General features: G+C 32.0%; 9 protein-coding genes across 12 annotated transcripts; 2 read left to right on the top strand and 7 right to left on the bottom strand.

Annotated features, from left to right (window-relative positions):
• Positions 1-7,038: 7,038 nt before the first annotated feature.
• LOC11433285 (probable aspartic proteinase GIP2) lies at positions 7,039-8,618 on the bottom strand. Its single transcript, XM_003590617.3, has one exon. The coding sequence runs from the start codon at positions 8,558-8,560 to the stop codon at positions 7,253-7,255; it is 1,308 nt and encodes a 435-aa protein (XP_003590665.1). The 5' UTR covers positions 8,561-8,618; the 3' UTR covers positions 7,039-7,252.
• A 7,800-nt stretch (positions 8,619-16,418) lies between these two features.
• On the bottom strand, positions 16,419-18,005 carry LOC11425066 (probable aspartic proteinase GIP2). The gene has a single exon (XM_003590620.4). It carries the CDS (start codon positions 17,946-17,948, stop codon positions 16,644-16,646), a length of 1,305 nt encoding a protein of 434 aa, XP_003590668.1. The 5' UTR covers positions 17,949-18,005; the 3' UTR covers positions 16,419-16,643.
• A 6,158-nt stretch (positions 18,006-24,163) lies between these two features.
• On the bottom strand, positions 24,164-27,765 carry LOC11424432 (uncharacterized isomerase BH0283). 2 transcript variants are annotated; one of them, XM_039828304.1, is made up of 7 exons: positions 27,588-27,765; positions 27,319-27,510; positions 26,234-26,551; positions 25,902-26,063; positions 25,732-25,815; positions 25,533-25,644; positions 24,164-24,277 (listed from the first exon to the last, which is right to left on the bottom strand). In XM_039828304.1, the coding sequence occupies exons 1-6, from the start codon at positions 27,621-27,623 to the stop codon at positions 25,537-25,539; spliced, it is 900 nt and encodes a 299-aa protein (XP_039684238.1). In that variant the 5' UTR covers positions 27,624-27,765; the 3' UTR covers positions 24,164-24,277; positions 25,533-25,536. The 2 variants fall into 2 exon arrangements, with proteins under 2 accessions (XP_039684238.1, XP_003590670.1); XM_003590622.4 differs by lacking the exon at positions 24,164-24,277 and having other exon boundaries at positions 25,462-25,644; positions 27,588-27,764.
• Positions 27,766-32,597: 4,832 nt separating this feature from the next.
• LOC11429568 (uncharacterized isomerase BH0283) lies at positions 32,598-35,328 on the bottom strand. 2 transcript variants are annotated; one of them, XM_039828302.1, is made up of 7 exons: positions 35,129-35,328; positions 34,729-34,813; positions 34,430-34,621; positions 33,985-34,290; positions 33,668-33,829; positions 33,254-33,337; positions 32,598-32,962 (listed from the first exon to the last, which is right to left on the bottom strand). In XM_039828302.1, the coding sequence occupies exons 2-7, from the start codon at positions 34,756-34,758 to the stop codon at positions 32,855-32,857; spliced, it is 882 nt and encodes a 293-aa protein (XP_039684236.1). In that variant the 5' UTR covers positions 34,759-34,813; positions 35,129-35,328; the 3' UTR covers positions 32,598-32,854. The 2 variants fall into 2 exon arrangements, with proteins under 2 accessions (XP_039684236.1, XP_003590672.3); XM_003590624.4 differs by having other exon boundaries at positions 34,729-35,328.
• Positions 35,329-35,591: 263 nt separating this feature from the next.
• LOC11429569 (uncharacterized isomerase BH0283) lies at positions 35,592-38,686 on the bottom strand. The gene is made up of 6 exons (XM_003590626.3): positions 38,526-38,686; positions 38,221-38,412; positions 36,856-37,158; positions 36,339-36,500; positions 36,100-36,183; positions 35,592-36,010 (listed from the first exon to the last, which is right to left on the bottom strand). The coding sequence occupies exons 1-6, from the start codon at positions 38,553-38,555 to the stop codon at positions 35,903-35,905; spliced, it is 879 nt and encodes a 292-aa protein (XP_003590674.1). The 5' UTR covers positions 38,556-38,686; the 3' UTR covers positions 35,592-35,902.
• A 975-nt stretch (positions 38,687-39,661) lies between these two features.
• On the bottom strand, positions 39,662-42,958 carry LOC11431198 (R3H domain-containing protein 4). The gene is made up of 7 exons (XM_003590627.4): positions 42,770-42,958; positions 42,618-42,688; positions 41,733-41,841; positions 41,158-41,240; positions 40,476-40,634; positions 40,234-40,335; positions 39,662-40,115 (listed from the first exon to the last, which is right to left on the bottom strand). Exons 1-7 carry the CDS (start codon positions 42,831-42,833, stop codon positions 39,963-39,965), a joined length of 741 nt encoding a protein of 246 aa, XP_003590675.1. The 5' UTR covers positions 42,834-42,958; the 3' UTR covers positions 39,662-39,962.
• A 7,476-nt stretch (positions 42,959-50,434) lies between these two features.
• Positions 50,435-53,435, top strand: LOC11431276 (transcription factor bHLH7). Of its 2 annotated transcripts, XM_013613151.3 has the most exons (8): positions 50,436-51,061; positions 51,160-51,246; positions 51,840-51,998; positions 52,182-52,247; positions 52,368-52,433; positions 52,586-52,645; positions 52,974-53,085; positions 53,225-53,435. In XM_013613151.3, exons 1-8 carry the CDS (start codon positions 50,708-50,710, stop codon positions 53,230-53,232), a joined length of 912 nt encoding a protein of 303 aa, XP_013468605.1. In that variant the 5' UTR covers positions 50,436-50,707; the 3' UTR covers positions 53,233-53,435. The 2 variants fall into 2 exon arrangements, with proteins under 2 accessions (XP_003590676.1, XP_013468605.1); XM_003590628.4 differs by having other exon boundaries at positions 50,435-51,061; positions 52,974-53,435.
• Positions 53,436-58,358: 4,923 nt separating this feature from the next.
• LOC11420809 (adenylate isopentenyltransferase 3, chloroplastic) lies at positions 58,359-59,867 on the top strand. The gene has a single exon (XM_003590629.4). It carries the CDS (start codon positions 58,709-58,711, stop codon positions 59,690-59,692), a length of 984 nt encoding a protein of 327 aa, XP_003590677.1. The 5' UTR covers positions 58,359-58,708; the 3' UTR covers positions 59,693-59,867.
• A 7,540-nt stretch (positions 59,868-67,407) lies between these two features.
• On the bottom strand, positions 67,408-70,371 carry LOC11425067 (protein WHAT'S THIS FACTOR 1 homolog, chloroplastic). Its single transcript, XM_003590630.4, has 3 exons — positions 70,157-70,371; positions 68,567-69,836; positions 67,408-67,972 (listed from the first exon to the last, which is right to left on the bottom strand). The coding sequence occupies exon 2, from the start codon at positions 69,826-69,828 to the stop codon at positions 68,647-68,649; it is 1,182 nt and encodes a 393-aa protein (XP_003590678.1). The 5' UTR covers positions 69,829-69,836; positions 70,157-70,371; the 3' UTR covers positions 67,408-67,972; positions 68,567-68,646.
• Between the last annotated feature and the right edge of the window lie 634 nt (positions 70,372-71,005).

The raw sequence follows: 71,005 nt of genomic DNA on the forward strand, positions 1-71,005 counted from the left end.
GACCAGCTGACTGTGCATTTTTGCTGATGTGACATGTTGTGTCACCTTTTTCGGATGACGTGGCGCACTGACGGTATAATTATTATTATTTTTAATTTTTTTATCGGATACACGTGGCATTTATGATTTTTTTTTAAAAAAAATTAAAAATTCTTAAAAAATTTTAAAAAACGAAAAAATATTTTAAAAAATAAAATAAATTCTGGAAAAATTAAAATATTAATAAAAATGATTAAAAAAACGAAAATAATTATGGAAAAATAAATAAAAATGAAAAAAATCTGGAAAATTTAAAAATTTTAGTAAAATCTAGAAAATTTAATTAAAAAAAATTAATATATATCAAAATTTTCAAAAAAAATATTAAAAAAATATGAATTAAAATAAAATTATAAAAAAAAATTGAAATTCTATTCTTCATGATCTAATGTTATGTTTTTTTAATTATGAATATACTTTCCAATATTTTGATTTTCTGTATAAAAAAACAAACTTTTTAATTCGAAAGAAAAATCTGAACTTTCATTTTTAATTCTATTCTTATTAGATTCATAAATTTTGAAATATTGTAAGTTGCTGAATTTTTTATAAAATAAATCTTCTTAATTTCGAAAAAAAAATAGAAAATATTTTTCCAGAATTTTTAAATTTTTCCTCTATTGAAAATAGATGGAAATATGAATTTTTTGAAATATATTAATTTTTCCAGATTTTATTTTATTAAATTTTCTATATTTTTTTCATTTTACCAGATTTTTTAAATTATTCCAGAATTTGTTTTACTAAATTTTCTAGATTATTTCATTATTTTTCATGTACCAGATGTTTATTAATTTTTTCATAATTATTTTTCGTTTTTTTTAATCATTTTAATTAATATTTTTATTTTTCTAGAATTTATTCGTTTTTAAGAAAAAATTTATTTTTATTTTTAGAATATTTTTATTCTTATTTCATTTTTATATAATATTTTTTCTTTTTTTTAAATTTTTTTTAAAAAAATCATTAATGCCACGTGTATCCCATAAAAAAAATTATACAGTCAGCGCACCACGTCATCCAAAAAAGGTGACGCAGCATGCCAAATCAGCAAAAATGCACAGTCAGCTGGTCTAGGGGGAGGACCGAATCCAAAAAAAAAAAATTACAAGGGGCAAAACCGAAAGTGACCTATATTACAGGGGGTAAAGACCTATTAACCCTATTTTTTATAATAAAAGTGGTTTTATTCATTGGATAAAATATATTTATTTTGTTCGATTCGGTATGGTTAATAGGTAAGCAAATGGTTAACCAAACCATAACTTTGGCTCAATTCGGTTAGTTCCAAACTTGAAACGGTTCGGTTCGATTTTCCCGAACCACTTCAAAATTTTGGTTCGGTTCGGTTTTTTGGTTAACCAAACCATGCCCTTCCCTAGCTGCAGATCAAAATGTTTCCTTTGATCAAGTGATCGTATTCGCTTGCATCTTGGAATTCACCAACATACTTATCGTCAGGAGGATTATAAAATTAGGTTGTTTGTGTATAATAAATAAAAAGAAGGCTTTAATATGTGTTTCGTCCCTCCAATTAGTGGTCATTTAAAAATTCGTCCATGTAATCGTTAATCCTTGCAAATTACTCTTACAAAGTTTAATCAATTAAAATTTCGTCCCTACACCCACTTAATTACTGCCACGTCATCAAATTAGCAAAATGTCATGGGAATGGACAAAAATAACCTCATCATCCTTCTTAGATCTTATTCTTTACCACAATCCAACAATCTTCATCATCAACTTCAATCCTTCATCTCTCCCATTGAACATTATAATCAACAACAAACACAAACCCAATTTTTTTTTATCTGTGAGCAACATAATGTTCATCTTAGTGTGTTATCTAGCTTACCATCCTTCGCATCGCACGGTCAAAGCACCAAAAGCAATTTGCTTCATTCTCAATAAGAATAACCAAAGGTGAGCAAATATCATTCATTCCTGCACTTTAACATTAAAAATTGAAAGGTATAGTCATCTACCTTGTACGTAACCAATATCATTGTCCAACCAACCATAAACCGATAGAACATCCCAAAGGTTTGCTTGATTAGCTTCATTTTCATTACAAGGATCTATGGAGAATTTATTAATACTTAAATTGACAAGATGATTAAGTTATGTCGAGGTGGTGTTGTTGGATCTGTTGAGGTGATGTTGAAGGAAGTTGTTGGTGGTGGTGTTGGGTTTGTTGATGAGAATGAAGAATGTGGTGGTTGTTGTTGGTGGTGATAAGGTTGTTGTTGTTGGTGGTGGTGGAGGGGAGAAAAGTGAAGATGAAGTGAGAAGAAGAAGAGGGAATCGATGTTCAGGTGAATCAATGTTTTCTTTTTTCAATTTGAGGATGAATATCCAGCAAGAAAAAGAAGATGAAGACAAGGGCAAAAATGTCATTTCACGTGTGGGTTGGCCAATTAGGCAGTAATTAAGTGGGTCAAGGACGAAATTTTAAATGATTAAACTTTGCGAGGCTAATTTGCCAAGATTAACGATTACAAGGACGAATTTTTAAAGGACTCCCTAATTGCAGGAATGAAACACATATTAAAGCCTAAAAAGAATTAGGCTGTTTGTGTTTGTCACTCCAGATTAGGGATGGCAATGGGTACCCAATGGGTAGGGTACTATAGTAACCATCCCCATACCCGTATTTGTGAAAAATGCCCGTACCCTGTGTCCGTACCCTCGTGGGCAAAAACTTAAGTGCCCATACCCGCACTCATTACCCGCACTTTAGCCATGAAAAGATAATAAAAATCACCACACTTGAAATAAAACTATGATCCAAATTTTTTTAAATCAACTTACGAAATAATATGAATCGTAATATTTAACTAAATAAAAAAACATCCAAATTATTCCCAGAAAGAAAAAAAATAGATACCTTACATCAGTTATACGTTAAAAAGTTGTAGTTGCATGTTAAAATCATAATAAATTGTTACTAAAGTTTTTATTAATCTGTTTTAGGTTTAAGGTTAGGCTTAAATAGTTAAATTTATTAATTAATTGTACACCAAAAATAAATAAATTATTTATAATATTATATAAATACATATATGTGGGTTGCAGGGCTGGGTAGTACAGTGCCCATACCCGTGCCCATACCCAAATAAATTTGCGGGTAATTACCCATACCCAAGTCCGGACCCATGAAAGCGGGGTTTTACCCTACCCATTGCGGATATTTTTTGCGGGTGCCCATAGGGTCTGGGTCCAATTGTCATCCCTACTCCAGATCCATTTTTGGCTTGATTGAAACTCTTTTCAAATCTAAAAAACCTAAAATAAATTATCACACCAAACCATCTTTTTATTTGATCATCGTAAAAATCTAAAAAATCGATGATTCATCAAATTCTTTTTTGGTTTGATCATAAAAAAAATCTTAAGATATCAAAAGTGCCAGAGATATAATTAAATATTGATGGGAGAGACTCATTTAAGTAACATTAAGTGACCAAGATAGAAAAAACTTAATCAAGGGATATCAAAGTAAAATCAAATAAATAGTTAAAGGAGAATAGAAATTTAGTCTAAAATTTATATTCGACAAACTAATCACATGAACAATCTACCCATCACAAGTCATATCCATATAACACAACTCAGATCAATATGATGCACCAAAGTAGTCAATATGAACAGATTATTAAAAGATTAACGCATAATTATAATCTTACTTAATATAAATCAAAGGTGGTTTGGTTACTCCAAATCCCTAACCCTAATTGCAGCCCTAACATCCAAAATGATAAATATATCCCTGAATATCAAGTCATTTCCCTCCAATTTGTTGCTTTCCTGCATTAGTCTTGAACCACTCAAACTCTGGCCCACTCACATGCTTTTCATTGGTCTTGAGCCACTCTATGAATAAATGTTTGCTATAAACGATGTATGTAGTTATTCAAGAACTCATTAACCAAGACTTAGGCCAACTATCAACTACTTCATTAGGTAGATCACTTCCATTCTCTTGCTATTTAACATTGTGTTTGGAATGAGGGAGAGAGATAGGAGCGAGAGAGGTAGGATAGAAAGTCACAATTGGAATTTAGGAAACATTGGAATTTGGTGATACATTGCTCATCTTATACTACCGGTTCATAATAAATCTATCTATAGATTTAACATGCAAATTATGCTTCATTACCTTTAGATTCATATGTCAATAACGAAATTATTATTGGTTGTAAAAAAATATAATGATATTCATTTATAATCGCATGGGGCAAAAGTCTAGTCAATGAAAAAGCAAATACAGTATTTGCTTAGGTTTTTGTCTTGGACAAATTATTCAATATTGTGCTCGTGATTTTCGGATATCAAACCATTAATTGATTTGAATCGTTAATCTTTGAACTCTCGATTTTTATTCGTGGGAAGGGAAAAAATGAGTAAAAAACCCTTATCGAGACTTTGGATTCGGGGGTTGGTTACGCGAAGGGAAGGTGTTAGCACCCTAAGCGTCTACGGTATTCCGTAGGAACCTCTTACCTAATTTATCTTGTGCTAAATTCATTGCTTATTTGAAAATTATTACCTAAAAATCTAAGTGAAAGAATGGGGGGAGAAGAAGTATATTTTTGGTTATTTTTATTTGATTTGGAAGGATAAAAATCCTATGCCTACATACCCTTAAAGAAAAGGGATCAAAACCAATGTAGTTCACCTAAAAAGTTTCTTTTTGGTGGGTTGGTTAATTTTAACAATTTTGGAAAAAGGTTTTAAGAAGAGATTAGAGGCCTCAAGGCATGAGAGAAAATAAGGTGAGGTTGGTCAAATTTTAATTACAAGAAAATCAAGTCTAATATGAATATTAATTCAATTAAGCATTTGATTAAGAAAATAAAAGGAAAAACACTTGGGTTACAAACCAAGGTTTATTAAGAAAAATATTTTTTGAAGTTTCACATATTTGATTTTTTTGGTAAAAAGATTTTTTCTAAACTAACGGTAAAAACTAACGTAATGCAACGTAACAAGAAATAAAAGTGGAGTGTCGGTGCATGTGTTATTACATCAATTTCTAAATACATTCTATGGTCTCAAGAGAAATATAATAGCAAGAAATAAAAATACACAAAAATAAATTACATCCATTTCTTAATTATACACACTAAATCAATGATGGCAAGAATTAAATATGCATGCAACAGTTATAAGTAAGCATAAAATAAATTGAGCATGAAATAAATCGCAATTAATAATAAACAAGCAAATATCATGATAAAATAGTGAAAATAAGCAATTAAAAACAATTTTTATGGCTAGAAAGTTTAAAAGGAGGAAGATAAAAATTTAACATAAAAATAGACATTAAAATAACAAAAATGATATAAAGCATATGAAAAAATAGTGGAGAAATAATAAAAAAAAACCAAATGGCTCAGTTAGGATGAATATGGACCACTTGATGAATCAGGAGGTCTAGATTCATCACTGTATCAACTCATCACAACCGCCAGATCAATGATCTAGAAGTTAAAAAACAAAAGGAACACAGGGACCGATAGATTTACAATCTAACGGTTTAAATAAAAAGAACACAGTGAGCAAAATAAACAAGCATGCATACAAAACAACTGAGGAGGCATCAACAGCCGTTAGATCAAAGATCTAACGGATCACAGCAAAGGCACATGGAGATAATCATGAAGCGCACACACAGGAACAGACCAAACAAAAAGCACTATAAAAGCAGATCAAACAAAAAAAAACACACAATTCCTTTCAATTCTCTCTCTAAGTTTAACTTAGAGAGAGAAGCTCTCCCTTCTCTCTAAAAATTTTCTGAAAAAAAAAACGGAAGAGGAAGACGAATCTTCATCTTCTCCGGCGAGCTTCGCCGCTCCTGTGCGGTGGTTTGCCGGCCCAACAGGGCGGCGCCACCGCATCGGAGATACGAAACATCTCCGATTTCAAATCTTTTTACATATTCTAAAATCCTTTTTTCTCTACTTCTCAAATATCAACTCAAAATTTTCAAAACAACAACACAGAAGCCTAGATCTAAACTTGAAGATTCAGTTTCAAACTTTTCTATTTTTTAACCGTTTTCCAAAAAAGAAACTCACATCTCATACAGATTTAGGAAGTAAAATGAAAAGGAGAAGAAAGAACAAAGTGATACTGGTTACCTCTTTAGATCGGTTACGATCTTGGAGGTTATACTTCTGAGAAAAATAAAAAAAATGTTCGATCTAGCTTCTTCCTTGCTCAAAACGGTCCGAACGTTCCTTCCCTTCTTGTTGCCTCACGGATCCATCTCGGATTCGTACGGATCTGCTCCGGTACAGTTGGAATTCGAAAAGCGGTTTGGATCGGTAATGGAAAAGAGTTATCGTTTCGATTTTGGTTCCGATCTGTGATAGTGTGATATTGTGACTTATGGAAAATTCGTGGATGAACATTCATGAATTGTTCATATTGTGTTCACGATATTTTTGTGATTTTCTTCTGGAAATTGGAAAGGGGAATGAGATTAGGGTTTTGGATGATATGACTGCGGCTGAAAAAGTCCCTGCTGCGTGAACAGTGCCGCCTCCTTTTCCTCCTTTTGCAGGTTTGATTTTATAGCATTAGGGTTGAAGGGAAAAAGGAAATAACTTGTAGAAAACAGCAACCGTGTGCTGGATTTGGAAACAAACGTTTGACTCTATGAACCTGCCTGAATATGAGGCATATGAAAAAAATATTTTTTGGACCTTTGCTGGGATTTTTGCGGACTCATTGACATTATAGCACAAAAACAGAAAATAAATTATTAAATATATAAAATGAGTAACTAATTTTAAAATCAAGACTAAAATTAAAACTAATAAAAGATGGAACTTAAATACTGAAATAAAGAGAAAATAAAGAGAGAAGAGGGCCCGACTCGGAATAAAAAATGAGGTACTTCAAAGTAACTTATTTGTTGAAATTTCGTCTGAAACGACGAAAATTCCCGACTTTAAAAATACGAATAAAATGGATAAGAATAGAGAAAAGTGATCAAAATTTGGGGTAAGACAAATATATTAGATACATATATCCAACCATTTGTATAGAAAGGGGAAAATACATTCTTTAGTTTACATCAAATATAACTACACTCCTTGCAAACCATACATGAACTTCAATGCAATTTATTATGAACAAAGGAGACACTAATTATTCAAACTTGAAAGTGTATAAAAAATAATGCTGATTTTGAAAAAAGCATCTAGGCAGTGGAGGTAAAGTTGAAGTTAGAACAAGTAGTTTGTCGTCCAAAGAGCAAGGAGCTAAATCCCAATTTAGAAGCAGCCAAATCAAATTGCAAAAGATTATTCTCCAACTGATACCCTCCAATCACAATTGAAGTCCTTGTATTCTTACCACCATTCACAAATCCAAGACACAAAACTTCATCATTTATACTCACCATTGAATTTGCACCAAATATCCTCCAAACCACATTTTCATTTTGCAAAAAGAGCTCAATAGTAGGCACAGCTGCACCCAATCGTGTCCCAGTCAAATTAGTGTAACAAAATTCAAAAGGCGCAACCGAACCCACCCTCTTTATGTTTCTTGCAGCAGACGCTTTCACGAAAGCGTCTGTAACTGCTTTGTAAATAGAAGCTTCTAAAACCGTGTAAGGATCAACCGTACTAATCTTTGTTCCACCAACACCGTTATTGTCTATAGACAACAAACTAGTGTTAAGTGAAACAACTTTTTCATCGATTTTTATTGTTTTCACGCCGATGAAATACTCGGCTGAAGGCTGACCTTGTGAGAAAGCAGAAGCTGTGCTAACAGGATTGATCAAAAGCGGTGTATATGTAAGCGAATCCGAGTCAAAAACAACGTTGGGAAGAAAACCGTAAGGTCCATCCCCGAATAAAACAACTCCCTTTGAAGAGGAAAGACAAATAGCGAATTTTCTAGCGAAGCTAAAAGCCGAAGCTAGTTGAGATGGAAGAGCTATTTTGGTTCTTCCAAGACCAGCCATACCAGAAGCACCAGTTGCAAGTCCTTTTAGTAAGAAAGTTGGTGCACATGAGAATAGGAAGCGTGAAACCACGACATTTTGTCCTGGGTTGAAGCCATTAGAGGATTGGATTGATAAAACATCTTCAGCAAGTTCACCGCTGGTGGCGGTGTGGGTAATGCTATTGTCCGGGGTGACACCACAAGTGTTGTTGTTGCAGCCAGGTTTTGGTGATGAGAAACAATCACCACAGCCGTCGGAATTTGCAAGGGAGCATTGGGCTGAACGGCAGCGTGCAGGGCGGTATGTGGAAGAAATGTATTTGTTTTCGCAGTCAACCCAAAGAAACTGGCCACCGAGATCGACGATGACGTTCAGTGGGACTAATGGGGTTCTCTGGTTGATTTGAGCTTTGTATTGGTTTGTTGTGGCCCCATCTTTTGTGATTGGGAGAACAAGGGCTTTTGGCCTGAAAGATTGTTGAGAGAAAGTGGGTGAAATGAAGAAAAATAGGAGAAGGATTGTAATGAAGTGTTGAAAATTGGAATTAGCCATGGCTAGAGTGTAAAGATGTAAATGATATTGAGTTTGTGAAGATGGTGTTGAGGCAGGTCTATTTATATTATATTGATCGAGTTGCCACATTTGATTTGGTTCATAGTGTATTAAAGAAGTTGGTGCTTTTAAGTCAAAAACAATTTGAGATGTTAACAATGCCACGTTTCTTTGTATCTAACACGACTACATGATGTTGCCTTGTTTATATTATCTGGACACCACATTGATTTCTTTGGTCAAACATGACAATTTCAGTTTTCTATATTCTTCTTCCTTTAACGCGTTACTAAGTTTCATCTTTTTATTTTTTATTGCAGTGTTTTATCTCTCTCAATTTCAAAAGACTGAAGAGGTACTTCTTTGTTGTTATGCAGTGCAGGCATGAGTTACTTAATATATTATTGGAATTCTTGTACAGTGTGTAAATATACTTACGTAGATTATTAAAAAGTGATAGCCCAATTATGGCAAAATCTAACTAAAATAGAGTTTCAAATTTGTACACTAACAAGATTTATCTAGACGTAGAAAGAGTGTACGCGTAATCCAAAAGTTCAAATATTTCTCCTGATGAGATATATCTTATCTGTAACTTATCCAAAATGAATACATGTAATCCATTAATTAATTAGTAAGTCGAATTACTTTATAGGTCTATCGTTTGTTGGAAATTACACGGCTGCTTAATAGATTTTTTAAGTAAGTTTTAAAGGCTATTTTATGTCAACAAATGTAGCTGGGAGATTAGACTCCTATAAAAGCGACAACTAAAATTTGAATTTATGAGAAGTATCAACATTCAGTGTCTGATATAATTCCTTTCGCACATCATGTGTAGGATGTAACATCGTTGGTTTCGCAATATAATTTTATTCTGATTTGTTAAAAGAAAAGAAAAAAACAAATAGTGTATGATATGTGAAAATTAGAATTACATTTACACATGTCATTCCTTAATTTAGTTTAATAATGATTTGATTATTTATTGTTTTTTACGTCATTTTGGCTCTTTTGAATTGTTTGCACATATGAATTCTCAAGTTTTAAATCTAAAAACTGAGAACTCACAGGAAAATAAAATCATATATTTAAATCTTGAAAATGTATGTGTAAAGGGACCAAAATAGGTAAAATGACGTAAAAAAAAATTAAATGACGAAATCGTTATTTAAAACTAAGTTAAGAGATCGTGTCCAAAAAAAAAAACTAAGTTAAGAGACGAATTCAATTTTGTCAATAACATCTTACAAAAAAAGAAAGTTATGGAAAAAAATTGTGTCGTTTTCAAAGCAACTTAGAATATCAGGAGATTTAGTATGTGGGACTTTGGTTAACTCAATTTATAACTTCAACAAGGCTGATACATATCGTGTTAAAACATATTTTGAGGCACCTTTTAGATCATCTTTTTTGTTAACAATCAACTTAAAAAGGTTTTCACAGGGCCGACCCAATGTACTTGTAGGCCTAAAGTGAATTTTAAATAAGGCATTTTCATAGGTTTCCTCAATTGAAAGTAATTATATTCGATGTATCTTAGACAATAATGTGAGTATCTCTCCAGTTAAAATTCGAACATTGGTTTTCAAAAAACCTAGGGCCGGCCCTGGGCATAGGCCAACGATGGGAGATGTATACAGAAATATTAGGTTTATATGGGGTATATATAGCAAATTAGTTTATGTAAGATGTTTAGGCTAAAATGTTAGTCATACTACGCAATTGAACATGCATAAATACAAGAAGCATCTGAGATGAAATACAAATGCTATGATTTGTAGATAGCTTATTGAGCTAACAACAGATAACTAACTAACTATTTATAGACATGCAAATTAGTCCTCCACCATATGCAATTTTGGCAAGGCTATACAATCACCTGTTAATCAAAAACCATTTTTATAATAAAAACATAAAATAAAAACAATAACAATCAGTCCATAGAAGATCATCAACTTAATGTCCTGAAACAAATTATGATCTCCAATTGTTTCACTTTTTGTAGTTGCATTGTCAAAAGATTTGTTGGCAACATTAACGGTGTTTGGTGCCACGTAGTTGTTGTTAGTATGTGGAACAGGGTCATTGTACATACAATTGTAATCGTAACCATGGTGATAAGGATAAGTAACACCAGAATCATCAGCACAAATATGAGTTGAACCAGAATGATTTCGGGTGGAGAAGTGGAGTGTCCGAGGTTCGAACCCTCTGCATATAAAATGCGATATTCCTACCAATTGAGCGAAACTCACGGGGATATGTGGTTTCTTTATTATGATCACAATCACACCACTTTGAGAACTTCTTGCAACTTTATAATGATTATCTTTAATTTTTTTGGCTTTATCCAATATTTGCTGATCAGCTAGACTCTTTACGGTCAGTTTTCCCACATCCCCTTCAATCAGATCAAATGTGTAACCACCTGCAGAATTGTGTACAAATCAATGTTTCAAAAATTGAACCGAACATCATATTAGTGACATTTCTAAGTCGTAGTTTGACTATTTGAATTAGAATAAAATCGCAATTAAACTGTTCGATTCAATTCAGTTTTTAAAACATTCATATGAGCAAATTTTTGTATTGAAATTAGCTTGCTCATATTATAGTGAAGTCAAGAAGAAGGGGACAAATAAGTGTGATACGTACCATTTAGTCTTGTTGATAATTTCCCTAACGAACTTTGACATTTCTTGCAGTGTACTTTAAAGCGGTATGTCTGCAAGTGAATAAACAAATCATGTGAAAGAGAAATGAAAACACGTAAAATAGTTTTGATATATGAAACATAACCACCGACGCAGACACTGTTGATGTCACAAATAAATTTACAAATTGAAATGGAGCTTCTAAAAATAGGACATCGAAATTGGAGCTTTTACCGCTTATTTACAAATTGAAAAGTTTTGATTGTTTCATAAATAAATAAACTAACGATTATTTTTATGAATCAAAAAACTATTTGTCGATGTTGAAAATTTTTCCAACACTCCAATAAATCACTTTAGAGTGTTGTTTGTGCTTCCTAATATTCAATATATACTACTTATAGGTTGAATTTGTATGTATAAATCTCAAATTAGAAGAATTTAATAAGTGGTTAATTAAAAAATGTACCTTTCGGAGGAACGTCGAACGAAACCATTTAAGTATATTCTAGGAGGCCGTTAAGGACAAGCAAGAGAATGATATGCTACCTTATGTAGGAGATGAATAACCTTCCTATTTATTTATTTGATTTCATAAAAAAAAAAAATCTTTTAGGAGTATTTCATAAATTCTTGATCTTATGTCCTTATGTCATACATACATATGAGCATGCTCAAATTTAATGCGCAATTGCAGTCGTGAGGATGCTTCATCATTTATATATAAAAACAATAAATTACAACTTTCAAAGGGGAAGTGATTTGGCTCAACCTCACAAAGGAAAAATTAATTTGATGACTTGGAAACTAAAGCATGCATATTTATAATAAGGGTTTTTCTATAATAGAATAATATACTTTTTTTTTTTTGCTTTCGCATCGGTTTCCGACCCATCAAAGGTGAGCGACTAATTCGGCTCATGCGTAAAGGCATGCGCACTGGCCAAGTGTTGTTCCCCCTGAAAATCGAACCCGGTATTCCAGGGTACGTCCTTGGAATGAGCTCTTTGCCACTGAAGTCCAAACAACTTTGTTAGAATAATATATTTTAGTTCACATTTCACGTACTTATTTTACTTTTTCCCTCAATGATCGAGATTTAAAAATAAAATAAAATTGTACTATCGTAATAAGAAATAAAACCAAAAAACATTGCTCAAAAAAAAAAAACCAAAAAACATTAATATCAAAGTGGAGAAGGGTAATGCTGTAAATTCCACTTAATAATTAAAAGCAGAAACCTCTTTCACACCAAAACACACATATGTTTTGTCGCAGGTTACGATTTTCAACAACCTCTTTCAACACATATGTTTCATTGTGTAAAAAAAAAAAAACAACCTCTTTCAAAAGTCAGTGCAGTTTGCAATAATTAAATCATCTCATCAACTTGCAAAATATAATAATAATTTTTTTTGAACAGGAAAATATAATAATAATAATTAATCATCACAATTAACAAGTTGTCAATTAAATCATCACAATTAATAAATTATATCATTGCAAATAACTCATCTGAAAATGTAGATAAAAAACCAACGAATTGGTTCATCGTCAATGGCTTTTTCCATTAGAAAAAAAGTTAGTAGCTTTAAGCATGTATGCCAGGCTAGGCTGCACTTATGGTGCATAAAATCTAGAAATGGTTTTTGTGAGTTGTATTTCAAAATCATTAGATGTACTTAATGGTTTCTAGCACTCTGCATATATCAGAGTATGTTTTGTATAAAATTATGTCAAAACCATTTTACTGTGGAAATGATTTCTGTGAATTGTACTCCAAAAACCATTTCTAGATTTATGCAGAGTGCATAAGGATTTCCTTATGCACCATAACCGCATCCGTCAGACTAATCGACACATTGCAAGTGCAAAAATAGGGAGCACCTATATATGTTTTTATTTAATTTGAAAGATAAATTGTAATTACCAAAAATACACTTTAAGTTTAAGTGACATACAATAGTGGGATTTGGGTTTTCAGTAAAAACAAAGTGGATGTAGCTTGCTAACTTACACCTTAGTTAAAAGTGGGTGTAAGTTAGCAGCCCCAATGTTGCTAAAACACATATTCTAGAAAATAAGTGGGTGTATGTTAGCAACTCTTATATGCATTTGCTGGGATACACCCACTTATTTTTTAGAAGGTGTAATTTAGCAACTCCTATAGACATTTGCTAGGATACACCCACTTATTTTTTAGTGTATGTTAGCAACTCCTATATGCATTTGCTAGGATATATATATATATATATATATATATATATATATATATATATATATATTGTTATAGTACTCCCTTCGTCCTTATATCTAAGCACCTTTTGCATTTTTTACATTTCTTAAGAAAAGTTGTTGGTGCATTTAATGTGTCTATTTTGTGCGTTAATATTACCAAATTGTCATTTGTTTGTATGTGTATTAAATTTGACTTTTCATATTTTAAGACAAGTTAATAATATTAATTAGGGATATGTTTAGGAAAAAAAATAATAAATGCATATAGTAATTCAAAAGCGATATACATCTAAGGACAAAAATAAAGTTAAATGTGTGCTTAGATATAAGGAGGGATTAGATATTTTTAGAATAAGATTTTAATTCCTTTTTCTAAGGGAAGGTGAATGTAGGTTTTAAATTTGTTTTTGACATCTCAAATCCAAAAATAGAATGTGGGATAGTATAAATGGATGGGAACTTCTATGGTACACTCATAAATTAAGGTGTATCGGTATTCCTGCTTCCAAAATTTATATATTAACAATCAACTTTATGAAATAAATAGTTATTTGTCGGCATTTATATCTCAGAAAATATCATTTCATAAGAAAAACACATCATTCATTGTTTATAAGAATCAATAATTTTTTTTACATATTTTCGTATAAAATAATCAAAGTTCTCTATTATGAGCGATAAAAATTCAAAAAAAATCAATTTTAATTCGTTGATGCTTTTGGTGAATAAGATTTTAATCATTATAATTATAAATGATAAAAAAATAATATATTTCTTCAAAAAATAACTCATTTAACTATAAATTTAAGGATTTGATGTACCGGTACACTCAAAAATGTTGGGTGTACGGTAGAATTTGCCTAAATGGATACGGAGATGTTTCAACACAAACAATTATGATATCTTTGCTTTCTCATTTGAAATTTTGAATAACAAAACCTCCCCCGACAACTTCCTCTCTCACCCTTTTCCAATACCTTTCTTTAATCCATCCCCTAATCCTCCACTTTCATATAATCAATTCATTATCTTTTTTAAAACATTTTATTAGTTAGTGAAGAGCAGGGGAATGGATCCTCTGCGGTGACTGCAGAGTCTTAAATATGAGCCTTTAAACACAATTAAATACTTAAAAATATACTCCCTCCGTCCCAAATTGTATGTCACTTTGGAAAAAATATTTGTCCCAAATTGTATGTCGCTTTACAATACCAATAAAAAATTAATATTACTTTTCCTATTATATCCTCAACTATTTATTACTTTCTCTTCTTTCAATTCCTTCATTTATCTTTTCCATATCATTTATTGAGGACAATTTTGTAAAACAACTCATAATATCATTTTCCCACACAATATTAATTACATTTCTTAATAAGTGTGAAATGTCCAAAACATCATACAATTTGGAACGGAGGGAGTATATGTTAAAAACTTGAAATTAGGAGAGATAATGAATTTAATGGTTTAGATTCCCACATTGAAAAACAAGATAAAAATACACTGGAGCAAATCATCTCCCACAGAGGGGAAGTTGAGAGGAAAGTATCATAGCATTGGAGAATGTGATTTTGTGAAGTATAGTAACCTAACCTGTTCCGTAATGACATGATATGGTGGTGGGGGTGGCAGGTATAGAATATGATATCTTTTCAAATCTCAAAAAATCTAAAATCAATTACTACACCAAATCATCTTTTTATTTGGTCATCGTAAAAATCTCAAAATCGATGATTCATCAAATCTTTTTTGGTTTGATCATAAAAAAAATCTTAAAGAGATCGAAAGCGACAAAAATATAATTAAATATTGACGGAAGAGACTCAATTGACTAACATTAAGCAACCAAGATAGAACAAAAACTAATTAAGGGATATCAAAGTAAAATCAAATAAACAGTCAAAGGAGAATATAAATTTAAGACAAATTAATCAAATGAACAACTAACCCATCACAAGCCATAACCATATAACACAATTCAAATCAATAACCGTTTGTTGTGCCTTCAAAAAAAATTCGTTTTAAGATTTCAGGTTCGATATTCTCTCCGATGTCAATTTTAATGGACTAGTTTAACTTCATAAAAAAAACGTTTGTTTATAATTAAATGCATTATCAAAGAATATAATAGTTGATATAATACTTTATTATTTTAATATTTGATCGAGGTTAATCTATAAAATAAAATCCAACTTACTAATGTAAAAAATATATGATGCATCAAAGTAGTCGATATGAACAGATTATTAAAAGATTAACGCATGATTATTACAATGAAAAAGCAAATACAATATTTACTTAGGTTTTTGTCTTTGTGGGCATTTCTATGGTGCAGTTAAGAAATTGATTTATTTTTTTAAAATTATTTTGTTTAGGAAATAAGATAAATGTTATTTTATGAAGCAATCGCAAAGGAAAAGTTATCAAAGGTGATTTATGACTACTATGCATCCGGGGTAGAGGACTAGTGGACTTTGAAAGAGAACCAACATGCATTCTCAAGGATTCTATAATTTACAAACTACTTTTAGTTTATATTCATCTTCCATTTAATTTAACCTTGTGTGCTCTATTGAATTAAGCACTCGTTTCACTATCTATATTAATCTGAGAAATAGGTTCAGGCCACAGATTCTTATGGATGTGAGCAAGATAGATTTGACAACAACTATATTAGGCTTAAATATTTCAATGCCTATCATAATTGCTCCTACAATCTTGCAAAAGATGGCTCACCCTGAAGGTACTCACTGTTCTGCGTTACATTAAGATATTACTCTTGCATTATGTTTTTTTTGTTATTGTCATTATGTACATTTTTTTATAAGAGTTCATGTACATTTTGTTAATACATATGTGTCGGATTCTTCATGTGTTTGACATTGAAGTTTATTTTTTACTAATATAGAAAAGTTGGTTTTTTGGAAAAGTTATTTATTTAGCCAAAAGTTATGTCTATAATATAATAATAAAAATGTTTAATTTTGATTTAATCAGAGACTCAGTATGACTGCACCATAAAAGGGGGAAAATACATTCTTTGGTTCATATAACTACAATCCTTGTCAAACCATACATGAATTTCAATGCAATTTATTATGAACAAAGGAAACACTAATTATTCAAACTTGAAATATGATTCAAACTTGATAGAGTATAAAAAAAATGTTGATTTGGGAAAACGGCATCTAGGCAGTGGAGGTAAAGTTGAAGTTAGAACAAGTAGTTTGTCGTCCAAAGAGCAAGGAGCTAAATCCCAATTTAGAAGCAGCCAAATCAAATTGCAAAAGATTATTCTCCAACTGATACCCTCCAATCACAATTGAAGCCCATGTATTCTCACCACCAATCACAAAACCAAGACACAAAACCTCATCATTTATATTCACCATTGAATTTGCACCAAATATCCTCCAAATCACATTGTTCTGCAAATAAAGCTCAATAGTAGGTACATCCGCACCCAATCGTGTCCCAGTCACATTAGTGTAACAAAACTCAAAAGGTGCAACCGAATCCACCCTTTTTATGTTTCTTGCAGCAGACGCTTTCACGAAAGCGTCTGTAACTGCTTTGTAAATAGAAGCTTCCAAAACTGTGTAAGGATCAACGGTACTTATCTTTGTTCCACCAGCACCGTTGCTACTGTCTATAGATAACAAACTAGTGTCAAGCGAAACAACTTTTCCATCTATTTTAATAGTTTTCACGCCGATGAAATACTCGGCTGAAGGCTCACTCTTTGCGAAAGCAGCTGTGCTAAAGGGATTGATCAAAAGCGGTGTGTATGTGAGTGACTTAGAATCAAAAACGACGTTGGGGAGAAAACCGTAAGGTCCATCCCCGAATAAAACAACTCCCTTTGAAGAGGAAAGACAAATAGCGAATTTTTTAGCGAAGCTAAAAGCCGAAGCTAATTGAGATGGAAGAGCTAATTTGTTTCTTCCAAGACCAGCCATACCAGAAGCACCACTTGCAAGTCCTTCTAGTAAGAAAGTTCGTGCACATGAGAATAGGAAGCGTGAAACCATGACATTTTGTCCTGGGTTGAAGCCATTAGAGGATTGGATTGATAAAATATCTTCAGCCAGTTCACCGCTCATGGCGCTCTGGGTAACGCTATTCCCTGGGGCAACACTGCAGGTGTTGTTGTTGCAGCCAGGTTTTGGTGATGAGAAACAAACACCACAGTCGTCGAATTTGGCAAGGGAGCATTGGGCAGAGCGACACCGTGCAGGACGGTATGTGGAGGAAATGTACTGGTTTTCGCAATCAACCCAGAGAAACAGGCCACCGAGATCGACGATGATGTTCAGTGGGACTAGTGGTGTTCTTTGGTTGATTTGAGCTTTGTATTGGTTTGTGGTAGCGACATCTTTTGTGACTGGGAGAACTAGGGCTTTTGGCCTGAAAGATTGTTTAGAGAAAGTGGGTGAAATGAAGAAAAATAGGAGGAGGGTTGTAATGAAGTGTTGGAAATTGTATTTAGCCATGGCTTGAGAGTAAAAATAGTGTATTAGTGTATGGTATTGAGTTTGAGAAGATGGTGTTGAGGCATCTCTATTTATATTGCATGGGATATTGATAGAGTTGCCATTTGAGATGTTAAATAAAAAACGTCAAATATGATTGTCACGTTTCTTTGTATTTAACACGATGTTGCCATTATTAATTATTATCTGCACACAATATTAAATTCTTGGTCAAACTTGATGTACTACAATTTTTTATAGGCAAGTAATTCATGGATTAGTGACTAAGACACCCTTTTTTATATTCTTCGTTGCTATGCTATGTAGGCATGGGTTACTTTATATTTTTGAGGAAAAATAAATACCACTTCCGTCTCTATATACAAGACCTTTTTGTCAAAATTACAGGAATTAAGAAAGTAGATATTTTCATTAAAGTTGTTTGTAATTACTATTGTTTTTACAATTTTATCTTTTAAAATAGAGAGTTAGTTTATGTTTTGAACATGTTATTTATTGCTGATTGAAGAAAAAGATGTGAAATAAATAGAGGCATGTATGTAAATAAATAATAAATGTGCTTAGAAATAACAAAAGGGTCTTATAAAAAGTGACATTTTATTTTTAAAAGGATCTTATAATTATAGATGGAGGTAGTATTATTTAATGAAGTTTCCGATTCGCTGCAGTTTGTTTACATACATAATTTATTAAGTAGATAATTTTATTTTTTCAATTTCATTTAGATCGAAACCACGTGATCTTTATTTTTCTTTTTTTTTTTAAGGAAAGACCACATGATCTTGGTGATTGTGGTTGTCTAACCATTATTTTTGGTATAGTAAAGGGTTGATATTTAATTGAGATTAATTAAAGGGTTGATATCTTTTAAGAAATGATTTTTAATATTACGGATCAGAAATAAAATCTTAAACTAAATTGTTGTTGGTGTTAACTCTAATTCTTTCAATATTCCACCAAAATTCATGTTTACCCTAATATATTTCCCTCCTAAATAGTACATGCCAATTTGAATTTCGAATTTTTTTTATTGGAATTGCAAGTCATTGATTCAGTTGCAGTAACAAACTTCGTGGTAAAACGTGATACATTTGACCTTCCACCATTAATTTGAACAATTTATTTTTGAAAAAGGTGATGGAAGTTTTATTGAAATTAAGAGTAAAATGGATGCAAAGTGTGCTACACATGTGTAGCCAAATAATATAATTCACTCTAAACTCATCCTCTATATTGAGCTTTCTACAGGAGTTTCCACTTTTACTGAATCTGATGTTTTTCTTTGTTTTTCTTTTGCATAATTTGGAGCTGGTTCAATGTAATGTTCTGCATAATTTGGAGGGAGCTTGAGGGATTTTTTCATAGTTTGGAGTGATAGAGAAAGCTTGATGCATAATGAAAGACACATGTTTTGTTATTTGACTTCGCAGATTATATGTTTTCAAAGCGACATATGTCTCGACTCTACATTTTCATAGTTCAAAATTGGATTTTAGCAATTTGAAGATCTATTGATGTGATTACAAGTTGTGTTATAAAATTTAATAGATGTTTGCTTGCTTATAAGGTTGTACAATTCTTTCAAAAAAAAAAAAAAAAGGTTGGACAATTGGTAGTACATTTCAAAATTCAAAGAAGTAAACTTCCATGAGTAGTCTAGGTTTGAATGTGTGTTGCAGATTTTTCTTTAATTGTTTTATCTTAATGTCATATGTCCTTCAATATATATTAGCAAACTAAAAGAAGAATGTATTACAACACCATATGCTTTTGAAAGAAGCATTTTGGTAGTTTATCAAAATGGCATTGTTTTCACTTATTATAAATGTTTTTGGATTAATATATAGATTTAATAAAAGATATGAATAGTTGATGTCAATTTACTAATCATTTCAGTAAATTAATATTTATTTGTGTAAAATATGATAATATTATTCTCTATATTAGTATATTCATACTCCACTTGAGTGTTCCCGCTCTTTTTTAAATTCCATTTATTTTATTTTGTATCAAATTCCGACTCATAAGACCCGTGCGACGTATGGGTTGGCGTTCTAGTTTATATATAAAAACAATAAAATACAACTTTCGAAGGGGAAGCGATTTGGCTCAACCTCACAAAGGAAAAATTAATTTGATGACTTGGAAACTAAAGCATGCATATTTATTATAAGGGGTTTTTCTATAATAGAATAATATACTTTTTTTTTTTGCTTTCGCATCGGTTTTCGACCCATCAAAGGTGAGCGACTAATTCGGCTCATGCGTAAAGGCATGCGCACTGACCAAATGTTGTTCCCCCTGGAAATCGAACCTGATATTCCTCGAAAACGTCCTTGGAAGGAGCTCCTTGCCACTGGAGCCCAAACAACTTTGTTAGAATAATATACTTTAGTTAATACTTCACGTACTTATTTTACTTTTTCCCTCAATAATCGAGATTTAAAAATAAAATAAAATTGTACTATAGTTCTTATTATAAGAAACAAAACCAAAAAACATTAATATCAAAGTGGAGAAGGGTAATGCTGTAAATTCCACTTAATTAATTAAAAGCAGAAACCTCTTTCACACCAAAAGACACATATGTTTTGTCGCAGGCTACGATTTTCAACAACCTCTTTCAAAAGTCAGTGCAGTTTGCAACAATTAAATCATCTCATCAACTTGCAAAATATAATAATAATTTTTTTTTAACAGGAAAATATAATAATAATAATTAATCATCACAATTAACAAGTTGTCAATAAATCATCACAATTAATAAATTATATCATTGCAAATAACTCATCTGAAAATGTAGATAAAAAACCAACGAATTGGTTCATCGTCAATGGCTTTTTCCATTAAAAAAAAAGTTAGTAGCTTTAAGCATTTTTTTTTTTTTGAAGGAATAGTAGCTTTAAGCATGTATGCCAGGCTAATCGACACATTGCAAGTGCAAAAATAGGGAGCAGTTATATATGTTTTTATTTAATTTGAAAGATAAATTGTAATTACCAAAAATACCCTTTAAGTTTAAGTGACATACAATAGTGGGATTTGGGTTTTTAGTTAAAACAATGTGGGTGTAGCTTGCTAACTTGCACCTTAGTGTTTTTAGGTGGGTGTAAGTTAGCAGCCCCAATGTTCTTAAAACACATATTCTATAAAATAAGTGGGTGTATGTTAGCAACTCCTATATGCATTTGCTAAGATACACCCACTTATCTTCTATAAAATAAGTGGGTGTATGTTAGCAACTCCTATATGCATTTGCTAGGATACACCCACTTATTTTTTAGAAGGTGTGTTTTAGCAACTCCTATAGACATTTGCTAGGATACACCCACTTATTTTTTTAGAAAGTGTATGTTAGCAACTCCTATATGCATTTTCTAGGATATATATATATATATATTGTTATAGTACTCCCTCCGTCCTTATATCTAAGCACCTTTTACATTTTTCACATTTCTTAAGAAAAGTTGTTGGTGCAATTAATGTGTCTATTTTGTGTGTTAATATTACCAAATTGTTATTTGTTTGTATGTGTATTAAATTTGACTTTTCATATTTTAAGATAAGTTAGTAGTATTAATTAGGGGTATGTTTAGGAAAAAATAATAAATGCATATAGTAATTCAAAAGGGATTTACATCTAAGGACAAAAATAAAGTTAAATGTGTGCTTAGATATAAACTCTAAACGTTTTGGTGGTTGAAAGCGAATTACATCATGTTCGATTTTGACTATCCTTATTGGAGGAAAAATCCTTTACTTTGTTTACAGACTGCTTTGTAATGTCTGTTTCTGTTTTCTTGGATTATTGTTGTGTAACTAATATTGTTTAGTCCTCTTAAGCACACCTTGTGCTTGAGGGATTGGTTATTTCTTTAATATATTTTGCTTAGTTTCTTAAAAAAAAAAAAAAAAAAGGAGCGATCAGATATTTTTAGAATAAGATTTTAATTCCTTTTTCTAAGGGAAGGTGAATGTAGGTTTTAAATTTGTTTTTGACATCTCAAATCCAAAAAAAAAAAAAAAAAAAAAAGTTAGAATTTGCCTAAATGGATACGGAGATGTTTCAACACAAACAATTATGATATATTTGCTTTCTCATTTTAAATTTTGAATAACATAACCTCCCCCAACAACTTCCTCTCTCGCCCTTTTCCAATATCTTTCTTTAATCTATCCCCTAATCCTCCACTTTCATATTATCAATTCATTATCTTTTTTAAAACATTTTATTAGTTCAAGAGCAGAAGGGGGAATGAATCCTCTGCAGTGACTGCAGAGTCCAGTTAAATCTAAGCCTTTGAACACAATTAAATACTTAAAAATATATATGTTAAAAACTTGAAATTAGGAGAGATAATGAATTTAATGGTTTAGATTCCCACATTGCGGAAAATAGGAGAAAAACACACTGGAGCAAATCCTCTCCCACATAGGGGAAGTTGAGAGGAAAGTGTCATAGCATTGGAGAATGTGATTGTGTGAAGTGGTTCCGTAATGATATGATATGGTGGTGGGGTGACAGGTATAGAATATGATATCTTTTCAAATCTCAAAAACCTAAATTCAATTACTACACCAAATCATCTTTTTATTTGGTCATCGTAAAAATCTCAAAATTGATGATTCGTCAAATCTTTTTTGGTTTGATCATAAAAAAAATCTTAAAGAGATCGAAAGTGACAAAGATATAATTAAATATTGATGGAAGAGACTCAATTGAGTAATATTAAGCAACCAAGATAGAACAAAAATTAATCAAGGGATATTCTTCGTTGCTAATGCTAAGGCATGGGTTACTTTATATTTTTGAGGAAAAATAAATATTACCTCGGTTCCTATATATAAGACATTTTTGTCAAAATCACGGAAATTAAGAAAGTAGGTATTTATATTAAAGTTGTTTGTAATCACTATTGTTTTTATAATTTTATCCTTTAAGATGGAGAGTTAGTTTATGTTTTGAACATGTTATTTATTGTTGATTGAAGAAAATAATGTGAAATAAATAAGGGTATGTATGTAAATAAATAATAAATCTATTTAGAAATAACAAAAGGGTCTTATAAAAAGGGACAACATATTTTTTTAAAAAGGTCTTATAATTAAGGACGGAGGTAGTATTATTTGATGAAATTTTCTATTCGTGCAATCTGTTTACATACATAATTTATTAGACTTGAAAAACATGGGGTGTTTGGATTAAATTAGGGTGCAAGTAGAAAAACTCTAAACTAGAATGCACGAGCATCAAAATCAACTCGTTAGTTGAATCAATGAAAACTCAATAGACTTGATAATTGAGCATTTTACTTGTGCTCCATGTTTATATCACCACCAACTAAAGAAAACTAGAAGCACGAAACCACATTTAGGGTGTGTTTGGATTGTAAGAGAAATTGTGAAGAGAGAAATAGGTGAGAGAGAGTATGAGAAGAGAGAAGTATGTGAGAAATAGAGTAGATTTGAGGGGTTGTTTGGTACAAGAGATATATGAGAGAAATAGAAGAGAGAGAATGTCATTATTTTTGAAATGACCAAAATGCCTTTCCTATTAATATTAGTGTTACTAATTTAATTATGTGAATTTTCCTTTAAAATGATGAAATGGTTAGTTATTAAATTATTTTTCTTACCTTACACGACGGAAGAAGTGAATTCACTAAAATAATTTATTTCAACTAATTTTTTTCAATTATTAATTAATTAAATTTATGGAAGTTAACCTAAATTAACATATGCAATGCGAATGGTGACCCAACAGCCCCAAACCTCATCTTTTTCATTTGCTTTCCCAATTCTTTTTCTCCTCCAACACTTACCCATTTTTTCAATGAACCATAATCCCAAATGAACAACTTCTTCACCATAAGCCTCCTCAAAATTGCAATTACAAGTATAGTAAGATTCCTTTTAAACGGGTCATTTCTATTTCACTTTCATTAGAGAATTTCTTCAACTTGGCGGTGCTAAAAATGAAGAAAAGAGGGAATAGATGACAAGGGTATAAATGGAATAGAAAATATTAGCTTCTCTCTTTCTCTTTTCTTCGCACTTCAGCGAAGACAGCAAAAATCTGTGGGCCCCACTATTCTTTGGTCTCTCTTCTCTATTTCTCACCAAACCAAACAGAGGAAGTTGTGCTTCTCTCTTCTTTTTCTCTCTTCAATGGCTCTCTCGCTGCTATTTCTACTCAACCAAACAAGGCGTTAGAGTGAGGTGTGCACGATAGAAAAAATAAAAAATGCTAGTAAACTGAAAAATCAAGCCAAACGTGGGGCGTCGTGTATCTCCTAAAATGAGAGAATTCATTAATTATCCGCGTAAATGGTCGACCAACACTAAATTCAATAGGTCATAATGTTTTGGCTAGTAGGACAAATGTATACAGTATACCAATAAATAACCAGATTTGTAAATTACCCATCGCTTGATGAAATTTTTATACAACACGTTAACCACCACTCTTAAAATTTTGGATCAATTAAGTAAATGGTCCCTATAAATATTCAAAATTATATTTTTAGTCCCTACAAAATAAAATTACATTTTTTAGTCCCTATAAAATTTTTCATCAGCATTTTTAGTCATTATAAAATTTTTTCATTAGCATATTTAATCCCTGTAAAAAATTTCTAACAACATTTTTTGTCCCTAAAATGCTTAAGGAAAATGTAATAGGGACTAAAAAATGTGATTTTATATTTTGTAAAGACTAAAAACAAAACTGTGAATATTTACAGAACTAAACTTAATTAACACTAAAATCTTTATCTATAACATATTCATATCTTGGCCATTTTTTTCATCATAAAATACGGTTGAGATGTACCACTCAATTACTTTCGCCTATTATACCTTTTGACCAAAATATGAGTAAATATATTTCTGTTTTTTATTTTGCAAAATTTCTCATGAACCAAATGAATATTAACGGTAGAATTTCGGCTGTTGCTTTTCCAGAACTTGAACCATCAACAAACTTACATCTCTTGTGGTAGACCATATCTTCTTAGGCGAAGAAACCCTCACATGATCAGAAATTGGGACTACACACGTCTATTTATTCATGTGAACAAGCTTGTTATCTTGACAAATTCCAACTTGGTGGCCATATTTCCCACAACTAAAACACACAACATGTAATCCTTCTTTTTCAAGATTAAGTACAAGACCTAAAATACTTATAGTGAACTTTAGAATGAGTTTCTTGTCCATATCCATTTTTATATAAGAGATTTGCTAGAACACACCCATTAGTTTTTATGTGTGAATGTTTTAGCAAGCTACACCTTAGGATGTATTTAACTACTTTTTATTTATAACTTGCTAAAACACTCATTCTAAAAAATAAGTGGGTGTATTCTAGCAAATGCATACAGGAGTTGCTAACATACACCCACTTATTTTTTAGAAACGGTGTTTTAGCAACATTCATCTTAAGGTGCATTTAACAATTTTTTAGTTATATCTTTGTTAAAACACACCTTAATAAAAACTAGTGGATGTATCCTTGCAAAAACCCCATATATTTATTACATAAATCTGCTGCAAAGCTACTACTTTGACTGAAATGTTAGAAATAGGACTAGACCAAAACACACCCTTCCATCACTGTAACAGCCTTCCCACGCAAAAACACTCTTTGTTTTTGTTCATCAATATGAATATTGAGAATTCCCCCTCTAGCTGATGCCTGAACAAATGTAATCTAAAATTTAGTACCACAATAACAAAAATAATCATAATGAGGGAATAGAAAAGATAGTAATAATAGTACTACCTGATAAGCCTTTAAATCACACTTTCCTAGTTTCTTGCTCCAATAGGATGCCAATCCACAATGTGCACTCCCACAAACTGGATCCTGAAAAGAAAAATGAGTTACTATCAGCATTTTTTTGGAGGCATTAGTAATGTAATTGGAAGAAGATTATATAATCATAGTTCAACCTCATTTACTCCAAATTTTGGGCAGAAAAATCGACTGTAGAAATCAAATCCCGACTCTGGAGGAGCGATCCCTGTAACAATTATCCCCCTTCCAGGAGATTTTACAATTGCATCAAATTGTGGTTGCACTTCTATGACATTCTTTCCAGATGTGACAACAACCTAGGAGAAATAATAAGCTTCATAATGTTCTATATGCACATATTGCAAAAAATATTCAATCTGTTTTTTCAAATACATTTTCAAAAACTTCAAATAACATCTTCTCTAAAAAAAGAATTATCAATAGAAATGGAAAGAAAAAAAAAAAAAAAAGAATTATTAGGAATTACAAGTAAGTCATCTTGAATTTGTGTCCTCTTTATATCAATTATGGAAGCTCCATCCAATGCTTGAGAAATGAGCCAAGTGTCGTCGAATTTGAACTCTGTGATAGGGTCAGCAGGAAAATCCAATTCAATATAAGATACATCCTTGGCTTTACCATTTTGCAAATTCTTCTTATCACTAGTGCCATTGATCGCTGAGATCTTTTTGGCAGTTAACATTCCAGATAGTGTCACAAATTCAATAGTAACATTGTTGTCCACTAAACCAGATGCAAAGAGTGCATGAGAAGCTGCTAATGTGGCATGGGCACAAATATTAACCTGTATTATAATATGATCCAGATAATAATGTTAGTAATAGTTGACAAAAAAAAAATGTTTTTTTTGTTACCGACAAAAAAAAATGTTAATAATAATTAAACATTGCATTTAATAAACATATACTATATATTATGTTGCATCGGTACGTGTATCGTGACGTAACAATACAAGCACGAAAAATGACAATTTTAAAAGTAATAAGGTACCAATGCAGAGGGAAGACAATGGTCCAATGGGTACCGTTGGGCAGGGTACAATAGGGGTAGCACTTGAGTGATATAGAGTTGGGTACAAGCATTGTGACACTGTGATTGACCAATGTCACCAAACTCTATGTCATCCAAGTACTATCCGGTACTATAGTGCTCAATCTCATACCCGCTTTATAAAAATTGTTCTTACCCGGCCACGTTTATAAAATAAGAGTTTTATAACATGTTAAAATTTTCAATTTACAATAAAAGCATGAATGAGGAATAATGGAGTAGTAGACAAGTACTCATGTTTCAGAGACTGCATATGTTCACGAAAGTTGGTCCAACTCGCAAGGAGTTGATTGTTATCCCACAATATTGTGACTTCAAATACAGCAGAAATCGGGTGAATAGACTTCGCTGGTAAACAATTTAGTAAGTATCCCTATCAATAGTTTATGAATCTTGAGACGTGCTCCGATTCTGATGAGCCCCCAAGACCTAACTCATCTACTTATGAAGAAGAAAAAAAGTGTGAGAGTTTGTGGTACTGGATAATTAGTTGTACTATACCTCAACAATGGGAGTAAACCATCTAAGACGAAAACGGGGATTAGTAGTTCCCTTGACAGGAATCAAATAGCAGGTAACATTGATGTTGAACTCAGCTGCTAATACTTGCAACCATTCATCATCCTTCTCTTGATCTAACAAACACACTGCTGCAGGGTTCCCCTTGAACGCCAACTCAGTAAAAGCATCCACCTGTGTAATAACATTAGCATTATTAACTATATTTCATCAACAATAACTAAGTTCAGATTCAAACAAAATAAACTCACCACATAGTATTTCACTGGTTTCTCTGACATTGGCATATTATATGAACAGGTGTTAGTTAGTGCTATATAAAATGGAATGTCAAACTCAAAGTTGTTATTTCATAATATGAACACAACCTACTCCAACATGTTCCAAAGTATATACAGACACTGATGTAGTAATGTTTGTCTTGTATGATTTTAAAAAGATTCTTTATGTTTCCTCGTGGCCAGTTTGGCAATAACATTGCCGGTAGTTTTGGACATGGGCACACATTCTCCTGTATGTCGTGTTACGTCTCTGTCCCAAGATTGTACCTTCTTCTTGAACAACATTGTGGGAGTAAATATGGTTAAAAGGTGTGTTATTTGAACGATCATTTGCATGACAACTTACGAAACAATCATAAATTTACAAAGAAAATTAGATAAATAATAGAGAGAAAAAGTAAAAATATAATGTATGTATGAAAGAGAAAGTTATCACAGATTAAATGTACAAATATTATTTCTCTACTTTTAACTTAAACAAGGGAATTATTTATTTGTTTGACTTATGAGTACAGAAGTGTGCCCTACCCTCTGGCTTTGCCTCAAGCTCTCTGCTCCAGTCCATGTTTTAAAGGAAAAAGCTAAGTTGTGCGAGACAGTGGCCTACGGAGAAAATCACTTACTCATGAAAATTAGTTATTTATTTTGTTAAATAAAACACTCATTATAGGATGTAGAGGGAGGATCAATGCTACTTTTAAAAAGGTCAAGGATCTATAATGCTCTATGTGAAAAGGCAACGTTGAGAATAGACAAATATTGAACTCCCAACAATGTTTAGTGAAAAGCTTGAATGTCCAGCTTCATCAAATCACGGTAAAATGGATATTGAGGCGCGAGAATTTTGGTTTCAGCGTGAAACCAAACAGGCCACTCGTCACAACTCACAAGTTCAACCGATAACTTACTACCTCCTCAATTATTTGCCCTCTGACAAGCATATGATTCATGATTGACTTGACTAATTCGTAATCCTATGTTTAATTACCCTAGCAAAACAATTATCCAACGTCTCATAATTTTTTATTTTTTTTTTAAGAATAATATTTTATTGATTGATTAATTGATAGCAACAAGAAAGTAGCCGATTGGAATGGTCTTGCATCAGTCTTACTTTTCTTTTTTAAAAAAAATCAATTTTACTTCTTATACTTGTATATCTTTTTTGTCAAAAAAAAAAAAAAAATATTTGTATATCTTTATAAATAGAGCCTAGAATCGGGAGTTGAGCCACAAGTATAGAAAAATCAAGTTTATCATGTTAACTTGTGCCCTAATCAAAAATAAATAAATTCTTGTATTGTGAATATAAATAATTAAACATTAACAACATTGAATGCAAAAATTCTAAAAAGATATTTTTATCTTTAGCTTTTTAACTCGTGTCTATATATTGCCATTTCCTTTTTATTAATATTTTTTACAATAATGTGGATCGTTGGAATCGTCTCAACACTTATTTTTACATTGTAATTTTTTTGGATCTGTTTGGCACTTCATTTATAGGTGGTTAGGTTTGTCCGTGGCTGCCCCTTTACAGGTGTCGGATCATTTTGCTCAGTTTACTAGTAGTGCTGATACCACTAAGGTGCACCATTCTATTCTTCAGGTTATTTGGTTTGCTGTAGTTTGGGAAATATGGAAGGAAAGAAACAATAGGTTGTTCAATGTCAAAGATTGCTCGGTTATCCAGGTGATCGATAAGATTAAGTCGCTTGCTTTTACGTGGTTGAGGACGAAGTTTATTTCTCTTTCCTTCAATTACCATTGGTGGTGGCTTAGTCCGTTTACCATTTTAGGCATTGGCTAAGAGTTTCTTTTCTGTTTTTGTTTATGATCTCTTAGGTAACTTTTGTATATATTGTTCTTGACTCTGATGTCCTTTCCTGAGTATGTCTTGTGCTCGGAAAGACTTTTTTGAAGTAGTATTATAATTCATTTTAGCTTCTTCAAAAAAAAATATTTTTTACAATAAACATGTATTTGATTTGTTAAAAAACCAAGAACCGGGTAAGACAAATACTTTTGTCCAACGTTTGATTTAAAAAGCAATAAAGAACTGCACAAAATAATGATTTGAAAAAGCAATAAGGACATCACAAAAAAAGAAATGGAATAGACATCTACCCTTTTTTTGCACCGTACCAAATTAGTGGACAAAGTTTTGTTTAGAGTTTTTTTTTTTTGCTTAAATGGAAATACTGTTTTACATCTTCACCAACTTTTAAAAAGTTGTTTTTAATAAAAAAATAAATTATTTTTAACTTTCATTTATCTCTTATCTTTTCGAGAATTGCTGATCCCACATTACATAAGGCTGTGCCACACGAGTAAATGTCGTTTTTACCCCTGCGGCAGTTAACTACCGAAGTTTGGAACCGGCTGCAGTTAACTTCCGAAGTTCCTTCGACAGTTAACTGCCGACGCAAAAAATAAAAAAAATAAATGCCGAGGAACTCATCAATTTTTTTTTTATGTTTGAGATATCCCACATGGAACTCTTGAACTCAGTATGGCACAATCAACTAGCCCCAAAATCCTTCGGCACGCTGAAGTAGTTGAAAATTAAATCCTGCAGTAAATTATCAAAGGTATTTCCATCTTATGTTCTGGATAAATTGCAGAAGCTGGAGACGGTGATAGTAACTGATTGTCCTGCTCTGAAAGTTGTATTTGAAACACAAAGTCTACAAGCAGATGGAGGTATGCATATAAGGTTGGATATGCAATTGAAAACTCTCACTTTGAAGAATTTACCGATGTTGAAGCACATATGGCATGGAATCCTAATGAAAGCATCAAGTTCCGAAACATCTGCCTATTGGGAGTTATTGAATGCAAAGCCCTTAATTATGTTCTTCCCCTCTCCACGTACATCTCAAACATAAAAAAAAAAAAATTATGAGTTCCTCGGCAGTAAAGTGACGAGGTTTTTTTTTTTCGTCGGTAGTTAACTGCAGCCGGTTCCAAACTTCGGTAGTTAACTGCCGCAGGGGCAAAAACGTCATTTACTCGTGTGGCACAGCCTTATGTAATGTGGGAACAACAATTCTCTATCTTTTCCAGTTTTTCTTTTTTACCTTTCCTTACTTTGTGCGTTACGATGATTATGATATCTCTTTTTTGCGTTGTTTAAAAGTTTAATGTAAAAAATTTATCTTAGAAATTGTACATTCAAGACATTGAACCAACACCAACAATAAATAACTTTTTCTACATAAAATTTATCAATTATTTCTATTTTTGAATCATTAACAAGTTTTCTAAGGTCATTTGTTAAAATAATTCAAAAAATTTAAAATTTTGTTGTGTCTTTGCATAGTGAAAACCAAACATTGCACATCATAAAGGGTATTGTAGTAAATGTTACATTATTTTGTCTTGTGCATTAACATATCAAACAAGGTACAATACAAAAACTGTTTGTCCTGTGCATCAACCATCAAACACAACGGCGATACAATTTTTTTTCTCCAGTATCCAACCTTTTGCAAATCAAAGTCACCCTGAACGAACAAATTAAAGCCCAATGAGGTAGGATAAAATTTGACTATAGTCTACACTAATAAACCAATATACTACTATTTAATACATTAAAAGTCTTTCTTTCGAACTAGTGTCTTTTGTGCTATGAATTTTTATCAAAAATTGGACGTCAAATCATATGATGAATGAATGTTTAAATGATTGTTTGATTATTTATATTAAAAGAGATACTTTTATAGTTTTATTGACATTGAAACTGAGCAAATGATTTAATATTCAAATGATATAAAAAAATCGCATAGAACAATTATCATATATATATCCCTCTGTAAAAAAAAATTATAATACTCCCTCCGTCCTAAATTGTATGATGTTTTGGGCATTTCATACATATTAAGAAATGTAATTAATATTGTGTGGGAAAGAGATATTATGAGTTGTTTTACAAAATTATCCTCAATAAATGATATGAGAAAGATAAATGAAGGAATTGAAAGAAGAGAGAGTAATAAATAGTTAAGGATATAATAGGAAAAGTAAATTAATTTTTCATTGGTATTGTAAAGCGATATATAATTTGAGACAAATATTTTTTCTAAAGTAACATACAATTTGGGACGGAAGGAGTATACATTTATACTTTAAAATCTAAAATATTATATGTTTTCTACGCTCGCTAGAAAGAGTATACTCTCTGTTCTTTTTAGCTATTATTTCAGAGTTATTTGTATATACCAAAGAAAATTAGTAAATGTTACTATATTAATTCCCCTAAAAAATGTTATATTACTTTTGTTGATATTATATTTTATCTTTATAATATTTTTAACAATTTATTATCTCATTTCAACTATTGTTCTCCTTGTAATAAATTGCACTTTTTCTTCCTATAGTTTGCCAATTGTGCAATTTTGCACCCCATAGTTTTAAACGAGCATCCCCTATAGTTTTTCCCCTTTCTGATTTTATGGTCCCCATGACATTTAATGCTGATATGTTTGTTTCACGTGCCCCCTTCTCTCAAAATCTGAAAAATACCATTTTTTTTATTTTTTAAAAAATGGAATTACACACGTGGAACACATTAATTGATAAAAAAATCAGCACTAAATGTCATGGGGACCATAAAATCAGAAAGGGGGAAAACTATAAGGGGCAAAATCGCTCGTTTAAAACTATGGGGTGCAAAATCGCACAATTGGCAAACTATAGGGGGGAAAAGTGCAATTAAGCCTACAATAATTAATGTCACGTTCAATTTTAAAATTTTAAAAATGAAAGTTAAAAATGAACACAAGAGCGTTTATATTAGATTACACCGATATGTTCTCGTGAGCTTAGCTCAGCTGGTATGAACAAATGCATAATATATGCAAAGTTTGGAGTTGAAACCCCAGCCACCACCAAAAAAGATTACACCGATCTCTTATAACTTAACTAAGTTTGAGTTCGAATTAGTTTTAAGCATGTTAATGTTTCTCCCTTAAAGGCATGTGTGCAAATAGGATCCATACACACTATTCATATCATGAACAAAGTACAGCACAAAGTATTTATTTATTCAAGTCATTAACTTGAATGAGGATTCAAGTATCAAAAATGAAAATCCAATTTTAGAATATTTATTTATCACCCCAACATGGATTTTGGAAGTTGGGTATATTTTTTTCAATGTTACACAAGAGTTTAAAAAACACATCTGCTATGAGTGCAAGTTTGCTACTACTTTGACTGCAATGTTAAGAATTGGATTAGACCAAAACACACCCTTCCATAACTGTAATAGCCTTCCCACGTAAAAACACTCTTTGTTTCTGTTCATCAATATGAATATTGAGAACTCCTCCCCTAGTTGATGCCTGCACAAATGTAATCTACAGTTTAGTACAACAATGACAGAGATAACCCAATGAGAGAAAATGGTAGAATAGTACTCTCTCTCTCTCTCTATCCCACAACAAGTAATAATAATATATTTGAAAAAAATGTGTTTCAAAATGAGTGTCACTCTCAATTTTCAACCTAATATTAATTTCTTTTCTCTAATTATACTTTCTGATTAGTAATTATGTGCATCACTTTCAAGTCAATAACTTCCTTAGTACGTGTAAAATAAGCAAATATGACGCTTATCGTGGAATAGAGAGTACCTGATAAGCCTTTAAATCACATTTTTCGAGCTTCTTGCTCCAATAGGATGCCAAGCCACAGTGGGCACTCCCACAAACAGGATCCTGAACCAAATATGAGTTATCAACAATATTATCTAATTTCTTCTATTTTCATATCTTCAATTGAATATAGACTGGACTTGCTTTCTATAATATCCTTTTTTTCTTAGAAATGACCAGCATTGGACCTTGTAATTTGTAAACATAGGTAGTAATAACAATATTATAACTAAAGTATACACTCAGAAGAGAACTAATGTTGTGTTAAAATACTCAAATTCTGAACCTTACCTTGGATATTGTATATTCAACTCTTCAATCCATTTGCATTGTTAAGAAGACCTTAACAATGCAATTGGAGGAACATTATATTCATAGTTCTCAACCACTTACCTCATTGATTCCAAATTTTGGGGCGAAGAATCGACTGTAGAAGTCAAATCCAGACTCTGGAGGAGCAATCCCGGTAACAATTAATCCCCTTCCAGGTAATTTAGCAATTGCATCCAGTTGTGGCTGTATTTCTGTGACATTTTTTCCAGATGCGACCACAACCTAGAAGAAATAATAAGCTTACCAATTTTGAATGTGCACAAATTACACAAAACATAGTTGCAGTTTTGCATTTAAGTAGACTTTGTTCGCAGTCTTTCTGCTAGTTACTAAATATTGTGTTAATAAATATGAAAGTTAGAAGACTAAGGAATTACAAGTAAATCTTCTCCTGTTTTCTTTATATCAATTATGGAAGCACCATTTGTTGCCTCAGAAATGAGTGAAGTATCATCAGAATTGAATTCTGCAACAGGGTAAGCAGGAAAATCCATTTCAATATAAAATCCAGCTGCAGCTTCACTATTCAGCAAATTCGGCACACCAGTCACATCCATCGATGGGATCTTTCTAACTGTTAAAACTCCAGACAGTGTCACAAATTCAATAACATTCTTGTCCACCAAACCAGATGAAAACAGTGTGTGTGCAGCTGCTAATGTAGCATGGCCACAAAGATTAACCTGTAGTAGTATTATAATAAGATCCATATAATGTTAATACAAATTGTTTATATAATGTATTTAATAGCCTATGTCTAAGAATATTGAAAAGTCTCTGATTAAAAACAAGTGTGTGTGATTTTATGAACATAAATTGTACCTCAACAACAGGAGTAAACCATCTAAGACCAAAACGAGGAATAGAGGTTCCATGAATAGAAGTCAGATAACATGTTTCCGAGATGTTGAATTCAGCAGCTACTGATTGCAACCATTCATCATCTTTATCTTCTTCTAATAAACACACAGCTGCTGGATTCCCTTTGAATGCTGAATCGGTGAATGCATCAACCTGTGTATGTACATCATCATATTACTCAGATTCACACAACAGCTATGTTTTTTTGTACAGTAATAATAACAAATACAGTTAACAGTTAAATAAATAAGCAAACATACCACGTAGTATTTGACATGTTTCTTTGCCATTTGATGATGAGGGAACAAGTGTTGGAGATAAAACTGGTCAAAGCCCCTATGGATGCTGTGGACACAGTCAATCCACCTCAATAATATATAGTAAATGAAAATCAAATACACACACACATGTTTTGAATCTGGACCTCTGTACCAAAAAAATATTAAATAATATGGACCCCTATAATTATAATAATAGGCAATTGCTAAGAAGGGAAAGTGTCTCATGTGATATACCAAGGTTGTTTCCAACTGAACTTGATACTTCATCTTTAGGTCTATCATCACCTCTCAAGATATGTATTATTCTAAACCTTTCACCCACCTTAATGAAGTAATATATATTAATTTCAGCGTTAGAATGTCAGCATTACATCCCTACCATTGGACTTTGTCTTGTCTCCGAGGCAGTCCCAACCAAACATTATTGTCTTACGAGCATTTCTTCCACCAATCCGCTGTTACACTCTGAGTTCGGTATAGAATAAAGGCCATTGTAACTTTTTTAAGTAGAAAGTTAAGGATTTCCATGTCCTTAGTACTTCAGAGATAGTGAGCGAGAGTGTTGATTCAGACAAAAACAAGAAAAAGGAATAAAGTTTTCAACACTAATATTTTGTTTTTTCTTTCACCTAAAAAAAATTGTTTTTCTAGTTTCTAACTCAAGAAAAATACTTAGATGGTCAGGACCATTTAGACATGTCATCTAGAGCACACAACAAAATATCATTCAATTATAGACGTCAACTTGATTCAGTATTCAAGTGTCAAAATCGAATTATAGACGATTTTATAATCATCCGAATACGGATTTTTGGTCTATTATTTGCAAAGTTATACAAGAGTTCAAATAGACGACATCTATTCATGACATTAACAAGGTTTCCAAACATCAATATCATTTTTATCTGCTCATGCATTGGATGAATATGAACAACTATTCCACTAGATGATGCCAACTCAAAAGCAATCACCAGACCAATTTATTCAACTTAATAAATCCTACAACACTCAAACCAAGATTTGTGTATATCAAATACACAAAATGCTCAGGACTAGACCAAAATAATTAAGTGCTCCAATAACAATTTTATCATCTGATAGTAATTATTACATGTATTGGTGCATGTATTTGACTGCAATGTTAGGACTAGGACTAGACCAAAACAGATCCTTCCATCACTGTAACAGCCTTCCCACGCAAAAAAACTCTTTGTTTTTGTTCATCAATATGAATATTGAGAATTCCCCCTCTAGCTGATGCCTGAACAAATGTATTCTAAAAATTAGTACCACAATGACAAAGATAATCACAATGAGGGAATAGAAAAGATAGTAATATAATAGTACTACCTGATAAGCCTTTAAATCACACTTCCCCAACTTCTTGCTCCAATAGGGTGCCAAGCCACAATGTGCACTCCCACAAACAGGATCCTGAAAGCAAATATAGGTTATTAACAACATTATCTCATTTCTTCTATTTTCATATCTTGATGCAGTTTAACAGTTGAATGTCGAAGATCAAAATCTGAAGCTTTACTTCGACATTCAGTATTGAAACATTCTAGTCGTAATTCTTAGCCATATACCTCATTGATTCCATGTTTCGGGCAGAAATATCGACTGTAGAAGTCAAATCCGGACTCTGGAGGAGCGATCCCTGTAACAATTATCCCCATCCCGGGACATTTAACAATTGCATCAAATTGTGGTTGTACTTCTGTGACATTTTCTCCAGATGTGACAAGAACCTAGGAGAAGTAGTAAACAAACAGTTGATATTTGGCATGTTAGAGTAAAGTAGCATGAGATATAGATATTTACTACTCCTTTCCTCAATAATCAAGCAGGTTCACAGATATTAAATAACAATAACATATGGTCTTCAGCATACTCTCAAGGATATGTTGTTTTCTTGAAATAACAATAACTAAGATATCATTCATGTTATCTATACAAAGTAACTACCAATTTTGGTGGGACTTTGCTTATACAAGTTTACTATTAACAGCACTTTTTTTCTTCAAATCTTACGGCTACCATAACCACTAATTAATATCTGCTTATCAAACAATAAATAAATGTGGAATAGAGAAGAGGAATTACAAGTAAATTATCTCCATTTGTTGTCCTCTTTATATCAATAATGGAAGCACCATTCAATGCTCCAGAAATGAGTGAAGTGTCATTAGAATTGAATTCTGCAATAGGGTCAGCAGGAAAATCCAATTCAATATAAAATCCAACCGGAGCTTCACCGTTCTGCAAATTCAGTGCACTAGTGACATCGGTCCTCTTCGCAGTTAAAATTCCAGATCGTGTCACAAATTCAATAGCATTCTTGTCCACCAAACCAGATGAAAGTAGTGTATGTGCAGCTGCTAGTGTGGCATGGCCACAAAGATTGACCTGTGGTATTATAATAGCATCCATGTAATGTCAATAATGGTATAAATTGCGATTATGAAGATGAGTTTATTATCGTTACCTCTAAATCACAAAGATATAAACTAAACAAACACAAAACTGTCCCTAAAAGCACATCAATACAATGGCCAGATTAGGGTATTCTTAAATTTCTTTAGCATACATTTTAGTTTTGTTGGCATTAATGTCTGTTTTTTTTTCTCTTTATCAATCATTAAGTTTCCCTTTTGTTACGTTAGAAGCAACCTTTGTTCAAAAGAGTAACAAAAAATTCAATGCAAATAACGAACAGCCGGTCTTTGGCCAATATTGCCTACGTTTCAGACTGCTGAGACACGCGGCAGTTGCTTTGTATTACTACCTCCGTTCCTTTTTAATTGTCACTTTTTGATATTTTACACAAACCAAGACAATCAATAAATGGTACTACTTTTGATACAATTGTTATTACTTTTACTATAATGACCTTGTTAATTTAATATTTCATTTCATATGTTTCTCTCTCCGCAATAAATATCTAAGGGTAATATTGATAAAACAACATTTAATGATGCATTGAACTTTGAAACTGACAGTTAAATAGAAACAAAAATTTTCTCTAAAAGTGACAATTAAAAAGGAACGGAGGGAGTATAAACTAAATATTCAAGTTTACAGTGTACAGACGGTATTTAAATGCTACGATCTAGATTACAACGTTACCTCTGAACCTTTTAAGGCCATTTCCGCTTATTAGTTGTTGGGTCACTAGGGGAGCCTTAGGGGACTGTCCACATCGAGGCTAGAACAACCGCACAAGCAAGAGAGACGCCACACTCTTACCCAAAACCTCAAGGCAATGGGTTTATGGGTCCTCTTAAGGTGTTCAACCTTTACTATTTTATCCGGGACATATAACTCACACTTGCAAACCAACATTAGTAACTATGAGTCATACTCAACTTGCTTTCAAAAATTGTCACATGTACTTGGCTCTTAAATTCTACGGTTACATTATACAAAAAGAAAAAAGTATGTATGATTTGTGGTGATAAATTGCAGTACCTCAGCAACAGGAGTAAACCATCTAAGACCAAAACGAGGAATAGAGGTTCCATGAATAGGAGTCAAATAACATGTTTCAGAGATGTTGAATTCAGCAGCTACTAATTGCAACCATTCATCATCTTTATCTTCTTCTAGTAAACACACTGCTGCTGGATTCCCTTTGAATGCTGAATCTGTGAATGCATCCACCTGAGTATGTACCTCATCACTCAGATTCACACAACAGCTATGGTTTTCTTTCACAATAATAACAACAGTTATAACATTACTCAATGAAATAAATAAATAAACAAACTACATACCACGTAGTATTTCACAGGTTTCTTTGCCATTGAAGATATTCTAACAGTAACAGGTCTTGCTGATGAAACTGGTCGATGTCCCTATGGAATGAGCATATGTACTATACACAGCTCAGCCGCCTCCAAGACTTTAAATGATAACATTGTATAAAAGTTTATGTAAAGTGTATTGAAAATTAAAATTTTTGACTTTTTTTATAAATTTTTTTTTCTTATTTTAGAATCTAAAGAGTATTATGAGACACTCGTTATCAAGACCTAATTTATTATAAGTGAACAACAATACATATAACACCGACTGGACTGGTCAATGGTTGTTGGAGTTTTAATTAAATCATTTTCAAACATTATTGCTGTAGTATAATGAGACAATTCTGTGGAGTATAAGAGAAAAAAAAAAAAAAAAAATACTCCCTCCGTCCTTATATATAACACCCTTTTGCCAAAATCACATGAATTAAGATAGTGGATATTTGTATTAAAGTTGTTTGTAATCACTATTGTTTTTACAATTTTATTCTTTAAGAAAGAAGGTTATTTATATTTTCAACATGTTATTTATTGTTGATTGAAGAAAAAGATGTATAATAAATAGGAGCATGTATGTAAAGAAATAATTAATGTAGTTGAAAATAACAAAGGAGTCTTATAAAAAGGGACAAAAAAAATTCTCAAAATGGTCTTATAATTAAGGACGGAGGGAGCAATATCTTCCAACATGACGTGATAAAATTGACTTCTAAAGACAAAAATCTCTTACCAACAAACATTATTTATAAAATTAAAGCAATGAACCCTTTAGTCAATCTTCATCTGTTTAATTTGTGGTCGAAAATTTTATATAAAAAAATCTCTTACGCTAAAATTCCCAACTTTTTGAAGATGATTCAAATAAGGAGATGTTGTATTTTACTTTAGTCAACAGTATTAATCAATATCTTATTTGTATTCAATGTAAATCTTAGGCAATAGCCAATTTTCTGCTCAATTGTCTTCTAATCTTTAATCTAAGAATCTTGATGAACTACTCTCGCATTGAATTTAGATTGTTGGCCGGAAAATAGGTAAAATTTGACCAAAAATTGCTCAATCAAGAAATCGCTAGCCATCTCGTTTTATATATACACAGACACATATTGACATATAAATCGGATAATCGTAAGTTTTCATAATTAATAATTAAAATCTTATTTCATAAGCTACAACAGAGAAAACCAACAATCAACATTTTATTGTTGACTGATGGTATCAACCAATTAAAAATACAGGTTGGCGATGAACTAATTTACAGTGATATTTGGAAAATAAATTAAAATTAACTACAGTTTGAACACTGTCCATCCCCGTACAAAGGGAGGGGCTTGATTTTAGTTCTGAGAATATCCAATAATGGGTTTTATTGTATGGACAATGGACAGCAGTTCTGCCCAGAACAAACTACCAACTTCCTTCCTTCGACATTCTCAGGAAATGGGACAGAGTGATCTTTGGGAGCTCCGGAGAAGCCCTTTTCTTCTTCTTTATCTTAGTCGTCTTTGACGTCTCTGTGCCATTCAGATCAGACACCGTGTCTGACGCCAGATTGTAGAACTGTTTACAAAAACATCACAGCAAAAACTCTTAGTTTTTTGTGAACATTTTTCTTCTGTCATAATAGAGCATCATATTTTCAGCATATTAACAGAGGGGTAGCTTATCTGATACTTACCTCACAAACTCCATGCAGCAACAATCTATGGAAAGGATCTTTAATACTAAGTTCAAGAAGGTCTCCATCTGTGCTTTCGGTTATGAAGGCCCGTAGACATTCCTGGGAGTAATGAAGGTTCCATGTAAACGCCGACAAACAGATTTTAAACACAGCAAAGGAAAAAATACAACAAGCACTGATAATTTAGCCCCTTTTCCATGTAACAGGACAGAGCAGCATCATAATAATCAGGTATATACCTCATAACCCTCTATGAGTTCAAAAAGAGAGCTGCGGCGAAGTGCCTCTCTTGTATTACTACCAACTCTACGCCAACCATTCAACACAGCCATCTTGTCAGCATCAATGCGACCTTCCTTCTTTTCTAAAGAATTTTCAAAGGCGTGAATTATATTAACCTACCAAACAGATAAATCAGATAGTTGTTTGTCAGTTGTGAATTGTGAACGCACCACATCCATGAAAATATAATCATAGCAATTTTCATACGACAATAAGCATGTCAGCAACCCTTTCAAAAAAAAAAAAAGCATGTCAGCAACCAGCATACAGATTATATTTTCACCTTGATCTAAACTAATATAATTCCTCACACATGTACTCATAGTTTCACGTGATTAGGTAACCCACACAAACCACTACATATGTAAATTTTACACAAACCATGATAACACTAACAAGATCTCAAGCACTATAAACACAAGTCACACCCTAAACAACATTAGGACCATCCCATCATAAAAAACTGCTAAAGAAACAAGGGAAATTTTGAAGTTATAACTAGAAGTTGCTTTGCCAAGTTAAAAGCCAATATTAACAAAACTGATGCTTGTTGAATCCAATTACAAGGGCATCAAATTGCTTTCTTAAACAGTGGAAGTTTTGAAGAAATGATCTGCGAAAGAGAGAAAGAAATATAACCTCTTTGTCCATGTCTATATTTCTGAATCTGTCCCACTCCTCCACATTAGTCAAGGAAAATGTTGAAGGTGGAACTTCATCACCTGTTTTATGAACCCAAACATTATAAACATAAAAAAGGGAACAACGGCCCATAGAAAAAGGAAAGAAAGAATAAAGCCACTAGGATTGGACTAGTGGTGAGGGGCATGGGTAGTTTGCACGAGGTCATAGGTTCAAACCTCAATGCGACCATTGTACTCTAAGAAAGGAAAGAAAGAATAGATTAGAAAGTGGATATAAAATTATAATATCAATTAAAGTTCCAAGCCAGTTCACTTTCACAATATCCTGCATATTTGATGTAAATTTTATATGCATTCTCCTTCATTCAAATGCACTTAAATAACAAAGCATGCACACAGAGAAGAAAAACATGAAACATTAAATAAGTTTCGTGTATGGAAGAATCCCATTCTTGTTGCCTAAATGCAACTGCAGTCTCAGGCAAAAAGAAAAGAAAAGAAAAAAAAACACCAGTATAAGCGTTGTGAATTACTGCATAACACACACACATCAGTCACACGAATAATTACCAAATGGTGGTGGAGCAAACAAGCCTCTAATTTCCTCTGCATTTAAACGTGGCACAAGTTCCATCAAGAGGCGGTCATTTAACCACCTACGAGATCTTCGATTTGTGACCTGAAACAGTTAAAATTAAACTCAAGTTAACTCAGAATAAGTAAAACCATGAATTAATACAATACAAGCACTTTTATGAAAACACAAATAAACAATTAGCAAAGATTATAGCTTCTTGTGACATAATTACATAATCTTAATTTCAGTTCATAGACGCGCAGTTATGAAATTCTTCATTTATCCTCCATATTTAAGATGCAAGAGCGACATATAGAGAACAAATTCAGCTAATAAATACTCTCATTAAGGTGAGTTCATTAGAGTAAGGAATTTGAAATGAATTAAAGCTAAACAATTATAATCAACCAAACATTTCCTTTTTGGTGTTAGCCCTCTGGTTCCTGGGGAAAAGGACTCTGGTAATACAGAGTTCGGCCGTGAGGTAGCCAAGAATTATTCCACTCAGGAATCCAAATCGGGTACCCCCGATCGATTCGTCCTTTGGCGGAGCTCATTAACCACTTGAGCTTAATCACTTGATTACAACCAAACATTTCTTATAGAGTTAAAAACCAATTAGAAATTCTGATTTGTTTTGTTTCATTGAAAAGTTGATAAAATGTCACTCTGTCATCTCATAAATACTGATAAGTTTCATATTTTGTTCCATTATGTATTGATAAAAATCCCATAACAAATAAAAATAAAAATAAAAATAAGAACAAAAACTTCCATTTGTTTCTTATTTATCTCACACACTTAACAGAGACAGTAGCAATAGATAAATGCTGAAACAAAAAACAAATGATTATTTTTTTCAATTGACACAGACACACCTTTCCCGTAAAGCTTTCAAGGAACTCAATTTTCTTTTCAATTGACATCGAATTGGATTTTGCACCATCACCTGCAACAAAAAAAAAAAAAAATGAATTTTTTATTTCAAAACACGAACCTGCAGATGCAAATGAATAGTTGGAAAATGAACCCCTGGGGTGGTTGATCAAATGAGAAGAAAGGAGAAGGTCGAGATCTCTGTGCTGAAGAACCATGATTGTTGATTGATGAAGCAAGTAGATCTAAGGAAGCGGTGATATATGAGAGGATTGAAACGAACTGAAATTGAATAATGATTTGTTTCAAGTCAAGATAAACAAACTAGTGGAAGAGGTATTTTTTGGTCTCTCAGGGGGAATATTCTTTTGCTTAATTAATGCAAGTACTGGACCGGGTCCGTCACACGCTAATCACTTTCTTTTTCCTTTTTTAAATATAAATTAAAAGTCATTATAAATAAATATGATGAATCTATCAACAAACTTACATTATTATTAATGTTAATAGTATAGAATGACAAATTGAATATGTCTACAAAATATGAGTTTATGCAAGTCTATGGATCTGAAATGCTGACAACGTAAAAGTTATTGATTAAATTTGCATGTGATTAAAGTTAATTTTTCAACTCGAAACAAATAAACATCGCATAAAGACAAAAAAAAAAATCAAAAGAAATGTATTCGTGCTAAGACGATGAAATCACTAAGCAAACGAAAGAAGACTTAAAATATATGAAAATCGTTTAGTTTGACTAGAAGAGAAAGAAAAACAATTTAAATGAGTAATATCGAGGCAAAAATGACTCAATATCAGTAGATCAAAAAGAAGAAAAGTGATAATGATTCGGGTTTGGAAACGAGATAAAAATGGTGAGAAAAAGAGAAAAGTATTTTTCTATTGTATTTCACCAATTAAATGTCCATCACGATTTTTTAATAAGAAAAATTATTTTTCCATATTTCATGCTTGTCGCGTGTCCTTTGAAATTTTGAAAAAGCTATGAATTTCGAATTCTAAATTCAAATGGGATATTTTGGTCATTTTCAATTGGAAAAATAATTGGATCAACATTCCAAACCATGTTAAGAACATTTGTCACCCCTTTCAACCATCACCCCGAACACCTCATCCTAAAGAAATCTCCTGGCAACTAATACCAAATGATTTTCAGACAAATCAAAGAGATGCTTGAACCTATCATGTAAGGGACCGTCCTTTGACCACAAATCAATTTAAAAAATAATTTAGTCACATCATCCACCACCCGCAACAAATTATCATCAAACTAAGTCTCCACCTCCGCTTTCGCACCTCATTAGATATCCACCATATCTTTCCATTTAGTTGACCGTCCCTCCCTCCTTGCCCTCCTTCCTACCCGTACATAGTGATTAAAGCCTTATATCACATATCCCCTGATCCACATCCTAGATATTTGTTTACGTAACAAAGTTATATTAAACTCCCAAATTAAATAATGTCTAATCATAAAATTTTACTATCTTACGTTTTTCTATTCATAAAATTAAAGTGTCTCTGTCAAAGGATGTAGTGGTTGTTAGATTGCCAATATTATGGAGAGGTTAATTGTACACTGCACAAGTAAAATTGTAGTGCGTAGTGCAATATTTTTTATACTATTAGAGTAATAAATCGTAAAATGTTGAGACTTATTGTTTCAATGGTAAAAACAAGGGAAAATTACACACACTTCCCTTGAGGTATGTACAAATGTCACTCACACCCCCTTGATTTCTAAAAAAACATTGACCTCCCTTATAACTTAACACTGTTATAATTTTGACGGAAACTACTTAACTGCAATTCTTTCCTACACTGTTACCAAACAAACATATTACCCTCATGTTCATCGAGTTACTTCCAGAATTAAACACTGCCACCAAACTAGTTAATTAAGTCTAAACAATTGTTTTCATGGCCGTTTCCACGTAAACTATAATGAAAAAACTCAATTGCCAAATTTAAAATTTCTTAAACACGTTCCTTAATCTCCAATAAATATTTCAATTCTTGCATTCTTGATTTTCAACTGAGTTAAAAAAAAAAAAATTGACCAACATTTGACTTTAAAACGTATGGCTTTAATTGTTGCTTATATGAGATTGATTTTGTTGGTGAGTAAAATCTTATTAACTTTTTACTAAGAATAAAAATTCTTGAGTTATCTAAGAAAGTGGGGGTGTTGACAAATCTAGTGACAAAGTGAATGAATGGATAAACTACTATGCAGGATGATGGAAGGAAGAAGATAGGAGAACAGTTAAATTAAGCTAACGCCGTTTGGACAGAGGGATATCAGGGCCGTTCCTAGAGTTTTACGGGTCTTGGGCATAGTATGAAAAAAGGGCCATTTGTATTACATCATTTTTCTTTTCTTCCGATAAATGATGAATGAGACATGTATTAGTTATAGTGGTTGACATACATCCCAGCTATGCTGGCACCCCAAGTCACTATAATACGATATTTTGACATCCCAGCTATGCTGACACCCCAAAATATTGTTTGTCAAATACACCTCATTCTATATATTATTAATAAAAAGGAAAAACAAAACAAAAAAGTTGGGGGGGCCGAACCTAACCCAACAAAGTTAAAGTAAAATTATAGGTATGGATACCAACCTATCTATAGAGAAAAAAAACTCTAATAAAACTATGACTTATAGATATAAACCATCATTGAGAATATACAATAGTTGCACAAAATATCCAAAAAACTTCTCTTTTACTCGTGAAGTTAAAAGTTGTTTTTTTGAGCTTTTTGAGATGCAAAATCATTTATAATGACATCAACATCAATATTCTTCGACATTTCCTTCTCAATTGACAAAGTAGCCAAACCGTTCAATCTATCTTGTGACATTGATGACCTCAAGTAGGTTTTAATCAACTTCAATTTTGAAAAACTTCTCTCTGTTGATGCTACAGTCACGGGCACCGTCAATAAAACTCTGTAAACAATTGCTACATTTGGATAACAATCTGCAAGTCTGACAAATTTAAGAATATCCAAGGCATTCATTGTTTCAGTCGGCAAAGTGCATTGTAACACTTTTAATTCTGAGAAAAGATCGTGAACATCAACATCTGATAAATCGCCATGAGAAAAAGTTGAGTGAAATTTAACACAACATTCGTTCAACTCATTATCATCCAAAAACATTAACTTTTGTGAATCATACAAAAACCCAAAGACACTCTCAAATGTCTTCAATTCTTCAAATCTAGTTTTCAAAGAAGTAATTGTCATATCAACAACAACAAGAAAATAGTTAACTCTAAATGATTCTTCCGGTGATTGATTTTCATGTTCCTCATTATTCTCTCCAAAATATTATTTTTTAATCACACGACGTTTTGTTTGAAAGATGGGCTCAACATTCATTTCAAGAGCAACACTTTTTGCAAGATCAATACTTTTTGTAAAACCTTCCTTTCGATATTTTTTAAAATATGACAACATATTTTCCAATTGTTTTATGGTAGAGTCGATGCTCATGGACTTAGATTGCAACTTTTTGCTAACAGTGTTAACAGCAAATAAAATATCATACCAAACAACCACACCAAGCAAAAATTCAAAATTTTCTAGTGCATTAATCAAACTCTCCGCCTCACTCTTTGTCTTTGCATCATTATCACAAGATTCATATAATTCTGACAAAGCCAATCTTATTTGGGGACATTGAAATCTAATGGCTTTGACACTCTTAATTCGACTTTCCCAACGAGTATTAGACAAATATTTCAAAGCCAATCTTTATTGTATTATTTGACATATTCACACAACGAATTATAAGAGTCATTTGTTCTTGATGACTCAAATCAGGGGTACAATCAAGAATTACCGAAAAGTATTTTGCCTCTTTAACGATGTTGATGATTGACCTTGTAACACTTTGTGACAAAAGCAAAATAATTTCATTTTGAATTTTATGTCCAAGATAATGTTTATGAATTTCACGATTCTCAGCGCGTCTCACATGATCTTGCATTACCAAATCAAATTCCGCAATCATTTCAATTAATCCAAGAAAATTACCATTACTATCTTGACTTAATTTTTCTTTGGATCCTCGAAATGCAAGATCATTCTTAGCAAGACATTTCACAACTGAAACTATTCTACGTAAAACTAGTCTCCAACGCTCTTTTTCTTTCACAATTTCTTCTTGCAAGTGTTTATCAATTGTCTGATTTTTATCAAATCTCATTCTCAATTCATTCCAAGTATTCATATTACTCATATGTTCGACACCATTTTCATGTTGTTTGAGTCTTTGACTAATATGCTTCCAATCATTTAAACCCTCAGTTGCAAGTAAACTCAAGTTACTAGAGGTAGAAGATTTAAACAATTTACAACAAAAACAATATACTTTGTCAACATGTTTGCAATAAACTAGCCACTTTCGATCACTAATCTCACCATTACTTAATTTTCTTGAATAATTCGCATATGAGAAATACCTAGAGTATTTGTCATTGGGAAAATTAAGATTCATTTCTCGAATAGGTCCCTTTTCAACTAGAATATCCCTTGAGGTGTTATCAAGATTCTCTCAATTTGTTGGATCATAAATATCAAAATGAGGATCATCACCAAAATTTTCAATATTATATGCATTTGGCACATTATTAGGAACATTTGAATTATCATCAATTTCCTCATTTTCATGATCCAAATTTTCATTGTTGTTGTTTTCCAAATTTGGCACATCATTAGGAACATTTTCTTGGGTATCTACCTTTTTGAAAACAAATTTATCAAGAGCCCCTTGTTGTGATTTTATTAGCTCTTCATTTCGTTTTCTTTTTTTTCGTTTTTCACTACCAGACAAATGTTTTTTAGGCAACATCTTAAAATAAATCAGATACTCAATAAAAACCAATACAAACAAACAAAAAAGAAAAACCATATTAGTACTAGTAGTAAGTGAAGTAGAGAGCAATAGCACCTTAAAATAGACCGAAGTTTTAGCACCTTAAAATAGACTGAAGTTTTAGCACCTGAAAATAAAAGTACAACAAAAAACAAAAGAAATATATCAACACTTAATTAAGCAAAAATCAAGAATTGAATTGAAAAAAAATATATATACAAAAATCACGTGTACATGTACAAACAAAACAATTAATTAAAAAAATATATCAAAAATAAAAAATGATTGTCATATGTATGGTACGTGAAGTGAACTCTTAAATCAATATCATGCTATATGCTTTTAAGCTTTTTGGTGTACAGTACAAATCATGTTATATGGAAAAATAAAAAATTCAATTGGAAAAATCATAAATCATTCAATTAGAATTTTAAAATTCAACACCTGAAGCAATTAGATAATTGAAACAATGATTATCAAAGAGAATTGGAATAAGAAAAAAAAATATAATTAGAATTCAACACTTGAAGCAATTAGAGAATTGAAACAATATTATCAAATAGAATTGGAATAAGAAAGAAAAAAAAAAACCTAAAACAATTCACCTGGAGAGAAGAGAATGACTGATTTTGTAACCTTTTGGTTTTTCTTTTTAGGTTTCTTTTTTCATCTGTCTTTCTAGTTGCTCAAAAGAAGTTTTTGTTTGTGTGTTAGTTGGGCCCTTTCCATTATTTTCCTCTTTATTGGGTCTTTCCACGTTTTTTTTTTCTGTTTTATTCCTAATGGGCCGATAAAATGATTCAGAATTAGGCCTGCTGGTACGAATTACTATACGCATCCCACTTTTTCCTTAGCTTTGCTATATACACCCCCCTAAAAAAAAATTAGGGCCCCCTACGAGCATGAGCCCTAGGCCGTCGCACTCGCGGCCTATGCCTAAGGCCGGCCCTGGAAGATATCTATTTAGTGAAAATTTAAGGGAGATAAGTGTCTATTTAATAAATAGAGGGGTGTTAGTGATATTTGAGGAAAACTTAAGGGAGATTAGGGCTGGAAATGAGTCGAGTCGAACCGAACTTGCCTGAGCTCGGCTCGATTCGATAAGAATTGGTTCGGCTCGAAACTCGGCTTGAGTTTGACACGAACTATTTTTTCAGCTCGAGTTCGGCTCGTTTAAAATTCACGAACAGTTCGGTTCGGCTCGTTACGGTTGCTCAACTCGTCCAAAAAAAAAAGTTAAATTATAGATCTTTGATATTATATATATATATATATTAAAATTAAATATTGAATTAAAATAAAAGTTCCCACAAGCATGCATATAATAGACATAAATTATATAAAGTTAAAGGTTGCATAAATACGAAAAAAAATATCTGATACAAGTAACAAAGACAAAAAATCCAACAAAATTCAATAAGCTGTGAACAAAATTCAATTCCCTTCAAGACAAAATTGTATTCGGCCACATTTGAATTAAAAAAAATTTAAAAACTAACTCAAATTGATTTATATATATAATCGATAATTGAGTCATCTCATGAACCGAACGAGTCGAACTATATGTAGCTCAAGTTCAGCTCATTTAATTAACGAACTTAATTTTCAGCTCAAGTCCAGCTCATTAGGTTTATGAACCAAGTTCAACGGATTAAATATCGAGTCGAATGTCGAACTATAATCGAGTTGGTTCGGTTCATTGCCAGCCCTAAGGAAGATGAATGTAATTTACGCGTAATTTTTTTTATAGTAATATTTTTACACGTTAAGAGAGTGATTACTTGAGAGAGAAGAGACAAAATCATTATATCACCAAAATACAATGTTATTTAAAGGAAATTCCAGTTTCCTTTGGCTTAAGGTTTGTGTTGAGAAAAAGGTAAATCCCATGCTCAAAGAGAGAACTTTTGATGAAGTTTGGCAAGGTGAGGCAGCAACTAACTAGAAAGGAAAAAAATAGGATTTTTTTTTGGTAAAAAGGGAAAGAAAAAAAAAAGGATAAACTCAGTATTACGTGCTAGCTTTCTGTTTTATTTTAAATTTGTGAAATTTGAGTGATAAAAGGTATAAAACTACATAATTTTTGGATTTTTTTTGAATGACAACCTGCTTTTAAGGATTGAACATATAACATCGTTAAAACTCTTAAGTAAAGTTTATCATCTCATAAAATTTGAATAATTGGTCTCTACAAATTACATTAAAAACAACTAAGTTATAGTTATTATACACCATAAAACTAAATGCACACTAATTTTGTGGTTACCTTGCTAAACTGTGAATTTTAACGGGTTATATGGACCAACAAAGATAATTTGGTGGGATAAATTAACTTTTTTTTTTTTTTTTTGAAAATGTGTGTTTTAAAAAAAATGAAAAATATGTGTCGTTAGCCTTTCTCATTTTATTTTTGTAGATATGTCAACTTTATTTCTGACGGATTTTTTTTTTATTTTCCATGTCCTTTATTGATTTCACTTGTTCAATTTTGATTGATTTTTCTTAACTTAGCACAAACTTAGTGATGTATCGACTTAAACCTAAAATTTTGTCCTTAACCAAAACCAAAGAAAAACACATGTAATCAAAGCTACTGATTCAACTAGTCTGGATGATACTTAAATGAGTTCTTCTATCTCAATCAATTTTATCTAAGATCAGGATCTAAATCTTAATTACTTGTTTAAGGCGTTCATATAATTACCACTCATATCAACCACAAAATGATAATTAACAATCACTTCAATGTAACATTACTTGATCATCTTTCATTTCTCTTCAAGTTTTTCTCCCACATTGTGATTTAACTTTTTTACTTTTACAAAGAATTTGAAATTCATAATATCAGGGGTATAATCGACATTCCATACAAAGCGTGCACCAAAATCCACCGTACAATCCACCCCAGTACAACTTCACAGCACAAACAACAACCCACATTCTTAGCATCCTTGCATGTGTACGTATCCACCAACAAACAAAAAACAGAGCAGAAACAGAGCAAAATAAAAACCTTACCTTTCGTTCTCTAACTTTCAATCTTTACACATTCCATGATACCCTTTTAAGCATTTTGCACTTCCCTTCATTTGGGTAAGTGAAAGTTTCTTCCTTTACCACTTTTTCAATACTCAAGTTCTTACCTTTAACCCTTGTTTAGCTTAGTAGTGAAAAAAAAATATGGAAGGAGAAAGTAACAACAAAGAGAACAGTTCTAAGCTAGCATCATATGAAGCTGAAGGAACCAGTAACCATGATGTTTCTGAGGAACATCACATTCAAAACCAATACTTTGGAAGAAGTGGGATAGAGTGGAATTTCTTACCAAAACTACCTCAAAATAACTATGTTGAATATCTCTCTGAATCCTCATGTTATCTTCCAAATACTGCCACAACAGCTGAGTATAATATGATTGGGAATAGCCATTATCACACTCTTGGTAGTAGCAGCAGCAGTTTCAATGATCCTGGAAAAGCTGATTTTGGTTTTAAGCTGATTGATTCTTCAAGTCATGATTTTGGTGTTAGGAAGGTAAAGTTAATGAATGGAAGAAAAAAAAAACTAGTATTTTCAAATTTATGTGAGGTTTTGAAATTGATGATTTTTTTTTTGTTGTGTTTTGTTTTCAGCGTGCAGGGCTTTGGAGAAGTGATGAAGGAGAGGAAGAAGCTCATAAATTTGAAACTGGAAGTAGTCAAAATCTCCACTATGCTGAGGTTAGTTAATTGAGGTCTTTCAAGCATCTAGTAGTAGTACATTTCTTATGAATATTTCAAGCATTTCAATATTTTAAAGATTCTTCACCATTCTGAAATTTATGATTAATGTTTTTTCTTATAGTAGTAGTACAAGCACTTACTGTATAAGTGCATATGTATAAACTACTTATATAACAAAAGATGTAAGTAATAAGTTGTTTTCATAAGTTATATTATGGAGACCTTATTAAAATAAGTTAAAAAAAAAACTTGTGAATATGTCATAAGTTGTTTTCAAAATCTATCTTGAAGAGCTTAAGGAAATAAGCTGAAAAAAACTTATGAACATTCATAAACTGTTTTTGTAAGATCTCTTCAAGAGTTTATGGAAATAAGATGAAAAAAACATATGGAATGTCATAGACTGTTTTCAGAAGCTCTTATGAAGAGTTTATGGAAATAAGCTAAAAAAACATACGGACATGTCATAAATTGTTTTTATAAGCTCTTTCAAATAGCTTCACGTTTGCATATGTGTTATGTCACTATGCAAGTTCAAATAAGTCAATCTAAACATAACTTATAGTGTTATTGTAATAATTTTGTAATAGGGTCATGCAACATGGACACCTGATTCTGTTGGAGATAAGCAATATGGTTCACAATTTGATCATATGGGAGTAGTTGCTGCACCTTCTTTACTTCCAAATCCAAAATCAGGAGGCAGCTCCACAAAACAGAAAAGTGAGAAAACACGTTACAGTGACCGTGTAAGTAAAAGGTTTTCTATCTCTGATAAAATCATAACGGCCACATTCAAAATGCAGATATATACCACATATGATATCATTAAGTTCAATACTATGCTATGCTCTTGTCAACTAGTTAACAATCTTATTCCAATTCATCAACACAATTTTGTTTCTTTCTTACCGTGTACTCTTTGAATATAGCAACGCAGGCAACGTATTGCTGATAACCTCAAAGCTTTACATGAATTGCTGCCGACTCCACATGTGGTAATCTGTTGTTTATGATTTAAGATTAGTTTTCAAAGGTGTATTGAATAAGTTATTTAAGTAGCTAATTTTTTGGGACCAAATTTAAGTAGCTCATATATGTTGAATTTTAATTTGCAGGGTAGTCAAGCTTACATATTGGATGATATCATTGACTATGTTAAATACTTGCAGATTCAAGTGAAGGTACCTTTTCAGACCTAAACTATTTTTTTGAATGGCAAATATTAGTAGTTAGTTGTTAGATTAGTTTTTTTTCTTCTTTATCCGGGTTTGAACGTTGTGATCAATTTCACATAGATAATCTACAATAGCTAAAGAAAGTTGTTCCTTTGCAGGAACTAAGTGGAAGTAAATTGCAAGCTGATTCAAATTCTATACCACTAGTTTTCCATGAGGTACACATCTTCCCTTAATTTCAGTAGATATATTATATATTGCATCACTGTGAATTTGTGTGCTTGCCCAAATTCTGCTCCATGCAAATAATTTCTTGAGTATTTTCATAGTTACAGATATGTTGTTATTTGTACAGTTCATAGGAAATGTTCTAATCTAGACCGTTGTATGTAAATACAAGTTGTACATCGTAAACCTTAAGCTTAAAATAATAGAAAAGAACTGCAGCCACTCTGCCGTTAGATGTAGGCACAATTGACCGAACTTCATTACTAAAAATCATGTGTCCATTCATTGACTGCAGAGTTTGCTATGTTTAATTTACAGGGTTATGGGCATTATATAAAGGAACAGGTGTTGAATGAGCCTCTTGAAGAGATAATGGGGAATCTACTTGAAGTAAATTCAGCAGCAACATGTCAGCTACTTGAAAACAAAGGTCTTGTTCTGCTGCCTATTGCTTTGGTTGATGAACTGAACCAGGCTATGCAATGGTTGAACCAAGCTAGCTAGATAACTATTTTTTTTTTCTTTTCTGCATTATGGTTGATTTATATTTTGTATGTTTGGATTATTAGGTATGTGAACCAAGCTAACTCTTGAAAATCTATGGTACTCAGAGGTGGTGTGTGTTACTGTTTCTTGTTTCTGTGTTGGGATTTGTTCGGTTATGAAACTTGCATGAAAAGTAAGATAGGACACAGGACTTATTTGTGACCGGTGATTTAGTTCATGGTTTCAAAATGTTTCACATGTTGATTTAAATTTAGAAGGAATATTCAATTTTCATTGAGTGCATTTTATTTTATGTTTCTAGAGATTTCATATTAAATCAAGACTAAAGGTGATTCTAGTCTCTGAGAAAATATGCTGCACCCAGATTGGTTTTTCAAAGGAAAAAAGCCATCGAGAATTTAAAAGCATAACAAATTTAGTCACTTTATTTATGCCAACACGTTGAGCAGCAAAGGAATAACATATTTTAAGTAGATGGTCAAGAGTTCGATTCTAAATCCTTCATGTGGAGAAAATCCAGTTGAGATGGAAGCACTCGCCTTGTTTTATGACGGATAAATTTTGCAATGGAAATTAGTCGGTGTTACAATGAGTATTGGCTTCTTCAAAAAACTCTTCCACTCAAACCAACCTTATATCCCCTATAAACACATAATTACAATGAGTATTTTCTTCTTTAGATAAATCTTTATCCCTATATCGGTCCATTTCTTCTTCCCTCATTTCTCTCTCACTTGTATGATAGATTACGAAGCACGGATACGGATATGGACACGAACACGAGACACAACACAAATAGTAACACGTCAACACCGCTAATAATTTAAAAAAATTATATAATTTAATATCCGACACCGGGACACGTCTAATCCAAATAGTGTATGTACTTCATAAATGATAGATAAGCCAAACATTTATGCAATACTATACCATTTGGAAACTCATGGCAGTATTGCTGAAAAATAGTGGTTATACCCACTAACTGTTACAATATTAGAAAACAATGCAGCAATTTATGGATGAAACCACCACCAAGTTATATTATTTAGAACACGTAAGTAGTGCAAACTAAAGTACTATTTATATCTTATATATTTCCGAAGCAGTGGTAGGACATAATCACAATTGAATGTTTTGAATATTTCTCTTCACAAACGATAATAGTTCTGTAATATAAGTGCACTTTGAAATATAAGTGCTACATTATCTCATACTCCAGCACATTGAAATAACGTTATATACTACTAAATTATCTACATTCAATTGATATTGGAAAATTGAGGACGGAATATGTACTATTCTAATTTTGTACCCACTAATACTGAAGAATATCAACAAATGCTATAGTTAATTTACTTGTCTCTTCTATATGATGTTACACCCATAACAAGCAGTGAAATTCTCTCAATTAATTTTTTTGGATTACTTTAAATTTTGGAGATTCATTCGAGCACTAAATTTTAGTTTTATTTGAGAATAATTCCAGCTTCATAATTTATATTACAAAATATTTACATACATACCCTTTTGATTGTGAAAATTAATTAAAAAAATTTAGTCCAATCAAGAACCCTTACCACTATTATCAGTGTTGTAAGATCACTCTAATCTATCAATGTCAACCTTAAAATTGGACACACTATTGCTATTTATCGAACATGAAAACAGATGGATTTATATGATAATTTATAGAAATTGAACTGCACATTGAAAATGAAGTTGGAATTAATTCATTGCAGCTGGGGGAATAAAACATGGTAGGGTGTATGCAGTGAACAATGACCTTTCATACTAAGTTGGATCAATTAGAACAAAGTATCAATTATATTAATGTATCCTGTTACGAATCTAAATATATATTTTGTTCACTATTAGTACTCTATAACCTTCGATCTCATATCTTAAAAAGTTACAAAGTACTTTTCCTTACAGTTCATCAGAACAAATGCACTTCACTTAGGTCATGATTCTATTTCACATCATCGTTTCTATGCAATTATATTATACGGAAGAATAAATCAATTAATCAAATGACATGGACATTGTCTAGTGATGCCCAGATAATAATAATAATAATACTGAATTTTTTTCTTAAATAAAAAAAAAATTAATGCCGGAATTTTTTGCTAACTCAACTTAATTTAGTAAATAGGCAATTACCCCCTGAAATTGTAAGTTTCATCAATTACCCTCTGAAATTAACAAAATTTCAATTACCCCCTAAAAATTAACTGTTAATTGTTTGCTTTAATATCTTTTGAATCAAGGATAAGAAAAAAAAACATAAATTTTCAAATTCGGAGGGCATTTTGCACATAAGTGCAAAACTTCAGGGGGGTATTTGCAAAATGTCATGTTGACTAACAGAAGAACTTGACAGAGGTAAATTGATTAACGTTGTGCAATTTCAGAGGGTAATTGAAGTTTTGTTAATTTTATGGGGTAATTGGCGAAACTTACAATTTCAGGGGGTAATTGTCTATTCACTCCAACTTAATTACTTCGTTAGTTTCTTTTCAAGTGTTGTTTGATGTATAAACTTTTGTTAATATTTAACTGTCGTTTTGATACTTTAATGGTAAAATTTGTCAATTGAGATATTTCTTAATTATACTCACTCATTTTTAATAAAACTAATTAATGTTATGTATTTGCAAAATTCAAGTTTATTTTTTGAAACAAAATTTAAGCTTTTTTTTTTTATTTGCAAGTTTAAACTTACATGAAACAAAATTTTGTTAACCATAACAATGATTCCATAAAAAGTTAAAATTCTATAAATAAGATTATTAACATTGTTAAAAATTTCAAAATCAAAATAGAAGAACAATTTTGATGGAAAAAACAAAAAAACTTTATCAATGATCGAAGAGAATAAAGAGTTGAAGAAAGAGGACTCAACAATTTTATTGGAAATAGAGTGTGTGAAAAAAATATGAATTTTTTGGAGAGGTGAAGTGTATCAGAATTGCTTGTTATAGTAGAAAAGACGAGGCATCAAATTTATTGAAAAGAAATAGTATATTTAGAAGAAAAAGAAAAGAAGTTATTAGTGGATTAAAATAAGGAGAATGGCTTGACCAAAAAAATAAATAAACAAGGAGAATGATAACCGGTGCCTCAAGGACATTGGTTAAGAATTCAAAACAAGTAAATTTTATTGAAAAGTTGTGCAATTATTATCTGATCAAAAGTAACATCTTATATTTTCAAGACAAAATTTCTATTTATAAATTCCTTAATTATTATCTTGAGGACGGTGGGTTAACAAGACCCTTAAAATAAAAGTATAATAGAAAGAAATAAAAACTCCAAACATTCTTTTCTTTAATATGAGTGCACTATTCCAAAACCACATTTAAAAGAAACAGTAAGAGTACCTCACTAGAAGTTAATTTCCATCCTTAAAAAAAGAAGAAGTTAATTTCCTTATGCGGTTTCAATTTTTACAAGGGGATCATAACAAAAAAATGTGCGTATTTAAAGAGACAAACAAGATATTTAAGCCATTTTACCCCTAAAAAAAGTATATAAGCCATTTTTTTACAAGTTATTTACCTCAAGCGGTTTCAATTTGTAAAAGATTTACAAGCAATTTAATTACCAATTTGTCTTAGGAAATTATTTACCAAAATTAAAATCACAAGGAGATGATGATCAACTCTATTCAAAAAATTATTTGTGAAACGAATTCTTTAGAAATGATCCATCTTCTTCAACATTCATATCACTCATATATGCACGTACATGCTTCTTTGTTGATGATTTATTTTTTGTTTAAAGAGTATAGTCCTAGCATTTCTTTCCAACATATAAGAGGGAAACTACTACGTTGATTTCTTGAATAAGCTCTGTCGCTCTTTAAAGTTAGGTGTGATCTTTTGATAGACTCTTCTATCGGAGTTAAAGACTGTATTGACACTTGATGCAGACCTAGTCTTGTTCCTAGTCTTTTCCTGTCATTTCTAAAAAAGAAAAAATTTACAAGGAGATGGTCATATATTGAAAATATAAGCGGGAGAGGAAAGTTTGGTATCCAGCAAGAATGAAACTTCTTTTTTTGGGCAAGAGGGAAACTTTTTTGTCGTATTAGTTGAGTCAACCATGATGTCATAAATCACCTTAGGCTACCAATTTGACTAAAAAAAACATTAAATTCCCATCCTTTTAATTTTTATATCATTGACAAGCATTTTGGTCCACAGTTAGCAAAGACTAAAGATATATGATACGATATGATTAGTAGCATATATACAACCTTGTTGTAAACAGATTAATCTCAAATAACGATTTTTAATGAGAGTACAAATTCAAAGATGTCCAAAAAAAATATAAAATAAATCAATGTAAATTCAAATAGTTTTCTTTATATAAAGGGAGAGAATAGTTTACCCTATCTTGTGAGACAGGATGAGTGGAAAAGCTCTTTTTCTAATCACTAAATGACAATGCTACCCAGCTCCAAGGGGGAAAAACGTATATATAAACACACATTGACACATACATACAAAATACGAAACAAACAAATATTAGAGAATAATAAGAATAGACCATATCATGGTCTATATATTCTTTATGCAATTTGCCACTTTTGACATATAATCCACTAAAAGTATAGAACCTACCGTGCCCACTGTTTTCTCAAAAACAAAAATTAAATTAGCTTGAATAATGAATTAATTGAAGAGCTAGCTAGCTTCTATGAGCCTGCAGTGGACCAGAAACATTTGTGTATGGCATAAAGTACTCAATACAAATATATTGGCAGAATATTTGACATGGCCACTACCTTCCTTTCTAGTTGACAATCAATAATTCCTATACACTACTTAATTTATTATATTCACATAGAATCATACAGTAGCGCACGGATGAGGTTGATCTAGTTAATAAGTAGTTGATTTCTACTCTGTAAAGATATGAGTTTAACTCTGATTAAGAGTTCTACGTTAAATAAGGTAAAATCTAAAAATATATTTATAAGTTGGAGATAATACTCACCTTACAAATTTATTATATAACTATGTATGTCAACATTCTCTGATCCTACGAACTCCTAAAATAGAATTCGCCTAAACTTTTTATTATAAAAAAGAGAGAAGCATATAGTAAATTATGAAATCAAAAAGTGGAGTAGATAGTGACACTTTTGATGTCTTTGGACTTCCCTATTCTATAAATACTTGAGAGCCCCCTTCTCTTGTCCTCAATATTTAGTTACCATTACCACTTGAGTTCTTGTGTCTAAGCTTTCTCATCTCCAAAGGCACAGCACAGTCTAAAAGCTAGCTCTTCATAGTCATACTTATGTCTTGAAAAACAAGAACTAGCACAACCTATGCAACCTTAGCCCTTCACAATCACATTCCTCCAAATCACCAAACATAAAATCACCTCTCCAATAATTTTTCGTATAGACAAATATTAGTACGTTAGTTGTTATCTGAATCAAAAGTCTCCCACCAAAGTCGACGTAGTACTAATCGATTCCAATTCTTACATCAAATTTCTTGTTTTTTTTCTTTGAATTAATTTTTATCATCATCATGAGCATCTCATTGTCCATGTGCAGACTAATTAGACAACCCTTAACAAGCAATGTTCAATGCAGTGGCAAAAAACTGAATATGAGACAAATTCAAAAAGAAAATGTAGTGTTGGTGATGGGCGCAACAGGAACAGGAAAGTCAAAGCTTTCAATTGACTTAGCCAATTATTTCCCGTCAGAAATCATCAACTCAGACAAAATTCAAATCTACGAAGGTTTGGACATAGTAACAAACAAAATCACTCTAGAAGAACAAAAAGGAATACCACACCATTTATTAGGAACACATAACCCCAACATAGAGTTCACATCCAATGATTTTCGCGAAAAATCAACTTCAGCGATTGATTTAATCATGAGCGGTGGAAATCTTCCGATCATCGTTGGTGGCTCTAATTCCTACCTTGAAGCCTTAGTTGACGATGATGATTACAATTTTCGATCGAGGTACAATTTTTGTTGCCTTTGGGTCGATGTTTCCATGCCTATTCTTCGTTCCTACATAGACCAACGTGTTGATCAAATGTTAAACAGTGGAATGGTTAATGAGTTGCGACCCTTTTATAATCCGAACGGGGATTACTCAAAAGGGATAAGAAAAGCCATCGGTGTTCCTGAATTCGATGAGTATTTTCGTAGAGAAAGTTATGTTGACGATGAGACGAGGAAAATGTTACTTGATAAAGCAGTGAGTGAAATGAAGATAAATACATGGAAATTAGCTAAGAAACAACTGGGAAAAATTGATTGGCTTAAGAATGTTAAGAGATGGAACATTCATCGATTAGATGCTACACCTGTTTTTAAGAAGCATGGAAAAGAAGCTGATGAAACATGGAAGAAGATTGTTGCAGAGCCTAGTGCTATGATTGTGGCACAATTTTTATATAACTCAAGAAATCCTGCTAACGTTGTAAAATCTTCTTCCAATCTTAGAGTGCCAATTTCTCAGGGTGATCTAATGGCTACTGCAACATGTTGAAGATGATGAAATTTTGTTCACCACAGAAATAATATTATTGATTATCAAATAATTGTTCCATTTTTGCTTGAGGGGGTTAAGGAGAGTTTTGAACAAATAAATAAAGATGTTTCATATGTGCATACAAAAATGTATTATCTGGAATCCCATTCAATATAGAGTTTTTTGAATAGAAGCAGTGTTTATTTACAGGGTTATCTAGTTAGATTTTACTATATAGATATTTATTTAGATATTTTTATAATGATTATAAATTATAATAAAGTGACTTGATAACTTTGTACCAAAAAAAAAAGTGACTTGATAACTATGTAAAAAACTTATAATGTTGCTTATTTATATTTGTATACTTAATTTTTCCATACTCATTTTCTCCCAATCTCTCTTCTTATTACATCTATCACTTTACTCTACCAGACAATTCCAGCCAAATCAGAGCAAACCTTTCTCTCAATCATTTACCAACCAAGAACAAACCACAAAAGGATTGTGCATGGCACAACACTTTCTTTGGAGTAAAGTTACCAAATTTAAAAATATACAAGCAAAAAGGACTCCATTAGTTGTACCTTCCTATTCTTAGTAATCTCACAACAACAAAAAATTGAAAATTGCTTTTCTCCCTTTCAAAATTACTTATTCCCTTAATTCGGTATGAGTTAACACTCACTCGACATTTTTCAGCGTAGATTAACTCACGCTGGCACTTTTAAGATCGGTTGAACCAACTTAAAAAATGATTGAACTAATCAGTGTCAGTGCAAGTTAACTCACGCTGAAAAATGTCGAACGAGAGTTAACTCATGCTGAGTTAAGAGAATGAGTAATTTTAAGAGGGAGAAGAGCAATTTCCAGAAAAATTAGTTGTGCCTCATAGTTATGATCCAACGCTAACTTATACACCTCTTTAACAATATACATGTCATTGTGATCATATCTCCACGCCCGCCTATCACGGATTGGGATTCTCTTCCGTGTCTTTTTTACTAGACCGGATGGAGTGAGAATCTTCAACGTCCATTTATTTTATAATAATTTTGACCAACTTTGATAGAATTAAACGAGTGGTGGAGATTCCCCTGGACTTTCCAATCACTGCGAGGAATCTTTTCCCGCCTATCACTCACATTTGCTTGCACAAAAATTAATTCCAACTCCCATTGAAAAGAGTCCTTCTCCAAGACCAACTCCCATTATCAACTTCATTGTGATAAGGCAAATTGAATAGTCTATTGTATCTCTCACCCAAACATTTTTAGGATAGAAACGAATGATATATTACTGCTATTATTGAAAAATATAAATACGGTTTCTTACAATTTAAAGTTGCAACTCACTCAAAAAAATTGTTTATAATTTACAAATTAATAAATAATTCAAATAGTATACAATATTATACAAGATAATATTGTTAAACTTCTTAAAAAAAAAAAAGATAATATTGTTAAAATTTGTAAATATTTATGAAATAAAAAACATATATAAAACTTTCACATGAGAGCTTCCTTCCCCTTCCCCATAACCTAATGTTATTTTTGTTGTTGCGGCTTATCATCGTCCCATTATCTGGAAAAAAATTATACATCCATTCACTAAATAATCAAATAAAAACAATGAGCCAATGTCAACTTGCCAAAACTTCCAGTGAATTATAAACCAGACATCCAATATATTATCCCATACTTTAATGGACCATCCATGGCCAATTATAAATTTAATGATTTTAAAATGGTTATGGACTATTCTTCAAAAAAAAAAAAAAGGTTATGGACTATTATACTAGCTATATATTTATTTATTTTGAAGAGAGTTATTTATGTTGTATTATTTTCATTTTTTGTGGTCTAATTTTTTTATTATTTAATAGCAAGTTGTGATATTTTTTTTCTTTCCTTGCATGATTTCTAACACACACACTTATTCGCAAAGCATTCAACAGAGGACAAGATTTCACCAACTTGTACATGAAGAGATAACACCTAGCAGTCTTAACAATAATAAATTGACCATCATCATTTCTTATACACACCCTTATTCGCATTTTATTATCATGAGATGAGATGAGATGAGAAAGTAGCATTTAGGGTACATTTTAAGATCCCTAATGGTAGTTTCTCCCATTTTTAGTTTATTACGGTATCCATGGAAGAGTCAAGAGAAACAAGATTTTGGTAAATGCACATTGTTCGGAAAATTTGATTTTGGTTTAGGGTTTTGCATTTTGTTTATTTTAAGTTTTATCTTTGTTTTTTAAAACAATCAATAAATTTTTTGAAAAAAAAACAATTAATAATTTGACAAACAAAATAACTAGATTTAATCATATTTATGGTGTCATACCACCCAATTAGAATCAATCTTCACCATTTTTTTTTCTCTCAAAATCTATCATGCTTTCACATCCTCACCCTTAAATCTTCTTTCTCTATTTTTTTTCTATAGATTTTTTCCCCAAAAGATGATCAATCATATTCCATGCACGTCGACTATTAAATACGTATATATCTCTTATTTAAAAGGTAAACATTGATTTGCCATCTTATTAATTCTAGCCTCCTTCGTTAGACTCAACTTTCATTGATATCTTTTTTCTCTATTTCTTTCATTGTAACTTCGTCTCTCATTTTCAATGAAAGATGACTTCAACTGAATAACATATCACACAAGAGGACCCATTTCCTACCACATGTTTGTTTTCAACTGATTATATCAACAAAAACAAGTCACAAATTCAACGGTCGTAATTTTCTAAATAAAAAAAAATTAAGAGGCAATATTTTTAGATTTAAAAATGGAATGATTAAAATCTGAATCACGGAAAGTATTGGATTGAAATTCAAAACTTAATTTAAGAAAAGAAAGAAAAAGAAACTTACAGTCAAGAATCATATGGAATTCGTACAGCTGCATACCATGCCCATCAAATCACAATAATTTCCATGCCTCTCTTTTCCGTACAATATGCAGCATGTGTGTGTGTGTGATCCTACTCCTACCAGAGTACCAGGTTCCATCTTTCAAAAAAAGTGGCAACTCTTCTTTGTTTTTCTGCTTTTAATTAAGGCTTAAATGCTCTTTTAATCCCTTAACTATTTAATTGGTATCGCTTTGGTCCCTTAATTAAAAAAAGATTGTTCGAGGATTTTAAGTTTTTTTTTTAGTCTCGTTTTGGTCCCTTCTGTTAGGTTTCCGTTAGGTTTTTAAAAAAAAAGTTAACTTCTGGACATGTGTCACCTTGTCATTGGCTCTGAGTTTTTTTTTTTTACAAAATAATTTATTATTTTTTTTAAAATATATATTTTAAAAAAAAAATCCCAAAGCCAATGACAAAGTGACACGTGTCACCTTATCATTGGTTATGGGAATTATCTACAAAAAAAATATTTTTTAATAAAAAAAAATTTAATAAAACTCAGAGCCAATGATAAGGTGACACGTGCCCACACTTAACTTTTTTATTAAAACTAACAGAAACCTAATAGAAGGGACCAAAACGAGACTAAAAAAAAACTTAAAATCCTCAAACAATCTTTTTTTAGTTAAGGGACCAAAGCGATACCAATTAAATAGTTAAGGAACCAAAAGAGCATTTAAGCTTTTAATTAATATATGAGATATACTACATTTTTATAATATTATACCCCAGATACGATTTTTGTTCTTACTATATTATTAGTATGAAGTTTTTTCTGTCAGTTGTTTAATGATGACTAACCTTTATCGAAGATCAATGTGAGATATAAGGTGAGTTTTTCTCTTCCAACCAGATTTTGTTCATACCCAAAAATCAAAAATCAAACATTTAATTATCTACTTAAAGAATCTAAATCTCTTCTCACTTGAATCAATCAACTCTTGCGGATTTTTGTTTGTTTTAAGTAATAGAAGAAAAGGACCAAGATTTTGTCAAAAGACCAAGATATAGTTTTAATTTTCCAAGCCAAGGGGTCCAGATTGTCATCTTTTTCAATACAATGCATAAACGCCTTTGGCTAGATTCATATTCGTCCCTACCCATACTTTTGGTCAAAGTAGTCCCACTATTTTTATAAACATGATATTAGCCGCAATATTAACAATTAATTTATAAATAGCAAACTTTTTTGCTTCAAAAAAATAAACAGTAAACTTTTTGTAAACAAAACTTCATATCAATATTTTAAAAACTGCATCAAACTATCAAATAATTATATTTTATACAACGATAATATATTCTATTTTTTAAAGAGGACAATGATAATATATACTAATTATATAAAGAGGACAATGATAATATATACTAATTATAATAAGAATTATAAAAGTTATTCTTAATGTGTGTTTGAATTATAAAAATTTGATACAAAATCTAGCATAAACTTTATCAAAAGAATGGTTATTTTTCAAAAGAGTTATTCCTAAATATTCGGTTATCACTTTATTTTTGATACAACATTCTATTGGTACTTGCATGGTAAAATAAAACCTAAATAAATGAAAATGATTAGGCTAAATTAGATATTTTAGTCCCAACATTTTCGTTAGTCAAATTGGTCTAATTATGTTAATTTTAGACACAAGTGTTTAAGGTGGATCAACGTTATAGGTGATCAACTAAATATCTTATTTATTTTTTAAATTTTAACCATTTGATTTTTTTGATAAAATGGAAATCATTAGATCTTGCATGTCAATTGTATCTAACAGTGAATCACCAAAACCTTATTTTTTATTTTTTATTTTTCTTCTTCTCCTCGCCTCTTCATCTTCGTCATGTTCAAGTAAACCTAGAAGAAAAAGAAGAAAACCTAAAAAATTTATTTTAACAGTGAGATGCTCCGCATCAAACCTTCATGTTATATTTCAACATGAGATGATTAAATTTAGTGCAATTTGAAAAATTCCACCATCATTCTTAGAATTTTGGGTTCTCAATTTTATAAAATCGATTTGATGATTACCACCATTTATAGACACATTATCTTGTCATATTTTATTCAATGTAGAACTCCTTAACAAATCTCCCCACGCTCATGACTAAAATATTCAATCGTGACCCATGCATGTGTATGAAGTTTGACCCGATAGCGGAAATTTAATAGATATTGAATAGGTCATGATGAAACTCTCTCTCTCTCTCTCACTAAAATGACTGTATAACTTCTCAAACTTAAATTGACTTTCCAACTGTATGTACATTTTACCTTTTCACCACTTAGAAGATAAGGGAAGAGGTGCAATTCAAAACATGGATAGCTATAATGGAAACGACCACACCGCAAATTAGATTATTGAATTCTCTTATATTATATATTTGATAATTTTATATATTTACCTCTTGTATTAAAAATTAGCATAAATTTTATATTTAATATGATCAATTCGATTGAACTCAAATGAATAATGAACTACAGGGAATGGTTAAGAGTTTGAAAAACCTTTTACAAAAGAGTTTACTATCCATTTGTCATGTGAGAGTTAACCATCCATTAATTAATGGATTAAATGAGACCTCGTCCAAGCAAATTTAAAGTTAACCAACCATCAAATTTAAGGGCGAGATTTTTTATGTAAGAAAGTTTGCTTCCCATTCTTTATCTTTGATAACTTTCTCTCTCTCGTTTCGTTTGCCTTATCATTCTCTCCATTCCAAGCAAATCTTCTACTCTTGTTATCATTTTTAACTTAGATATAAAGACTCTAATTCGTAAATTTAAGATACAAAATGTTTGCCAAAATAACAGTAAAACTCAATGTGTGACACTGATACAATTATCGTGTATGTAGCGAGTAAACACCTTGTCTTATGTATCTCCATGTGTGTTACACTAGGCACTTGCGTCATTTCTCCGCATATGTCCCCTATAAGGTTTCTAAAGAATGATGTACCCAGTACAATAATGCACTAGATGGTGTGCCACACATAGGAAAGGAGATATGGACACTTTTTTTATTCTTTCCTTTTCACTATTCCGAAGGGTCACATTGTCTGTGTTGTTATTGTTTGGAGATATATAATATTACACTCATTTGTCCACATGAAATATACAAAAAGAGAGGAAGAACAATACCTTTTTTGTGAACTGCATTTCATGATGATGGGGCAAAAAGATTATCTGTTTACTAGCATAGAAAGAGCTTTTCATAGTAATGCTGATGTACTAAGCTGGATTTTGTTGGTCTTTTTGTTAGTTCAGCATTAAAGTTAGCCTATTTGTACAACCCTTTTGCAATAATTTTTTGACAATTTTCTCTCTCATACTCACATTTTCTTCTTATTCTCTCATCTTTTTTCTCTCTATTATTTTCGACCAATAAGAAGAAAGAAAAAAAAATTTGTCATAGAAGTTGTACCAATAACTTTGTATTGTATCATAGTGATATTTTAGAGTTTATTAGACCTAATAAACTATAGTGACATAGTGGTTCTTTTTTTGTCCATGCACCATATTAAATTAAATACAAATAGTATAAGCCGCAAAACCTACAACTATATATATTTTTTCTTCATGTGAGTGCTACAACTCACTTTGTTTTTTCCAACCTCTGACGGAACAACAATTGGAAATTAAGTCAAACAATCAACAAGAGCTTGCTAAATAAAAAGGCTAGGAATCAGAAAAGATAAACACAACATCAGATTCTTTTCCACTACTGCTACACTTGTTTAGTGGCATCACCATTTGTAATTGTTGCCCATCATATCGGTCCACCACATGAGTAGGTGACCGTACAAGATTCTCCAATGACGACTGAGTACTGATGCAAAGGTCTTGTGTGGAAAGGAGGCAACCTAACTAAAAAATCTCACACACGCATCGACTGTCCTTTTTTCTAGCCCAATGAGCGGGAACAGTTATCTTCTTGTGGGGTACCACGGTGTTTGTGTCTGTGGCCGTGCTTGTAGTGGCGACTCTGGTGTCCCTCGTCATCGTCAGGGGATGAAAGAGAGGGTGGAGATAGGTGCAGAAAAGTTGGTAATCCTGGAGTGTAAGATAATGTCGCCACAAGCAGCCTCCTAGTGCTAGTTGGGGTGCACAAAGTGGACGAAGGGCTGGTGGTGGCAGCTGAATAACTGGAGGACTGATCTGGCTCTCCACTTTTGGCGCAAATGCAAGAAATGTGAGAACCAGAGTTACCGAGTTAAAAATATAGATTCTCTTTGTATTGTGTCTGTTTTTAGTTTCTTCCTCTTATGCTAATACATCTCAACATGAAAGTACTTTAACGTTCACACCGGCTCCTTAGAAGTAGAATTGCTTAAATACTTGCAAATTCATTAGATAGTTTCCAGTAGGTTGTTTATGAAGTGAATTACTAATCTACTACTACTATAAAATATAAATAGCAAGAGAATGTGGTTAGGCGCTGCTTGCTTGCATTTCTCATTCATTTTGTGTGATGACTTTCTACTTGTAGTAGGTAAGCACAAACTATTCTAGATGAGGGTTCAAGCCACCAACATTGTTCCTGAACAACTCTTTTAACAATGTTGAGAAGTGCGGCAAAGGATGTATCAGATTAGTGTAAATGGATAACATGTTAATTTTACATGGGAGGAAATCAACTGGAGGACATTTCAAGCAAAAGATCCATACATCAGAAGGTATAGAGTGGTGAGAGAGAGAGAGAGAAACACAAATATCCAATGAAAACAGACAAACTTAGGAACCTTCAAAAAACATGTCTTTATTTCTACTGCTCACATCCTCCCAAGTTCATGCTAAGTAACCACATAAAACAAAGTTTTTATGATACAAAATTTTATGTTGAATCTACATAGCTTTCACACTGTCTGTCAAAGTACAGAGTGCTTCAACTTTCCAATAACTTCAACAAGATCGACCAAAGGACATGCAAAAAGATTTCTAACTTTATTCTACTGTAAAATACAATTAATAGTACATAACAGCTCATTATAATAAAAATAAAAATGTAGATATTTAGAACATTCAAACAGCAGTAAGATGCTAGATCAGATAGGAACACCGGTTTTCTTAAATTAACATTCATGGTGTCAAGAAAAATTTAAGCTATTTACACCTTTGATCAACTTGTTTCCAGTGTTTCAAAAAGCAAATACATTATTACTGCTCATTTGGATGGAGAGCCTGGTCATCATCCAACAATGCAGCTCATTTGCAAATGTGTACGCGTTTCTTTCGCTTTGAATTATCAGAAGAAATCCAGCATTAGATTCCACCAACAGAAATTCTGCGATATCTTACTTGAACTTCAATACATGATTGGTTTGATACCAAACGGATTATTCGGATTTTGGAGCACCATGTCCTTAAATTCCTAAATTCCAAAGCACAATGAGTTAGACAAATACACATTTAAGCCCATTCACAACCTCCTACCTTGATATACCCTAATATGTCTGTAAGTTTTTCATGCATTTATTTCACAGGTTGACAAAGTGCATATTAATACAGTACAATTCATGCTACAGGCAATTTTATGGTAGAAGGGTGGCCTTGTTACCAATCATCTTCCCGACAATTTCAAGTAATAATCTTAAAATTGAAATTATAATATTTCAAGGAATGTGGTGCAAATGAAATTTCAAAAACAGGTTTACCATTAATACAATTCTGTAATTTCAAAAACAGGTTGACCATTAATATCCCTGCAAGTAAAAGGGGGTATAATTTAAACAACAATCCTCCTCTACCAAGAGTATAATAGTACACACATGAAATTGGTCTCAACAACATAAGTTTGGGCAAACAAACTTCGATCTCTAGATATAATATAGCTAAGCCAAGAATATATTACTGAAGCATTTTTCAGTAACAGGGTACGAAGAGGTGACCATTCAATTTTTTGTAAAACAATTCATGCACCTAAAGATTAACAGTCATAATAAAAAGCAAGGAGAAATGTACTCACAAACAATGATCAAGCTTTTTTCTCCTGAGAAATTTCCAGATTGAAAACTTTTCACATATCTAATAGCCGATTTTATATTGTTATTCAGCAACTCTTGTGGCTACAAGTTCCATATCTTGCTTAATTTTCTCTTGTTTCAACTTCAATTGTTCTGCTCTTAGCCGCCAACCCTCCTTCAGCAGCTCAGCAAATCTATCTTTTATCTGAAGCAGTGGATCAATGTCAATCAACTTATCCCCATCATATGCTTCTCTCAACATTGCAGTTTCAATCCCACCTTTCAACGACATATAGAATATACCCGAATGCCTTGTAAAAGCACTTGAAAATGCATTTGAAAACCTATATTCATCGCAAAACTTTCCAAGAATCGGCACCGGAACCCTCTTATACAACGAAAGAGAAAGCAATTCATGGAACACCCCAACAGACCTCTTCTCCATCTCTCTAGAAGCTTGCTCCAAATGAGAAACATCCTCATAAGGCGAAACATAATCAAGTTCCATCCAATCCCTAATCCACTCCCTCATCTCCTTCTTCAACACAAAACCTGGAGGAAGCTTTACATTGAAACTGGGCCTAACCCTAATCCCAGTAGCCCTACTTTCCTCTTCAGCCCTTCTCTCAATAACAGATTTTGCAAACTCAGGGTTCCAATTAACCAATTCAAGAAAAGATTTTCCCTCCCCAGGTAAACCAGTTAACCTAAAATATTCCGGATACCTTGGCACCAAATCAACTAAAAAATCATTAGGGAAACCAAATTCCCTCTTCACATGAAGCAATTTATCAGCACTAACAATTTTATCCTTTGACATCATCAACAATTTACACAACTTTGAAACAATTAACGGCTCATTCTCCTTATAAATCCGTTTCTCTTCCTGCAGAAACTGAAGGAGATGATCGCTGACACGGAGAAATTTCACAGGTTCGGTTTTGGGTTTTATACGATCATAGTATACATCGAATAAAAAAGGATTTTGATTCAAAAAGGTATCAATTTTAACCTTGAGACGCATCCTTTGGCGGCGTTTCTCAAGATAACGTAGAGGGATGACTTGACCTGGTTCATTGAGAACTTCTTTAACGACGCGGGCACATTGCTTGAAGCGTTTATCTTGTTCTATAGCTTGGTCAAGTGATTGGTCCTTGCGCCATACTACTTTGAGACTGGATATAAGTCTTGTGTGAACGTGAATGTTGAGATTGTTGTTGAGGTAGTAGCAGAAGAAAGTTTGAATTTTTGTCTTGGAGAACATGTCTTGAGCTAGAGGAAAGAATTACGTTAGTCGTATAACATTGTCATTTTTGACTAATACATAAGTCGTACAATAACAGCACTTAGCCACTACATAAACACAAAAACATAGCACATTACATTTTGCTTATATACCATAGTCACTGAGTGTTGTGACATTTCAACAAATACCTTGTTTGCAAAATTCAAGCTTATACAAAGAGAGTAACTGAATATACCCAACAAAACCAAATGATACAATGTCAAGAAAAACAATCGGTTGCACATAAAAAAAGTATTGACCAAGCAAAACCTTAAATTTAAATTTAACCAATTCAAAATGAACTTACTGTTCCTCGAGGGAGAATCACACACACACACACACACAGTGGAGAGAGGAGACGAGAGTCGCGGCAGAAACTAAAGGAGACGACGGCACGGCGGAACAGAGATGCGCGAAATGGATTGCAGTGCCTTTTTTAATGTCTCGCTCACAACCGGGACCAAAAACAACGTCTTCACCAAGTGTAAGACCGAAATCAAACAAAATAAACTTGCAACTACCTAAATCAAAAAAGTGTATAAAAAAAGTTTTATTCTTTTAACATAACTCATTTAAAAAAAAGTTTTTAATATTTGTATATACTCATTTATACTTTAAAATCCGCGAGTTATCGTTGGAGCTGTAAAAATGGACTATCCAATTCGTTTAAAATTGACTTTAAGGAACTTCGACTTTATCGAGCCATGTCAAAAAATGCTATTAAAATATGAAATATGTTCTTGACCGACTAGAAATCAATGCAACGCTGACACGTGGATCAACCGTCCATCGGACCAAGGCGCATTGCCTAGAGGAATACGCTAACAATTGTACACCCTGCCTTACTCGAGCATGCCCGTACATCAGACACCCTACATGTGTCCCTCCAACGGCCTCAGAGCGTAACACTTTACAGAGACAGTTATTCACACACGCCTATATAAAAGTGACTTAACTTCACCGCTAAGGTAATATTCACTTTTTCCACACTTTTCACACATTCCATCTATTTCCCATACTGATTTGAGTGTTAAAGTGTTAATGTGTTTGCAGACACTTTTTATCCCACCGTTAAAACTCGTCGCCGCGTACCGAAGCACATTATGCCACTGTTGTCACCATCAGTTCCAATGCAAATTTATTATTTTAAACTTCT

This window comes from Medicago truncatula, chromosome 1, assembly GCF_003473485.1.
Source record: "Medicago truncatula cultivar Jemalong A17 chromosome 1, MtrunA17r5.0-ANR, whole genome shotgun sequence".
Lineage (NCBI taxonomy): Eukaryota > Viridiplantae > Streptophyta > Magnoliopsida > Fabales > Fabaceae > Medicago > Medicago truncatula.

Excerpts from the sequence above, each read along its gene's own strand:
- LOC11420809 (XM_003590629.4), top strand. The coding sequence starts at position 58,709 with ATGAGCATCTCATTGTCCATGTGCAGACTAATTAGACAACCCTTAACA.
- LOC11431198 (XM_003590627.4), bottom strand. The coding sequence starts at position 42,833 with ATGGTTCTTCAGCACAGAGATCTCGACCTTCTCCTTTCTTCTCATTTG. Across the intron at positions 42,689-42,769 it reads TTTGATCAACCACCCCAGGG|GTGATGGTGCAAAATCCAAT; the intron begins GTTCATTTTCCA and ends TTTTTGTTGCAG. Across the intron at positions 40,336-40,475 it reads AACTCATAGAGGGTTATGAG|GAATGTCTACGGGCCTTCAT; the intron begins GTATATACCTGA and ends CATTACTCCCAG.
- LOC11433285 (XM_003590617.3), bottom strand. The coding sequence starts at position 8,560 with ATGGCTAATTCCAATTTTCAACACTTCATTACAATCCTTCTCCTATTT.
- LOC11424432 (XM_039828304.1), bottom strand. The coding sequence starts at position 27,623 with ATGCCAATGTCAGAGAAACCAGTGAAATACTATGTG. Across the intron at positions 26,552-27,318 it reads GGTTTACTCCCATTGTTGAG|GTTAATATTTGTGCCCATGC; the intron begins GTATAGTACAAC and ends ATTATAATACAG. Across the intron at positions 26,064-26,233 it reads AAATTCAAGATGACTTACTT|GTTGTTGTCACATCTGGAAA; the intron begins GTAATTCCTAAT and ends TATTTCTCCTAG.
- LOC11431276 (XM_003590628.4), top strand. The coding sequence starts at position 50,708 with ATGGAAGGAGAAAGTAACAACAAAGAGAACAGTTCTAAGCTAGCATCA. Across the intron at positions 51,247-51,839 it reads AAAATCTCCACTATGCTGAG|GGTCATGCAACATGGACACC; the intron begins GTTAGTTAATTG and ends ATTTTGTAATAG. Across the intron at positions 52,248-52,367 it reads TGCTGCCGACTCCACATGTG|GGTAGTCAAGCTTACATATT; the intron begins GTAATCTGTTGT and ends TTTAATTTGCAG.
- LOC11429569 (XM_003590626.3), bottom strand. The coding sequence starts at position 38,555 with ATGGCAAAGAAACCTGTGAAATACTACGTG. Across the intron at positions 38,413-38,525 it reads AACCTGTGAAATACTACGTG|GTGGATGCATTCACAGATTC; the intron begins GTATGTAGTTTG and ends GTACATACTCAG. Across the intron at positions 36,011-36,099 it reads GTGATTTAAAGGCTTATCAG|GCATCAGCTAGAGGGGGAAT; the intron begins GTAGTACTATTA and ends ACATTTGTTCAG.
- LOC11429568 (XM_003590624.4), bottom strand. The coding sequence starts at position 35,031 with ATGATAGACCTAAAGATGAAGTATCAAGTTCAGTTGGAAACAACCTTG. Across the intron at positions 34,622-34,728 it reads AACATGTCAAATACTACGTG|GTTGATGCATTCACCGATTC; the intron begins GTATGTTTGCTT and ends GTACATACACAG. Across the intron at positions 33,830-33,984 it reads AAACAGGAGAAGATTTACTT|GTTGTGGTCGCATCTGGAAA; the intron begins GTAATTCCTTAG and ends TATTTCTTCTAG.
- LOC11425066 (XM_003590620.4), bottom strand. The coding sequence starts at position 17,948 with ATGGCTAAATACAATTTCCAACACTTCATTACAACCCTCCTCCTATTT.
- LOC11425067 (XM_003590630.4), bottom strand. The coding sequence starts at position 69,828 with ATGTTCTCCAAGACAAAAATTCAAACTTTCTTCTGCTACTACCTCAAC.